Source organism: Haliotis rufescens, unplaced genomic scaffold (genome assembly GCF_023055435.1).
Source record: "Haliotis rufescens isolate VD_foot unplaced genomic scaffold, xgHalRufe1.0.p SCAF_16, whole genome shotgun sequence".
Lineage (NCBI taxonomy): Eukaryota > Metazoa > Mollusca > Gastropoda > Lepetellida > Haliotidae > Haliotis > Haliotis rufescens.
Window position 1 is genome coordinate 24574448 of NW_025963846.1, and position 60237 is coordinate 24634684.

Genomic DNA, 60237 nt, shown 5'->3' on the forward strand with positions numbered 1-60237 from the left:
AACACGTAATAAGAAATGAAATATTCATGTTATGTTACATTGTTAGCGGAATATGTTTTCTAATCATGCAACCTCTTAAGCTCAACACAAAACCACTGTTACGGTCATTTCATAAGTAGGTCATAGTTCGCGAAAGGTTATGACGTGACCTGTAATGGGATGTCCTCGGCGATAGCGACAACTTGTATCCGATTTTAATGAGATTGAGGTAACCTAAGCATGTGATTAATCCTGTTTTCTTTATTTAAAACATTAATTGTTTATTGTTAAGCAAGTTTATCTCTGCTGCCGTTGTAATATGCAGCTACCAGCCGACTCGTCTCGCATCAAAACACGGGCTGTGTACTCGCGGGCAGATGACCACGGAGTACGCTGATCACTGTTTCGGATAAACGAGACTGATTAATGAGTGACTTCGGCAATTCGGTATATGACGGCGGTCTGGACCTGACAATCCAGTGATTGACATCATGACTTCAAACCACAGGTACGTCGATCGTTATTCGATATTTCAATAGCAACAGTTTAATCTTATGGATATACAAGAGAGTTACAGACACTATTAGTTCAACTGACATCGTAGTTCCGTATTTGTCATGCTTTCGGTAATGATCCAAAATGCGAAATAAACTGTATCCGAAACTAGGATTTTCAATATATTGACCTAACCTCTGTTTTCTGTTGTTCACATTACTGGTGTTGTATGGAGAAACCATGTTGTTAAAACGTTCGCCCCTGTGACGAAACGAAAATCTTGATCCCGTACTCCAAATTGGTAAATGCGTGAAACGACACGTGAAAATCCGGGTAGAATAGGTCTTGCTTGCCATAAAGAAGCGTAAGAAGCGACTAACGGGATGGGGTGGTCAGGCTTGCTCACTGATGCATGTCATTGTTTCCCAATTGCGTAGATCGGTGCTCAAGATGTAAATCACTGGATTGTGTGGTCCAGACTCGATTTTTTGCAGACCGACGTCATATAGCTATAATATTACTGTGTGCGGCGTTAAACAACAAACAAACAAACAAATGTGTAAAACTCATCCTTTGTCTTTCCGTCGTAATGCGGCTGAAATATAATTATTATTACATGTATGTGTTGGTAAAGTAATCACCAACGACATAGGTGTAAGAACATAAATGGCCGTTTTAACCATTCACTGCAGCTCTATCTTGTCCACTTCCGCTGAGAATGATTCAATAACAGCAATACATGCTGTTTTCTTTGTGAAACCTACAAACTGTTGGTTCACTTTCAATACAACTTAGTATTAATTGCAAAAGAAAAGAGTTTAGCTACGCCGATTCAGCAGTCTTACTCGTACAAGGGTAGTCGTTTGTTCCGCTGTAAGGAGCCGCAAATTTAGTATCAGTGTCCAAATAGGAAGAGGTGAGGTTAGGTGTCACGTTTTCCTTCCGCATTATATTTTTACCAACAAATGTTCACAAGGTGAGACTTTGATAAACCCTTGCACACATTGGCCGACATCTACACACATACAAAGCTTTAGAAACCGAATATTTAAATTAATATATATATATATATATATATATGTTTAGATTAAATAATATACTTTTTAAATTTGTCTTTTGGCACTCCCCTCCCTCCACCGAGCTACAAAAATGTACGTGTTTGGTAAGCACCATACCCGTCCTCGTGATATTTCACCAAAGTGATAAAAGTCTGATACTGCATCCCTTCGGGCTTTCCTCCTCCATTGAGCAGACACGTCGTGATATGACTGGAATGCTATTCCACGCGGCGTTGAACTCACTCACTCACTCACTCACTCACTCACTCAACCACCCACTCACCCCCTCACTCACCCCCTCACTCACTCACTCACTTACTCACCCACCCACCCACCAACTCACTCACCCAACAATGCCTACTTAAAGTCATACACACACCAGGGCCCCAGATAACTTCTGAGCCATTGAGTATTTTCTCACGCGTTATAATTCATATTGGGTATTGCACGTTTTCTTCCTATAGTTTAACTCCCTTGGACCCAGTCTACTGGTTATATTCAAACGAATGAGTAGGCACAATTCGCAAAATAATTATGCTTCAAATGGTGTTTCAAGTAACGTCTGTGTATTATCTGCTCATGTGAAGCGACACGCGTGTCAAATAAACGCTCAACATTGATACATGTATGGAGACTGAACTACAAATGCAAAAGCAACTATTTTAGAAAAAATGTGAAATTTTGAGCTTAAATTATTTTTTTTAAATTGTTGTGTCAGACAATTTAGTTTTTTTCAACATTATGAAGCCTAATTACATTTTTCAAGTCATTTCTGGGTCACATTTGTTTTCAATAAAGTTAGGTTTAGAGACCAGCGCCAACTGTAGCCATGTTTAGATGTTGTTCCCTCCCCTTTGCAGTAGAATCCGGCCGTTATAGTCGACCACCAACTCTGTTAAATGAGTCCCGTGAAGATCCGGGGTAGAATAGGTCTTCAGGAACCTACGCTTGCCGTAAAAGGCGACTATGCTTGTCGTCCATGTAAGTGGCGACTAACGGGATCGGGTGGTCAGGTTTGCTTACTTGGTTGAAGCATGTCATCGATCCCAATTGTGTGGATCGATGCTCATGATATCAATCACTGGGTTGTCTGGTCCAGACTCGATTATTTACAGACCGCCGTCATATAGCTGGAATATTGCTGAGTACGGCGTAAAACAACAAAACAACCAACCAAATCTTTTAAATGATATAATTTGCACAAATCGTTTTAGTATATGTAATGTTCGCACTGTTGAAGACGAGAAGCACTTTTTACTATTTCATGTCCTTTTTGTTCTGACTTAAGAGATGAACTTTTATCAAATGCAAATGATATGGTACCGAAGTTTAACAATCTTTACGGGTGTGAAAAGTTATACATTATGCAGAATGATAGTTTAGTGTAAATATTATCAAGAACATTGCTATTCATGTATGAGAAAAACCTTTCTTTTATGTCATAAGTCTGTATGAACATTATAAGATCTTAACACGAAGCTATTTATCTTTATATTTTTCTTTATACAGTGATTGTACGGTTCTATCTATATAATACCGTGGCACTATTTTATACATCACAATAAATTTATACCACACTAAATAATAAATATATCTCTATCTTGGTCTCATTCTCTCAAAAGCAAAACATAGTGTGGTTGTGTAGGTGTGGTGACCTAGATAAGTTGGCTGTATAATCGAGTTGAATAGATTCATAGATACGTGAGGTGAAATGGGGTTTAAACGTCGCGTTCAGTTGTATTATAGTTTACATAGTGTGTGTGTGTGTGTGTGTGTGTACCTGCGTGTGTGTACTTGTACTAGTCCGGACAAACGCCGAGTTTATAGTGCTAGCCCACTGAAATACCATGTCGCAGTTTAACATGAATACCCCCATTCAGCCAAAGTATAGTGACTTCGAGCCTTGTTTGAGGCCCTTAATGCCGAGCGCCAGGCCGGATAAATTTTAACGCGGCCGGTGATCGAACCCCCGACTTTCCGCTCTCCTGGCAAACACTCTACCACTAGACCACGGGGGCATGTCGATTCAAAGATAGAAGATATTCTATATTTTCTTCCATATGAGTGAGTTAAGTGAGTTAAAATTTAACGTCGCATCGGCATTATTTCAGCCATATAGCGAGATATATTTCTTCCATATGAACGAATATTACAATATGTAGAGATAATGTCGATCCCGAATGGAGAAATGTTGTTTTGGCAATTGGTTTGTTTGGAGTTTTGTTTTGTCAAAGATCTAAAGACTTTAAATGTTTGCTGTATATATTGATGAAATTTGAAATTGCCGACAATGCTCTTGTGCATTAAATGGTCTGAAGAGTAAAGCTAGATTGTTTTTATATTTTGATGTAGAGCTCGAACAGAAGTTTGTTAGTGATCATGATATAAAGACCAGTTGTCAAGGTCCTCGGTTGTTTTGCAGTTTGTACATTGATCATTATGGTGTTTACTTGCAGAGTTTAGATCTGCAATGGATCTGAGAATTCTTGAACTTATTTTGTCTAAATGAGTCGGTCGAGTTAGAGAAATTGTGCCATTTAGTAATACATTTAGGATAAAGGGATTTGTGTCCATGTAGATTTACAATTTGGAATATAAATTTTGAAATTTGATGCTATTTAATATTAATCTCTTCATGGCTACATGGGGAATGTTCCCGTGATTTTTCAGGTCAACAATAAACTTAATTGCCTTTACATGTGTTTGTGACGGGAGCCACAGTGGTACAGTTTATGGTCACCTTTTCTCGAACACCTGTTATCTTTACTATTCTCGAGTGATTCATAAACACATATTCATATATATTTTATCTATTCGAAGGAGAATGGGAGCAGAACTTTGTTGGATTATGGTTGGGTCGGAGACTTTAGTGGTAGAGGTTTAAAGCTGTTGTCGAGTCGTTGGACGTTGTGCTAATGTGGATGACAGGATGTTGCTGTCGCATGAATAAACGATTGATAACGAGTTCGTCTTTTAATCTTTTAATCTCAGATTCGTGAAATCATGATCAGTTCATCTCAAATGTTTTATCTTCAGTTGTGACTTATGATTCCACTTCCTACAATAACGAGTTAGTTTTTTAAATATATTTGTTCCATTAGACGCGCCCCTCCTGTTAAAATGAGTTGTACTTTTAATGTTTTAGCTCAAGTTGGGATCCATCTAGATCTCTCAGACGATGCAGATACAGACATTATCGTTTTTAATTATTGAAATGGTTATTGAAATGAGTTCGCAGGCTCGGAAATACCACTCGTCGGCTCGTATTGACGAGTGGTAGCATGTGCAGGGCGAGAAAGAAGTGAACAAACGCTCGTCGGGTGAGTTCATAGTTCAGTCATATCAATTCATCTCTAATCAAATTCAATAAAAGATTGTATTTTCATGAGTGTAGTGCGCACGCAAGCATTATGCGCTCCCCTTCTCAGTATTTTGGAAAAGAATATTCGAGTATTAGGTATTAGGCACAGAAAAACATAACAGCATATCCCTTCGATTCATACAGGCTAACGATCGGGTGATAACAAACATGGTCAATACAAATTTTGAAATTTGAGATAAAACATCACTTGACAATTTTATTTTCCGTTTAAATTGTATTTCCTGTTCTGCTAGTCATTGTTTTATCAGCAAAGATTAAGATTACTACATATATTTTCTCGTAAACTAAAACGGATACAGCAATCAGCTGTACACACTTTTTCTACCGGTGATTCGGTTCAAAATTACCCAATAATAAAACTTGATCGGCAATATTGTATCTGAAATTTTTATTTTATCAGGAATAATATAGTATAATATAGTTTAATTTCAGTTACAGCTTTACTATATACATTTAAAATAATAATCATAAGTGAAGCACTTTCATAGGTTGATCCCTGTTGCCGGATAGTTTAATGTATGGAATATTTTGACCAGTCCCGTCGAGGTTTCCGCCCTTCTGATCGAGAAAACTTTGTGTTGACATATAATAGTCAAACTGCAACAAATATGACTTTGAACGAGTCAAAGTATGACATTTATGATATACAGTTATCCATTCTCTGTCGATCAAAGTTCGTTTCAATGTGTCAATAGCGGTAATTTGACCATTGTTGCTGTATATAACGGTCAGTTGTGCGATCTACCGATCACTTTTCAAACGATTTCATCGAAATTAATGTAAGTGAATTAAATTTTGAATACAATTAATGAAAAAGGTTACAAATATAAGTCCAGATGAACAATTTTATAACCAGACTGTAATTACATACTTAATTTGCGTACTCCAGTACAGATTTCTTGACATGTTATTTCCAGTGTAACCTGCTCACGGTAATGTCTGCATTGGGAAAGAAAAACATCACAAATGATGCTGGCGTGTATGTTATATTGCGCACCCCTGTCTAGACAGCTGTGTTTGTTTTAACATAACATAATTTTTAAAAGGTATATAATTATAGTCATTATTTCTGTTGTAAACGAATTGGTGAAGATGACTGGATGGCGGGGACTATGAATTATTTTGAACTGTCTGTCTTAAAAATCCTCAAATATCAGACCCAACCGGTGATTGGGTTGAACAATAAGTTCAGAAATCAAAAATCAAACTTTCAAGGGAAAAGTAGGCATATGTTCAATGCTTTGAATATGAACAAGTTTTTAATTAACTTCAGTCAGCACAATAGTATGCAAAACTGCTGAATATATTTGTGAATTTTTACTTTATAAAGGTTAATTGCAGAAAATAGTAATAATAACTGAAAACCTGAAACGTTATAAAAATTGTAAAGGCAAGGAAAACATTGCAGGACGAGTACATAATAATATTTTCTTGCCTGCATAGCAGGACAAGTTATGTTTAAGAATTTTTTCGAGCCCTAAGTTGGTCTTTTAATATGTCGGTACCCCTTGAGGCGCCCCATTTCTTATTATAATGAGTCTATCTTTTTTAGCTCCAGCTAAGACGCATTACTTTCTATAATAATGAGATGGACTCTAATTTTTCATGATCAGTTGTGACGCGCCACTTAATATGCTGAGTTGGTCTCTGATGTTTCAGGTCCAGTTGTGATGCGCCACTTTTCATAATGAGTTGGTCTCTAGTGTTGTAGCTACAGTTGTGACACGCCACTTCATATATGACTTGGTCTCAAACGTTCCAGCTCCTGTTGTGATGCACTACTTAATATAATCAGTTGGTCTCTAATGTTTAAGCTAAATTTGTGATATAAGTTATTATGTAATGTTTGCACATGTTTTAGCTCTAGTTTAGATATCTCCAGTCGCTATGCGTTGTTCTCTAATACTTTAGCTCCAGTTGAGATGCGCCACCTCCTAGTTTAATGTGATGCTCTCTAATATTTCAGATCCAGTTAAAATGCGCCAAATCCTATGATTATTATTTGTTTGTCGTTTAATGTTTGAGTTCCAGTTGAGACGTGCAACGTCCTACTATAATGAGTTGTTTTATGATTCATATCCAGTTTGAGACGCGTCACTTAGACGCAGCAGATTATTTTTCCTAACAGAATCATTTTTTTTCAATATTATGGTTTAAACTCGGCGCTACTTAAACTCCATATGATTTCTGTTGTCACGGTGACTTTGAATGAATGTAAATATGTCCTTCTACAATTGTAGGTTATACCTAGACGACCAAGGTGCCTGGACATGGGTCACACACTGCAACTGCCCGTGGTCATGTGGGCTCCATTCTGAGAAAGCCATGTTATGCTGGACTTTCCCCGTGAAGAATGTGGTCAGTAGATATAGGGGTGTATTTTGCTGGTCCGAATGTTCCGAGTAGCGGGGAAAGTATAACCTTCCGCATTCATGGTGAAGTGTAAGAATGAGTTGCGGGTGCTGTCCACACCCAATGATACCCCAGTTACCGTAGAAAGGCAGTTGTTGTGTCAGCTGAGGTCGTCTGGAAGTCTGATCCCTTTTGCACTTACAATGAGTTATTAAAAAAGCTCTAAGCTTCTGGTTGAGATGCGCCATTTCTATAAGGAGTTAGTCTGAAATGTTTCAGATCCTGTTGAGACGCGCCACTTCTGTAAGGAGTTGGTCTTTAAATGTTTCAGATCCCATTGAGACGCACCACTTCTATATGGAGTTGGTCTTTATATGTTTCAGATCCAGTTGAGACGTGCAGCTTCTATAAGGAGTTGGTCTTTAAATGTTTCAGATCCTGTCGAGACCCGCCACTTCTATAAGGAGTTGGTCTTTAAATGTTTCAGATCCTGTTGAGACGCGCCACGTATATAAGGAGTTGGTCTTTAAATGTTTCAGATCCCATTGAGACGCACCACTTCTATATGGAGTTGGTCTTTATATGTTTCAGATCCAGTTGAGACGTGCAGCTTTCTATAAGGAGTTAGTCTCTAAATGTTTCAGATCCTGTTGAGACGCGCCACTTCTATAAGGAGTTGGTCTTTAAATGTTTCAGATCCTGTCGAGTCGCGCCACTTCTATAAGGAGTTGGTCTTTAAATGTTTCAGATCATGTTGAGACAAACCGCTTCTATAAGGAGTTGGTCTTTATATGTTTCAGATCCTGTTGAGACACGCCACTTCTATAAGGAGCTTGTCTTTATATGTTTCAGATCCCGTTGAGACAAACCGCTTCTATAAGGAGTTGGTCTTTTAATTTTTGAGATTCCCTTGAGACGCGCCACTTTCTGGTAAAATCAGTAAGTGTGTAACGTTTAAGCTCCAGGTGAGACGCGCCATTTCCATGTGGAGTTAGTCTTTTACTGTTTCAGATCTCGTTGTGACGCACCGGGTCTAATAATTAATTACTCCCTTTTGTTTCAGTTCCAGCTTAGAAGCACCACTTCCTATTATAATGATCTATTTGGTGTAAAATGTTTTAGCTCCAATTGTGTCCAGCCAACTTCCATAATGAGTTTAATGTTTCAGTTCCGGTTGAGACGTGCCATTTCTCATTGTAATGGTCTTAGTATTCATGGTCATGTGAAGGAATGAGTTGCAGGTGTTCCAAATGATAGAGGGTGCCAACCCACCACATCTAGGCATACGGCATACAACTTAATTTGCCTTGGCATCCAATTTAAGAACTCTTTCAGTGTTATCAATGTACACAGCTGGTACTAGTCAATCAGATTTTCATATAGAATGCATGACCATGCGAGCTTATTAGCTAAGGGCTATATATTTTATATATTTATGTCACTCTTTGCATCATTAACAATATTACGAAAATATAATTTCAACATGGACATACCGGCATCCGCGTACCAGGTAAACATTTCGTGCTTACGGCACTGCGACATCAAGTGTACCTAAGGGGGGTTGGTACCCTGATGACACATAAGTTACTGTACAAAGGCAGGGGTGATTTCAGCTGCTGTCATCAGGAAGCATGATTTCGATCGTGTGTTTAGATAGCGATACATCAGGAAACTGCAATTTCGGTTGGCCTTTCAATAATGCACAAGAGTCCGTGGAGAGAGCGAACACTCATTACAGAGCTTGCACAATCCTCTCTCCCAAATGATCTCGGGTGTGAACCTGGACGCCGAATATTATTTCGGGTCCAAGTTATCTTCCTGACTCAAATGACCTTTCTGTGTATCCGTCTCCAGGTTTGAGAGGTTTAAAACAATTTTGGTACCCCTACGAGAAGATTGCAAGCAAAAAATAAAACAAATATGTCTTCAGTAAAGGTAAGATTCAGGATCACCATGATGGAAAAGGTCAACAATGTCTGGCATCTTTGTTGCCAGGTCGCTGGGGTCAGAAGACCGCCTCCGTTGTCTAGTGGTAGAGCGTCCGCCCGGAGAGCAAAAGGTCCGGAGTTCGATCCCCGGCCGCGTCATACCAAAAGACGTCAAAAGATAGTAGTTGTTGTTACCCTGTCTGGCGCTCGGCATTAAGGGGATAAAACAAGGACTGGTCGGCTCGGAGTCAGTATACTGTGTCTGAGTGGGGTATTCATGTTAAACTGCGGCATGGTGTCTCAGAGAGCTAGCACTATAAATCGGCATCAGTCCGGACTAGTACAAGCAGCCACACAAACACACACACGTAGATACACGTCGCTATATAAGTGCAATTATCTTGGACGCGACGTTAAACCCCATTTCACCCCAACCCATCCAGGAGAGTGGAAGGTTCGGGCTTCGATACCCGGCTGCGTCATGACAAAAGACGATACTTGTTGTTACCCTGCCTGGCGCTCTACATTAAGGGCTAAAACAAGTCAGTATACTGTGTCTGAGTGGGGTATTCATGTTAAACTGCGGCATGGTATCTCAGTGAGCTAGCACAATAAAGTCGCATTAGTCCGGACTAGTACAAGCAGTCACACACACGTGCATGCACGTCGCTCTATAAGTGCAATAATCTTGGACGCGACGTTAAACCCCATTTCAACTCATCTCACCTGTAGTTGAGGAAAGTACTATTTATAAATGACACATTTGTGTATATGCAGGGTTTGCGTGTATATACATACATGTTGTGTTTTTATATATATACCTGTCTTGTGGCTTTGATTCACTGAATGCATTAGTTTTAATTGGCTAGCGCGTTCAACTCGTACCACGTATGAGTATCATCAGGCCATAACTGAACAACGGACAATTTAGTTTATATACTCTTCAAAAAAGAAACTATTGCCAACTGTTAGGATTGCAACTGGGTTTATTTTTCGAGTTTAGATTTCATAAATATTATAAATAGGGGAATGTATAGGTAAATTAGCGTAGGCTCGTTGTTCTGACGCAGAAACTGTGCAAACACGTGCGACGTGGGGTCTGGCGTTGTCCTGCTGAAAGATGCCGCCATTGACGTTGATGAAGGGGACAACGTGGCGCTGCAGGATCTCGTCTCGGTAGCATAGACCATTCAGAGCACGATCCACTCTCACAAGTGCTGTCCGGCCTCCGTGATGAATGCCTCCCTACACCATCACACGGCGTAACGTTCGTTACGACGTCGGTACACACGGGCACTCGTCTCTGAACAGAACACGTCTCCATCTTGCTTGAGTCCATGTGACTCTCTGACGACACCACTGTTTACGGAGGTGATGCGGCGTCAGGATGTTACGCCGAACGGGTCTCACCGCACCTCATCCACAAAGTTGGGTTTCAGTGGCCAACCGACCATTCTCTAGCATCAATTACAAACCGCTGACACGCGTACGCTACAAGCCATGGTAATAATAGCCCAGCTGCTGTTATTATTTGTATTGGGCAGCACTGTAGATATTTAGACAGGTATATTTAACTTACTGAACTCAGGGAATATATAAGACATATATAAACTCCCTGTTAAAACCTATACCCTGACAGACTGCCTACGATACTAGCATAAATATCATAAAATAACTAGCAAGGCTGAGCTCATGTTCATATTAAACACTGGAAAGAGGTATGAAGATTGTGGTGAATATTTTTTAACATTGGCATTGTTAACATAATTCTTAATTCTTACGGATATTATATTTTGTTTGTTTGTGTTGTTTAATGCCGCACTCAGCAACCTAAGGGTATTACAACATCCACAAATTTAAGTTCAGTTGTATTATTAAAAGTGTATTATTTTGCAATTGTTACAGAGACTTGACAAAGTGCTGTAAAATCCCTATGCTTACAAGTAAGCATATACCAGATTAATCTACCTGAAATAGTTCACACTGAAGGATAATCATATATCGTGACTCTATTGTACGTCGATGACAGCGATATGTGCGTATGCTATTGGTTGGACATGTATACCTCATGACTAAGCAATGATAAATTGACATATATTTGATGAAATAAAATAGCTTCGCGATAAATCGCAAAGAACATCGCATTCAAAAATGTATACTTGGTATCTGATGCTGGTACAGTTTTTGTCGCCATTGTGCAACTTTTGTGGAGTTCTCATGAATATCAAGTACATGTATTAAAATATGGGCTCCTTAAAGAGCTCATCATTGAACCATATGCAGTCGAACCCATTTAACTGACTGTACTGATATATTATCCATCTACTTATTCTGAACATATACAGAATTTCATTGTTCATTATTCAAAATGTACCCGTGAAGATCCGGGTTAGAATAGGCCTTCAGCAACCCATGCTTGTAAGAGGCGACTAACAGGAACATGTGGTCAGGTTCACTGACTTTGTTTGAGGCATGTCATTGTATCCCAATTGCGTAGGTCGATGCTCTTGATGTCAATTATTGGATTGTCTGGTCCAGACTCGATTATTTACAGACCGCCGTCATATAGCTGGAATATTGCTGAGTGCGGAGTTAAATAACAAACAAACAAACAAAATATTTGTCATTGCAATGCTTCACATTTGTGAATAGCGTATGCATTAAATTTACGTCTAAATTACGTGACACAAATATAACTACATTGCTTAAATACAAACTCGAATGGAAAGACGACTTGAAAGTTTTGATTAACAAAAAGTACATATATATGAACTCAAGCAGAACATTGCTAGGGCTTAGCCTTATAAGTTATATAAGTAACTTTACCCCGAGGAGAATACGTCTTCTATCTCGTCTATTGACTAAAGTGGTCATTGGACACACATCGACATCGTCCCCTTGTCTTCATGGTCCAGGACGCCAGAAACCTATGATTGTGGGTTCGAATCCCGGTTCGCCCCAATTATGTTTTAGGTTTGTCAGCACCATACCCGTGCTCGTGGGTTTCACCGAAGTGGTAAACGTCTGAGACCTGCATCACTTCGGGCTTTCCTCCCACATTAAGCTGACACGCCGTGACATAACTAGAATACTGTAAAAAGCGATGTTAAACCCAACTCACTCACTCACTCACTCACTCATGGTCCAAGTGGTATCTCTTACTGGTGTGTCACAGGTACAGGATGCATGTCGGGGGAAAACACATTTTACAGCCTGCTAGTTTAGCTAAAGATCGTAACAGCCAGTGAATCACAACGAGTTTCAGTTGTTTTTCGTTTTTCTTCTGTAATGTCACGGAAATGAGTGAAAATGCGAAGTTGCCAATGCTGTTTTACATTTATCAATGTCAGCAATGAAAACTATCCAATGATATATTAGACTTGAATCCACCCCAAGGGGTATGAATGCGGAAATAAAATATATGTTCGTATATGATGAGACATACTTGAGTCAATTAGTTAAAGTACACAGTTTTTCAAGACGTTTTTGAAACGGTTCCAGCTTAAACTGAATGACCAAGCCACACATAGTTGAGCGACGTCTTTTTTTTCAATTGTCAATTTTAATGTCTTGGCGTTCATTTACGCCATGTCGTTCATATTACAGAAATCTGATTTATTTATCTAGAACGATGACGCAGCTACTGTCATTTCAAATATATTGCCTTAATTCAAGGAAATAATAATCCGCTTCAATAATTTACAATGCGCGTGTAAAAGACCATTTATTCTTTGTAGGGTATTTGCTGCATGTACCGCGTGTTTCATGCTTAACCCTTCTAGAAAAGTCCATAAGTGGAGTGAAGCAAGTCTCGTGAATAACAGTGAATAATAAAAGCTTAAAGAGTTATTTTATTGCAAACTTGAAACAATTCAGTCAAGCCTTCATTCAGCTATTACAATGTGTACATCATGTTATTTATCTCTATTTACAAACTATAATCTAAATATCTATCTGTAGCAGTAAATACAAGCAATCAATACCCACGTGGTGAAGATACAGGTGGTATGATACTAAATCCATACGTCACACTTTTGTCATACAAGAATGACCTCGTTTTATTCGTTTTGATTGGATAACCGTGACCTCTGTACATGTCACACCAGAACTACTTTTTTCATTCATAAAAAACACGAGACGTCATTCACTTTTAGAAACGCTTTACAACATCGATGCAGAACTGAAGGAATGACATGAAAGCGAAACATTTACAAACACTTAAATAAACCCAACAAGATGGTCACCCGCATCAAATTCGCTTTGCATTCTACATTAGGTATGCGTAGAGCTGCTACAGACATTATTTAATCGAGCCACATCCATTTACAATATACGACTACCGATACATCAAGGGTCCCTATGACCGTGACGCACCCGACCACTTTCGCGACGTTAAAATTGATTTAACCTAAAATGTTATGCATGATGATAGGAAGTCAGTTTAAACTATCTGGACAGATATCTAGACTTACGTTGGATCCTCCGATTGTACTGTACCATCATTGTCCCGTTCGAAGCGTATTATGTGGCACTGTTTCCGAAGGTGTTTGTTCATAAATAAACGTACACAACTCAGTGACGACTGCACGATCAGATCACTAAAAGTGAACAGTTCCGATACAAATCTATCGAAAACATTCTCTCGTGAACATGCTATGGTATCTGAGTTCGCTTTCGCTCGGTCAGATACCGTAGAAAATTCACTCGTTTCGTAAAAATGGCATCTGACGAGAATGAGTGTAGTAGTCTCTATGTTGCCAGTAGATCTGACATATAAATGGCTATAGCTATGTAAGGTCGGTGCGAGTTTAAGCAATGTTCTTCCATATCACGTCGGGGGACACCAACTATGAACACATTGTACCCATGCTGGAAATCGAATGCTGGTATTTGGGGTGAAGAGCTAACACTTTCACAATAGTCTACCACACACCCCCAGGTACATGACACAGTCCTGGCTCTTTGGTATCCCACATCAATTACATCACACGCAAACAGATCCTAAATATGGTGGTCACAAAATGCGCACATCATGGGATTATAACCCGTTCAGTCGACGTGCAAGTCAACACTTTAACCGGTGAACTATCAACCGCATCTGGCGCACTCTGATAGCTGCGATGACAGTGTTATTGGCATCCCAGTCCTACATCACTCTGATGACAGAGTTGACAGTGTTATTGGTGTCCTAGTCCTACATCACTCTGATAGCTGCGATGACAGTGTTATTGGCATCCTAGTCCTACATCACTGATAGCTGCGATGACAGTGTTATTGGCGTCCTAGTCCTACATCACTCTGATAGCTGTGATGACAGTGTTATTGGCATCCCAGTCCTACATCACTCTGATAGCTGCGATGACAGTGTTATTGGCATCCTAGTCCTACATCACTCTGATAGCTGCGATGACAGTGTTATTGGCATCCTAGTCCTACATCACTGATAGCTGCGATGACAGTGTTATTGGCGTCCTAGTCCTACATCACTCTGATAGCTGCGATGACAGTGTTATTGGCGTCCTAGTCCTACATCACTCTGATAGCTGCGATGACAGTGTTATTGGCATCCTAGTCCTACATCACTCTGATAGCTGCGATGACAGTGTTATTGGCATCCTAGTCCTACATCACTGATAGCTGCGATGACAGTGTTATTGGCGTCCTAGTCCTACATCACTCTGATAGCTGCGATGACAGTGTTATTGGCATCCTAGTCCTACATCACTCTGATAGCTGCGATGACAGTGTTATTGGCGTCCTAGTCCTACATCACTCTGATAGCTGCGATGACAGTGTTATTGGCATCCTAGTCCTACATCACTTATATAGCTGCGATGACAGTGTTATTGGCGTCCTAGGCCTATATCACTCTGATAGCTGCGATGACAGTGTAATTGGCATCCTAGTCCTACCCCACTCTGATAGCTGTGATGACAGTGTTATTAGCATCCCAATCCTACATCTGTCTGATGTCGGAGATGCTTTTCATATCTTACATTATCAATATTACATTATATGAGAATGAAATCAAATGCAGTGTGGTTTTTCAACTCTGGTACTGGGAACACACTCAAAGGGTAGTGCGTCGAATACATTCATGTCCTTTCGTTATTCTTATTGGTTGACGATACATCGTCTAGGACAACTAAAACATTATCTTTCATAAGGATGTTCCTGTGAGATGTTTTCAACATCGGTGTAATCGAAAGATTCTATCATTTCATGAGGGTCTTCTTGTGAGATGTCCTCAACATCGTTGTCATCGATGACAGTGTACTCATCCTCTTCCTCGCCCTGTAGATGGCACGGGTCAAGGGTCATATCTCCAGTTACTGGTTGGATGTATGATGTAACATGACGGCGTGTATCGAGTGTTGCTGCGTCATCATGACGTGCGTTTTCATCTGGAGGAACGCTTGCTCCCTCTTGGCTCCACGGGTCAAGAGTCATATCTCCAGTTGCTCCTTGGATGTTTGATGTGTCATCACAGTGTGTGACGAGTGTCCCTCTATGTACGTCATGGAAGCGAAGACTTGTGTAACCATCTGGAGAAACACTTGCATCCTGAAGATTTCTTGTAATTGTACCGCGTCTGTGTGGGTTCGAATTCCTGTTGAATGGAACACCCATTTGAAATAATAAGATTTCATCGTCCTGTATGAATGGTTCCGAATTGTGTCTTGAAATAGAAAAAAACAATAAGAAGAAAATAACACAATAAATTGGGTTTTTAAAAATTATATTTCTTCTTAGTGTGTTGTAATAAATCATTTACATATCAAAGTTTAATTTGTAAGTTTAACGTTACACGTGTCTACAGCACGGCTATATAGAAAACATATATTTATGACCCCATTGCGCTCTACTGCAAGATACAAATTTCTTCAAGTGCCATGTGCCTCGTGATGGGTGTTGGGGGCATGGGATTTTGAAACAGAATATTATTTTCGTCACTGTTTTAAGACATACAATTTTTTCTCGGAAATGAGGAACCGAACAATTTGTTTCAGGACATCCAGTATCTCCAGTTGACAATCATTTCCTTTTTCTAACACCTGAGGTTGATTAATTCCTGGATCAAATCTTTATGTTAAACAAATATCCAGCTCAAATGGCCGGTGCATGATATATGTCTCAAGAGACAGTATTTTGTCCCATGCCATGAATAGTTTTGATTAGAAAGTTACGTTCTTCAGAATGGCTATCGTCCTTGACACCTCTCTTGCTACACTGCTGTGTGTTAATAAACGGAAATGTCATGGACTACTTACGATCTTCTTCTCCAGATGTACATAGCTACAAGCAGTACAGTCATCAGGACAAATCCTAAAGGGGGTAGAATGGCCAACACATAAAAGTCGGTGTTCCAGCTGCCATGCGGTCGCTGAAACAGCAGGTTTGACCTGTAGTGATTTGAACTGCTTATAATGCGTGAGTGAGCTGGGTTCAATGCCGCTTTGAACTGATTATAAACTTGCTTATGCAAATTGGAATTATAAAAGCAAGAATAATATTGGTTATGCTTTCAAAAGTTTAATCAGAACCAGTAATGGTTCTTACATATGACTGTACGGATGACAGGTAAGCAAATAGATTCCAGCATATGTGTCGACATAAGAGGTGACTTAATCGATCGGGTGGTCCAGCTCGCTGACTTGGCTGATGGCATCTCATTGTATTACAGACCATCGTCATATAGTTGGAATATTGCTGCGTCACATAACAAATAAACAAGCAAACCACCCTACATAAGGATAAAAATGTGCATCGTGTAAGTCACCTGAACCATGTATGGCATACGATGTTTCATGAACATTTAACAAGATATCGGCAACAACCTCTGTTGGCATCGTGTAGTTTACCTTCACCGTCGACTTCTCTTCTTGTCGGGGAGGGTACAACGGAAGAGGCAGATATTCATTGAGGACGTCATCACTGTTGGATTCGAAGATCACATTTACTAAAGCGCTGTCCAGGATGGTGTCGTTCTCTACAGCTGAATAGAGTTGTACGTACGTTGTAGTATAACTGAAATATATATTTCAAAAAGCAAACTTAGTTTTGATCGTGACATTCATTGCGAGATGGATTTACTCAAATACTATAGTCAATGTAGACTGTTGGACCGATATAGCGTCGTCCTGTTGATCACTCACTTGCATTCTGTCTGTGTTTTTGCGGTAAACTTGACATCCACTTTTCCTGGAATTTCCCAAAGTTCGGTGATGAGTCTGTTCAAGCCATCGGTCAGGTCACCTCTGTTTGTGTGATCAATCTCTCCCAGGAGCGTGATGTTGACAATGCCTGATTACAAAGAACATGAAGTTCTCAATCAGAATTTTTTTAAAGTAAATAGGTAATTGACAACTAGAAGCAATAAATGAAATAATTCATTTAAACGTCATTGGCCAATGTTTTCATTGAAATCGTGTTAAACTGTTCTATTCTAGCTCTTTATTTATAATGACGAAATTGACATTTTAAAAAACAGTAATAAATGCATTATTTAACTAATCGTCATGAAACTATCCCTGTTCCTAATGCCATTTAGTGTTTCACTTACATGAAATACTTTTACTTTGATCCTAATCAACAACTGTTTTATCAAGAATATACACAGGCATCTAACTCAATACATTGACAACACCAGAATAATTTTTTTTTTTAAAACATGTAACTTATGTGTTTTCTGGTGACATCTACTGTTCATTCATACCAACAGTTCGGCGAGAAAAACCCACACGTATATAAGGAAAGCACAAGAAAATATTCCACCTACCAACACTTTGACTGCATCTTTCCCCCACCCATGCAAAATCACAATCACACTTGAACCCAGTTGCCGTCAAGAGTTCCGGTGTGCAATTCCCTCTGTTACAGGAAGCGCTGTCACAGAAATTAACCGTCTCTGCGCATGTCTCTCCAGTCCACTTTACTGAGCATGCGCAGTGGAAGTCTGTTTGGTTTCCGTCACATGTCCCTCCATTGAGACATGGCTTCAGTGCACACTGGTTGATAATGTTTTCACATCGTCTTCCTGAACAAAGTTTAGGAAGTATATGGAGAATACAAAGCATTATAAAATAGATGTATTACTCGACCAATTAAATCAAATCTATTTGCCATTGAAGCTGCCCACTATTGTTCCTTTTTATAGTTCTTAACCCTTATGCCACTGCCGCTGTGTGTGTGCGTCCGTGCGTGCGTGTCTGTGTGCTTGCGTGAGTGTGCGTGCGTGCGAGCGTGTGTGTGTGTGTGCGCGGGTGGATTCTGTGTCTATGTACATGTGTATGTCTGTCTGTGTATGGCTTGGTTGTCTGGATGTGTGTCTTTTTGGGTGCCTGGGTGTGTGCTTGCGTCTGTGTGTTGGGACCTGCGTATGTGTGTGTCTGTCTATATTTGGGTTTCTGTGTACCTGTCGCTATGTGTGTGTCTGTTTGAGTGTTGCATGTTTGTGTCTGTGTTCGTGAAAGTATGTCTGTCTATGTGTTGGTCTGTTTGGGTGTGTGTCTGTTTGAGTGTTGCATGTTTGTGTCTGTGTTCGTGAAAGTATGTCTGTCTATGTGTTGGTCTGTTTGGGTGTGTGTCTGTTTGAGTGTTGCATGATTGTGTCTGTGTTCGTGAAAGTATGTCTGTCTATGTGTTGGTCTGTTTGGGTGTGTGTCTGTTTGAGTGTTGCAAGTTTGTGTCTGTGTTCGTGAAAGTATGTCTGTCTCTATGTGTTGGTCTGTTTGGGTGTGTGTCTCTGTCTGTGCCTGCATATACCTATCTGTGATAGTGTCTTCGAGCGTGAGTGTGTATATCTGTCTGATAGTGTCTGTGTGTTTGTTTCCGTCCATGTGTTTGTATGTATCTGTCTGTGTGTATTTGTCTCTCTGTGGCTGTGTGGGTGAGTGTGTCTGTGTGCGTCCCTCTATGTGTGTATGTGTCTGTGTACATGAGTATGTCTGTCTGTATGTATGTGTGTGTCTGTGTGTCTGCGTGTGTGAGTCTGTCTCCTGCCCCCAACATCCATCTCCCCGTCTGATCCGAGAATACAGAGTTCAGGCCGTTGTAGAAACGAAGTACTACAGCCATACCAGGGAGTTAACATCAGGACCCCTGAAGATTCCGGGGTAGAATAGGTCTTCAGCAACCCATGCTTGCCGTAAAAGATGACTATGCTTGTCGTAAAAGGCGACCAACGGGATCGGGTGGTCAGGCTCCCTGACTTGATGCATGAATGTCATCGATCCCAATTGCGTGGATCGATGCTCATGATATTAATCACTGGACTGTCTGGTCCAGACTCGATTATTTTCAGACCGCCGTCATATAGCTGGAATATTGTTGAGTGCGGCGTTAAACAACAAACCAAACCAAAACATGAACTTCACATATTGTGGCAACAATCGAACGAAGACCTTCTGTGTGGGAATCAATGTAGATTAATCGCAGATATCGTCTTCTCACCTGTGATACCCTCCACACAACTGCACTCAAAACCTCCGCGTGTATTTGTACAACTGCCCCCATGTTGACACAAGTTGTTAATATATATTGCTGCGCATTCATCGACGTCCTCATCGCAGACATCTCCCTTCCAACCTGCAATTGTTTGATTCAAATTCATTGCGTTTTATACAAGTGAACATTACTCAATACGCATGATTCACTATTCCTGAAATGTATCAATCCAATCTCTTTCACTTTGAACGGAGACCCGTGAAGATCCGGGGTAGAATAGGTCTTCAGCAACCCATACTTGCCGTAAAAGCTGACCATGCTTGTCGTAAAAGGCGACTAACGCGATCGGGTGGTCAGGCTCGCTGACTTGGTTGATGCATGTAATCGATCCCAATTGCGTGGATCGATGCTCATGATATCAATCACTGGAATGTCTGGTCCAGACTCGATTATTTACAGACCGCCGTCATAGAGCTGGAATATTGCTGAGTGCGGCGTTAAACAACAAACCAACCAACCACTTTGACGGAACTGTCCCGGGTACGCGTACCGAATACCAGGTTCCGATAAGCCATGGGTGTTTGAGAGTAATTATATAGAAGCACGCGACTGCGGGACCATTTTTACAACAGGACAATTAAGCTCCAAATATGAAGCGAAATGGACTCCGCTGGCATTAAACCTCGAAACTGCCTCGATATTATTAAGTTCCATAATGACGCGCGCAAACTTCACCAGTGACATCCAAATAGATGATATTTTTCAAAAATGTTAGTGAGATGGCTAAACATAGCAGCCTAAACATCGTTACTAAGGAAGGAGTATCCGGTATTCAGTATTCAAGCCCCGTCAAGATAACAGATAACGGGTTTTAATGTATTTTCGCATCAACTTAATTCGGATGCAGTCGTGTTTTCGGCTGCAATTTAGTGTACAGCGAGGTATCAAACACAGCACTGACATCAACTTTCTGAACATACCTTCAAAGCACACTTTTGCTCCATTGTGTTCGTTGCACGTGTAGTCACTCTGGTCAGGAGGGGCCTTGCAATATGTCTCACACACTGACCCGTACCAGTCCGGGTCACAGTAGGCACGGACCTCAATCTGTAACCTGAAATAATAATTCACACCAAACATTTCAGATTGTCATCTTTCCATCTTTCTTTGCAAATTCTCCATCATTATTTGAAACCACGTTACAGTTTACAATAATCCTTTCTTAGATATAGGTCATATATTCGATAATATGACAACAGTCACAATTGCTCCATTTTTAAAAAATAAAACAGGCAGCAAATTGAATATGAAACTGTGTTGTTGCACAAGCTGGTCAGTTCAAATATGGAGAAAGACATTAATTAAAAAGTTACACATTAATTACGGCAACTCTTGATCGGCGCCATGTCGTTTCTAGAGACAGCATGGTGTGTAACTAAGCAAAGGGCAGGTAACTCCTGAATAAAGTCCCAATGGCCAGTCGGAGGAATACAGAAACATGCAGGTTAGAAAATAAGATCCCTCATATCAGCCAGGATTTCAATGTTTTCTGTTCCAGCAAGTCGATTGAAATATATCGTTTCTCTTTTCTTTGGAACAATCCTCCCTGCGCTATCAATTAATCTTCGTCCTTGATCAGCAGGACTAGAAACCTAATGTTCCAGACATATTGCTCTGCCAATGGTTGGCCTTTTTATGTTGCACCATGAGCCAAACATTGTTATATGTAAACCCTGGGACAGATCAACATTATTGTGGTTCTAGACTAAGATTAATGAAAACCCCAATACTAGTTTGATATTCATGTTGCAACCTTGTCATTTTGAAGTGTACATGAACAAACAAACACGAAAGCTTATTCGTTCTGTTCAAACTAATCTGTATCATCCCAGTTAGGTCTCAGTCTGACTCACTTTGTTCTTCCCCACACTGTGTATGGGGTGTACAGGGCTGTCTGTTCTGAAGTAGCAGCCTGGATGTTGATCAGCTTGGAGAGTGTGTCCATGTGGTCGTCACTGGAGAAGTCATCTTTGTCATACACCTGCACCGTTATTTTTATTGAGGACTGGAGAAAAGAGCATGTATATTCCATGTTAATTTGGTGTTTAATGCCACAGGAAGCAATATTCCAGGCATCCTCCCTTCATAATCTTCCAAATCGTTTTAGGTTTTTAATCAAGATGCTCAAGTAATTTGATTCACTTCGCGAGGTAAAACCCTTTGACAATATAGATCTTGATTATCTATCAGATAGTCGCGACCGGGCGCCGCCATTTCATTTGAAGCAAATGTAGTAATATAACGGGTGGAATCTGATTGTGGTCAATAGGAGATACTTAGAAGGGACATAACTCGTAATAGAATATTCCTGTTATTTCACGGCGCCGTGTAAATAATCGATTCTTGGCCAGAATCACCAGTGGTTGATACAATGTCACATTATCTCATAGGTAGTGAATCTCTTAGTGAATAATAAAGTTTGGTAAAAATACTACCGGTACTGCTTTGGGCACATTGATGATGAATGGATTTGCTGTTCCTTGAATGCTGCTTCCAAAGTGGATTGTGTTGTGGTTATCTATGTAGACCGTAGTGCTTTCATATAGAGAACACTTCTCTCTTCCGTCAGGGCTGCAATAACATACGATTGTTGTTTATCGCAGGTCTAATCTACAGGTGCCATAGCTCGAGATTAAAAACACAGCATGCATCTCCTAAATATAGAGCCAGAATGATTTGTAAACCGAATGTAAAACAGAGTTGTCGTTACAAGCATTAATATTTCAAGTCAAACACAAGGTACAACGTGGCACAATAAGGGCGCAAAAAGGTTCAAGTACAGAATCAAGAGACACATAATCAAGGGGACAACGAAGAAGGAACTCTTGGCAGTGTTACTCTTGGCAGTGCTGCCCTTGGCAGTTCTACCCTTGGCAGTGTTACCCTTGGCAGTGCTACCCTTGGCTGTGCTGCCCTTGACAGTGTTACCCTTGGCTGTGCTGCCCTTGGCAGTGTTACCCTTGGCAGTGCTACCTTTTGCAGTGTTACCCTTGGCAGTGTCACCCTTGGCAGTGTTACCCTTGGCAGTGCTACCTTTGGCAGTGCTACCCTTGGCAGTGCTACCCTTGGCAGTGTTACCCTTGGCAGTGTTACCCTTGGCAGTGCTGCCTTTGGCAGTGCTACCCTTGGCAGTGCTACCCTTGGCAGTGTCACCCTTGGCAGTGTTACCCTTGGCAGTGCTGCCCTTGGCAGTGTTACCCTTGGCAGTGTTACCCTTGGCAGTGCTGCCCTTTGCAGTGCTGCCCTTGGGAGTGTTACCCTTGGCAGTGCTGCCCTTGGGAGTGTTACCCTTGGCAGTGTTACCCTTGGCAGTGTTACCCTTAGCAGTGCTGCCCTTGGCAGTGTTACCCTTGGCAGTGTTATTCTTGGCAGTGCTGCCCTTGGCAGTGTTACCCTTAGCGGTGCTGCCCTTGGCAGTGTTACCCTTGGCAGTGCTACCCTTGGCAGTGCTGCCCTTGGCAGTGTTTCCCTTGGCAGTGCTATCCTTAGCAGTGTTACCCTTTGCAGTGCTGCCCTTGGCAGTGTTACCCTTGGCAGTGCTGCCCTTGGCAGTGTTACCCTTGGCAGTGTTACCCTTAGCAGTGCTGCCCTTGACAGTGCTGCCCTTGGCAGTGTTACCTTGGCAGTGCTACCCTTAGCAGTGCTGCCCTTGGCAGTGTTACCCTTGGCAGTGCTGCCCATGGAAGTGTTACCCTTGGAGTGCTGCCCTTGGCAGTGTTACCCTTGGCAGTGCTACCCTTGGCAGTGCTGCTCTTGGCAGTGTCACCCTTGGCAGTGCTGTCCTTGGCAGTGTTTCCCTTGGCAGTGCTATCCTTAGCAGTGTTACCCTTTGCAGTGCTGCCCTTGGCAGTGTTACCCTTGGCAGTGCTGCCCTTGGCAGTGTTACCCTTGGCAGTGTTACCCTTAGCAGTGCTGCCCTTGACAGTGCTGCCCTTGGCAGTGTTACCTTGGCAGTGCTACCCTTAGCAGTGCTGCCCTTGGCAGTGTTACCCTTGGCAGTGCTGCCCATGGAAGTGTTACCCTTGGAGTGCTGCCCTTGGCAGTGTTACCCTTGGCAGTGCTGCTCTTGGCAGTGTTACCCTTGGCAGTGCTGCTCTTGGCAGTGTCACCCTTGGCAGTGCTGTCCTTGGCAGTGTTACCCTTGGCAGTGTTGCCCTTGGCCCTAGGTTTTGTCGCTAAATTGATGTACTTATCCTGATATAGTAACGTCCGAGTTGAAATCAGAAGACCTGGGTACAATGTGTGAAGCCCATTTCTGGTGTCCCCAGCCGTGATATTGCTGGATTATTGCTAAAAGCGGCGTAAAACAATACTCACTCACTCACTCTGATAAGGCCACAAGTCTTTTATTTACAAATAGAATACTGTCCAAAAATGAATTGTAAGTATAGTTTGTCAGTTCAAGTTTTATCGGTACTTACCCATCAATGCACAGTGTAAATATTGGGTCACATTTATCATTGCACCAAACCCGGAGCCCATTGTCACAACAATGACCGCTGATCTCTTTCCCATCTGACCAGTAACTGATGAATCGAATGTCCAGCTTACCGTCAGTCTTCACTTGCTGTTGAGATAAGAAGATGCGAATCGGAGCTGTGTTTATGTTAACATCTACTAACATGTTGAACATATGTGAAAAGTTTCAAAAACGTTAAAATGAAACGTTAAATTACAATTTAATTCAGCATTAATTGTCTGTGAAACAGTGAACAATTCAAAATGAATTTTCAATCCATTTCGGGAATAATGGATTAATACAAGACGATACTTAGTGATGGGAAATTATATGTAAAATATTTAAAATAATTTGTAAATTCATTACTTTAGGTCCATGTGAAGATTCCTAATAAAATAATATGTAGAATTCGATACTTTAGGTCCTTGTCAAGTTTACTAATAAAATGATTTGAAGAGTTCATCATTTTAGGTCCATGTGAAATTAACTAATAAAATGATATGTAGAATCCATTACTTTAGATCCATATGAAGTTTACTAATAAAATTATGTAAAATAGATTACTTAAGGTCCATGTGCCTAATAAGTTTAACTGAAGCTTAAGGTATATGAACAATCTGATATCAAAGAGCCAGTTTCCTTCCACTGAACTAGAAATACACCAACCTATCTGTTTCATATTTAGATCTATACATAAAAATTCAGAGTAACACAATAAGAAAGCAACAAGACTGTTTGACTAGTGGGATAACTTCAACTTCCCATCTTTGCCATTATGTCGAGGCATAACTCCAGTGTTTGGTGTTCACATTTCACAACCTTTGAGACGCAATGGAGCATGCTAATTTAATACAAAGTATGTCAGTAATTATATCACAACATTATTTTTTTTCAAAGTATGATATATGGATGCGTCCACTATCTAGTCTATGGACTTAAGTGGTCATTGGAATGCTTCAGTAGATGTATTAAATGCCTACCCTGATAATCAACAGCAAGAGAAGTAAAGTCACACATCGACGTCTTCCCCGTGTCTTCATCATCAAAGTGATGCTATATAAGGTTTGCCACATGCATCACAAAAGAGCCGACTGACTTATCAACTATTTAATGACTTCCTTTTAGCTGCAGCTACACGTTTGTTCTGTTTCATCTGTAGTAAGGTTTCGATCATATTGTTTAATGCGGAAATACAGTGAAGTGAGTCAATGTTTTTTTACATATGGACTTTATCACGGCGTCATGTTAATAATTTATTTGTTACTGGATCGGACAAACCAGTGACTGACATTAAGAACCTTTATCAGCGTGTTGCCCTGGCCTGTGGGCTCCCCAGACATGTCCCTCACAGAACACCTCTGGGATGTCATGTATCGTCGTGTTCGACAGCGACCACATCCTCGGGCCAACCAACCAGAACTGATCCAGCTCCTCCAAAAAGAATAGCGACGTATCCCGCGTGACGTCATCAGACGACTGCCTTTGTTTATGCGCTGGAGAGTTTTTGCACGTGTCATTAAATTTGAGCGATTTTAGACGTGTGTGCCCTTTGTTCATTACGTTGAAAGTGTTTTTCCTACCCCACCTCAATTAGGACAACTGTCAAGCCAATATCGCATCGTATGCTGTATGACTGTCATTTTTATTATTGATTTCGTTGAGATTTTGATCTTTTCAAAACATTTTAAATCATACCTTGAAGATCCGGGGTAGAATAGTTTTTCAGAAACCCACGCTTGCCGTAAAAGGCGACTATGCTTGTCGTAAGAGGCGACTAACGGGATCGGGTGGTCAGGCTCGCTGACTTGGTTGATGCATGTCATCGTATCCAAATTGCGTGGATCGATGCTCATTATGTCAATCACTGGATTGTCTGGTCCAGACTCGATTATTTATAGACCGCCGTCATAGAGCTAGAATATTGCTGACTGCGGCGTTAAACAACAAACCAAACCAAATCATAATCTATCCTTTGTGTTTTTAAAACTAGAGTGATTTCAAACTATAGTACAGTTTCTTTTGACCGTCAGTTGCTTCTGTGGTCTACTGAAACTTCCTGCAGGAATTACTACCCTCTAACAAATGCAGTTCGTTCTTAATTGTTTGTTTGTTAAACTAACATTACCGGAAGGACAATTTTCAAGCAGGTAATTAATTAACTTATTCAAAAGTTTTATAACATTTCATTTCACAGATCAGTATTGTGAATTGACCAAGTACACATATCAAAGATATTGTTATGAATAAAATTGTAATTAAAATTTAATATTGCTTATGAACTGATGGTTATCAATATTTTGACGTCCAATTTACCAACTAAATGTCCTTTTAGGCTTACTGAATAATGCTTATTCGAGTTTTTGTTCGAATATGTTTCTGATTATTGTGCAAATGCTTATATTTAATGTGAATAAAAGTCCGCCTATGCTTAACTTTTGTTTAAGAGTATATACAATATTACGTTAGCGTTTGACACCACAACCGTCCCATATATCCCGTCCCATATACATGTATGAGAGACAGAATGCTGTTTACACCAATCCGCCATGCACATGTGTAAATATTCATTATTTATATATTTGTCTTTGTGTGAAACTTGAACAGCTGAGTAAATCACATTATTTATCGACATTTCTTTTACGTGCCTATTTTTTGTCCATATTTTCAATGCATTAGTCTCGGTTTCCTCAACGCCTGTATATATTTATAGCCAGGACATGTCCGAATAAAGTTACTCATGCTAAAGTGCATTTCACAACAGGAGTCAACAAAGTTTCATTTTTTGACTAATTTCCTGTGTAAATTTGGAAGAAAAGAATTTAATAACTACAATAATAATAACTACAGATGTATATAGCGCTGGTATCCAGTTCGAAGAACTGCTCAAAAGCGCTTCATCATTCAAAAAAGAGACATTACACAGCTAGGAAAACACAAAGCCTCAATACTCCAAGAAAGATTTGGTGAAAAGATAGGTTTTGAGTCTTGATCGGAACAAAGTAGGACTGTCAATGTTCCTGATATCCAATGGCAGCCTATTCCATAGCTCAGGGGCAACTTTGGCTAAACTCCGACCTCCAAAAGTCGCCGTTCTAACACTAGGCACAGAGAGTGGGGACTAGCAGCTTGATCTGAGACATCTCCCAGGCACGTACTCTTCAAGAAGCTCGCTGATATAAGTTGGTTTTTGATTGTGTCTCGCATTGAACACAATCAGCATCACTTTATACTGGATTCTCTCTTGATTTTGAGCCAGTGGAGGTCCTCAACACCATGAACGTTAATATTTGCTTTCCATTGTTCTGTCGGCCATGTTACGATTGCAGTGGACCCATAAAGATCCGGGGTTGAATAGGTCTTCAGCAACTCATGCTTGCCGTAAAAAGCGACTATGCTTGTCGTAAGAGGCGACTAACGGGATCGGGTGGTCAGGCTCGCTGACTTGGTTGATGCATGTCATCGGTCCCAATTGCCTAAATCGATGCTCATGATGTCAATCACTGGATTGTCTGGTCCAGACTTGATTATTTACAGACCGCCGTCATATAGCTGGAATATTGCTAAGTCAGGCGTTAAACAACAAACAAACAAATTCGATTGCAGTGTGACTAACAATCGTAAAAACGCAATACCTTGAACTTATCTAAATGGTCTGGTAACCATGCATGTTTGTTACATAAACCGCAGTCACTGACCTTCAGTTAAAATGTGTAAGTCGATGTTCAGAGAAAAAGAAGGCAAAGCCTTTTAAATTGCTGGTATCAATGTAATAATGTTTCAGTATTTCAATATATCAGTTCATTTTTTCAGTGGGGGCACGGGTGGCCCAGTCGCCTAAGGCGCCGCGATTCGCTGTGCAGAGTTGCGTCCCTTGCCACGCCAGAAACCTATGATTGTGGGTTCGAATCCCGGTTCGCCCCGATTATGTTTCTAAGTTTGTCGGCACCATACCCGTGCTCGTTGGTTTCACCGTCTGAGACGTGCATCACTTCGGGCTTTCCTCCCACATTAAGCTGACACGCCGTGATATAACTGGAATACTGTTAAAAGCGGCGTTAAACACAACTCACTCATTTTTTTCAGTTAGACAGGTCTCTTGAATTACTTGACATTTAATACAAAAAGTAAAGATTAAGGTCAATTAACTATCAAAGATCAACTTATTTTGATCGCAAAATAACCGACACAGTATGGCTCATTTGGCTTGTTGGACACTCGTGAATACAAGTAAGTTGATAACCTTTGCAAACTAAGCCCAATCATCCAGTAATAGAAGTGAAGAGCCTGGTTTAAGAATACAATGGCTGCGTTAGCTTGGAGTGAAAGGGGAGGGTTTTAAGCCACTTTTAGCATTATTCCAGCCGCACCAGGGCAGAGGACACCAATAAAGTACTTCACACATATATTTAGTGCGCTACATGATTTTACTGTCCTTAACCGTTAGATCAGAAGCAGACAGGTTCAGCATGAGAATATAATATCAATGACAAGATTGTGTGGCTGGGCTGACTTCATTTCTTCAATAGGTAACTTTCCCTTTGTGTCGAGCAGTATTCAAGCAGATCCAGCCTTTTTGTCTACATTTGAAACCTGGAATGATCACTTTTTAATTATGATTCTCAAACACACGCTAATGATATAGTCGGAATGATGGAGGTTTCCTAGGATTATGGAAAAGATTTTGTCTCTATCATATCCAATTTGTTCCAAGCACCTACGGTATTCGGTAATAACATCAACAGTTTAAATCATAAATCCCAAGCACGAGAATCTGATGGCACACACGTTCAGTATCGTGTATGGCCACCATGTGCGTTGACAACTGCCACACAACGCCTCCACATGGACCTTGTGATGCTTGTGAACACATGATTGGGACGACGACGCCATTGTTGCTGCAAAATGGTGCCAAGATCTTGCAAATTCTGTGGTTGGTTCTGGAGAGTGCGCAGACTTCTGCCAAGAGCATCCCAGACGTGTTCGATGGGATTGAGGTCGGGAGACCTTGACGGCCAGTCCATGACGTTGACTCCCGCATTCTGAAGGAAATTCCTCGTCAAAATTGCTGTGTGGGGTCTGGCATTGTCGTGTTGGAAGATCAAACCGGGTCCATGTGCTGCCATAAAAGGCAGAAGTTCTGGTGCCCGCACCTGGTCGCGGTAAGCAGCAGCGTTGAGGTTGCCACGGATGACAAGAAGCCTGGAACGTGCATTGCTACAGAAAGCACCCCACACCATGACACTTCCGCCTCGAAATCTGTCACCTTCCTGTACACAACACTGGGCGTAACGTTCATGACGGCACCTTCACCCTACCATCAGCAAATCGAAGATTAAATCGGGAGCCATCACTGAAGACGACTTGATTCCAATTCCTCGTAAGTGTTGCTGTGTCCACAATTGACGTTGACGTCTGTGTAATTGAGTCAGAATCGGCCCGCAGTATGGCCGTCGTGCTTGAAGGTGAGCAATTCTCAGACGGTTTCGAACAGTTTGCGCACTCAGTCTACCCCTAAACAGGTTGATGTAGCCGTCAACAATCGGTTACGGAGGTGACGTAAGACGATCTGACGATCCCCTGCATGTGACGTCACACGTGGTCGGCCTGACCAAGGGCGATCAGCGGTGGTACCCGTTTGCTGTAGACGAGTCTGTAAATCATAAACAGTCCGTCGACTACAACCCATCGTCCTTGCGACTTCAGCTACGGACGTTCCCGTCTGCAACATGCCGATGGCACGTTCACGTTGCACATTTGAAAGGCGTGGCATGACAAATGGCCGTAAAGACTTTTGTTTTCTTGTGTTTTTCTTTTTTTGTTAATGACTGCTAATAAGTATTGCTGAAAACAACACGTGCGGTATTATGGCCACGTGACCAGTTGCACGTGAAAAACCACTTTTGCCATATATAGTGCTCTGCACATGATTTTGATCGATTCACCTGCACAAAAACGGGTGTTATCTGAAGACAATATGTGGCCATTACTGTTTAAATACACAATAAGGGCCCACAATGATAACTGGTCAAAATGTTAAAATTTTAGGATTGTGAAGTATTTAATTTGGTTCAGTATATTTCCACGCGGTGACACTGGCATTTGAATGTCAGATCAGATAAATCACAACAGTCATGAGGTGGTGTCACTTTTGATGGAGAACTTTCAAAACGCTGTTGAAGGTCCACCCGGCGACATGAAGTTCCTTTGCAATACTGTCTCATTCAAGGCTTGACTGCATTTCTCCCGGACAAACACCTCTTATATTTCATCAATATGGCATGTGCTTGCATGTTGGGATATTGTGAAAGAGAGAGAGCGAGAGAGAGAGAGAGAGAGAGAGAGAGAGAGAGAGAGAGAGAGAAAGAGAGATAGATACATAGATAGATACATACATATTGGTATGTATACATGTTGAGAGAGAGAGGCAATCTTGTATACTTACAATTTGGAATTTCAATGTGCTTCATTTATGAAAACTGCCTTAAGATGTTTTTCTTTATCCAATTCAGTAATTATGTCCCGATGATGTCCAAGAATAGATTCTGGACTGGTGAATATTATGTCAGCTTCTCCATCCCTTATGTCATCGACAGTCAATTTCTCTATGGTAGATACCAGACTGTCATCATTCGTCAGTGTTGCTTCCTGTGCGACTTCATTCAGGTACACAGCCTTGAGTCCTAATGACACACATTTCTCCGTTTGTTTCTCCATAAGAGCGATCAAGGGCGACACAGCCATGACAGTAGCACGGCTTGTATTTTCTACTGCCTTGTATAAATAGGGAGAAAGTTCAAATGTCAATGATTTTCCACTACCAATTTGAGAGCCAAACAACACATCTTTACCATTTAAATACCTTTCAATGACTGTCTTTTGATTTGGACGTATGCTCTGTATATTTGCTTCCATCAGTGATGAAGCAATAAGCTCATCCATGTTCCTATTCATTCTTACAAGCAGAAAAGAAAAAAAGAATTCTTACACAGCTTTTCAAAACTTTTAGAAATCCTCGCTCCCCACAAGGGTAACAATGAAACAAGTAAAGAAACTAGAGAGTATATATGTCACAGGTCTGCAATATAATCCCAAATGTTGTCTGGCCTGAGTGAGTTGGCAGGGCCGGTGTCCCGGTATAAACTCTCCCCCGTACAAATTCTCCCCCCGGAGAGTTTATACCGGTACAGATTCTCCCCCGGAGAATCTGTTCTGAAATAAAATCTCCCCCGGGCGGATATGTTTCGCGCCCCCCTCAGTATAAAGTCTCCCCTCTGATTATTCGGTTTGTTGCAATGTCTTTAAGTACTATATTCTTTAAATAGTTATCTCTAATGTAAGGAGGGTTTCTTTAAAAAATAGATTATGAAATATGGTCATAATGAATTGATATTTCAGCATATTTTATTTGGTAACTGTACCTTCCATCCTAAAATAATTATAAGACATAATCATACCAAACAAATTTGAATGAAATGACTTAATGTAACAAATACATGTACGGTTACTGTTGTAACAGAATTCAGAAATCTTATTAATCCTCGCAAACATTCGGTTTTACCACTAACTACGTAAAAACTGTCAACATATCCACGCGCGCCTCCAGCTCAGGCTGTCCGTTATACTCTGATTTAAGATCTAAAATATATTCCTTAATACAGGCTACGATTTGAAAATGGTATCAGTGTAATATCAGTGGCTAGAATATCATGGTGCAAGCAGGTTTCTGTTAAACATACAACATCATAACTATCTAATTCAGCACTGATAAAATCTACTTTGTCTTTAAGACTGCGTACGTTTAGATATATAATCTTTAAATCTGGACTATGCAAAGGGCCTGGATTCGGATGGATATCACCGCAGCCGAAGAGAAAAAGTAAAACTAAGAATGATAATCGGAAATTAGATAAGCAAAGTAACCCAAAATATAGAGAAATGTGTATCATCTTCCCGAAATGATAAGCATGTAGAATAGATTTTTTTTTAAAAACCACCCCAGCCTGTATTGAATAACATCAACCGGCATCGTCAAAGCAAAGTGTACATGTAATTGTTACAATCGGGCTGGCCGTGAATCTTAATGAAGAACACCTTGTTAAAAACACAATCGATGGTTGAAATGTAAGTCTAAGAACAAAACATGAACTAATTCTCAAGAACTCCTTCATCTTTGACTGACTGATGTATTTTCAATCTTTATTCAGCACTGAAGAGGCACCATGCCTATAGTACGAAGCATTAAGTTTATGAAAAATCAGCATTGATTTTGACTCCATAAACTGTCATAAAGTATTTATAAAGTATCAGGGGTCATTTCAACTTGCAAAATGATTGACATAGTCCTTTATAGAGCGAGGATAGGCCTGTTTTCCCACTCGATTGACTGATATTACATGGTTTAGAAAGGTACAATGAATGGTTAAGCATGCATATTACACTAATACGCGATATTTCATAAGAAAATATCATATCTCCGTTAAAACATAAAACCAATATTTATGAGTATATAAGACTTTATCACTGTGTCCAATTCCAAAATTTTAGATATAAACTTAGGACAGTTCAGTTTTTAATTCTTCAACCTTTAATTCATCACAGGATGTGTAGCTAGACGACGGGAATCTATAGTCTTGACTGTTTTCTTTGATGAGAATGTTTCTCACCGACCTTAGTGTGTAGGGGTGTGATATCCTGGGCAGGAAATGACAGTGTTTTGACTACTCGTCTTTCATTAATTAACGTGTTGGGCATCCCTAATGAACCTTTACTAATTCATGTTAAACCAACACAGGATGTTTTCTGGAAGTGGACAATCGAATGTCATAGGGCTGACACGACACGTGTTAATAACTTCTAAAGTTACTAAACAATCTTTGTACCTAACGACTAGCATATAAACTAACTGGCTCTAACTGGGGAGCATCCAAAGATACCCTCCTCTCTCTCTACATATCACTAATTAGATCAAAACTAGACTACGGCTGCGCCATATACAACACCCTAAACAACTCTCTATCTAAAAAACTTGACTCAATACAATATCAGGCTCTCAAACTAATTACACGCACCCAACATGGCACCTCCTACACCTCACTTCAGGCCTTAACAGGAGAAATGCCACTAAGTCTACGCAGGGAACAGCTAAGCTTAAATTTCTGGGCCGCGTCCCAATCAAACCCTCTCATCCAAAACTTAATAAACCAAAACATCAGCCCCAAAAACCAAGCTCTAGCTCGTAAACACCCCTTACTTACCCCAATATCCCAAAGAATAACAAACTACCTAAATGAACACCAAATTAAAAATCTTAAACAAAACTGCAAACAATCAAATATCTTCACCCCTAAACTTAAAATACCCAAAATAGACACAACACTAGCTAGCCAAATAAATAAACAAACCGACCCAAACATAGCTAAAACTACCACACTAGCATACATACACGAAAATTGGCCAAATTGGTGTCACATTTACACGGACGGATCCTCAGATCCGACCTCCAAACACACAGGTTTCGGAGTCCATACCACACAACCAACTAAAACCACACAATCCTTCCGACTCCCAAACAACCAATCAATATTCACGGCAGAACTAATGGGCATGGCCTCAGCCCTCCATAATCAAGAATCCAAAAACCACAAAAAAATCCTAATACTTACCGACTCCCTAAGTGGACTGCAAGCCCTCCAAAACAAAAATACCAAAAACCGACCTCAATTAATAAATCAAATACTTAAAAGCTCCAACGACCTAACTAAGGCAGGCAAACAAATAACCTTCTTGTGGATACCCGCCCACGTAGGAATATACGGTAATGAAAACGCCGATAAAGCAGCTAAACTATCCCTCAAAATCCCAGAAATAAGCTTAAACTTACCCATCTCAAAATCAGAAATTAAAAGTGTAAACAAGCAAAAAATCACCAAAAAATGGCATAACCTATATCTAAACTCAAATAGCCAAATCAAAAAAGTGCTCAGCAAACCACTAACCAAACCAAAAATTCTCCATCCATCCAAAAAAATCGACAGAGTAATCACTAAACTCCAAACAGGACACACCAACCTAAATAACCACCTAAAAAAATTTAAAAAACACACTACAGGTAACTGCCCACACTGCAAACAACCAGAAACCCCAGAACACGCACTCATCCACTGCACACACTACCTAACACATCGAACCGCATTACAAACCACCCTCAATCTAAACAAGGCTCTAACTCTAGAAGCAATACTAAACCCACAAAATAAACTAGAAAACTTCAAGGCCTTAGGCGTATTCTTAATCAAAACGGAACTAATAAAACGCATCTAAAAACACAATAACTCACCAAATCAAAATCACATAAACAAACAAACATCCACCATACCCAGCTCCCTTAGTTCTCCTCCCCAATCCCATCGGCATCTATTCCAAATCTCAAAATTCCCAAATTCTATATAAGCAACCCCTAAACCCCCCCTCTTGGGTTGCACAGACCACCTTCGCCCCTTTCGGAAACACATTAAATGGCCTGGCCGGGCCCGTGTGCGAAATACGCATCAGTCGGAAAGCGCACGTTAAATCTCCAAAGTAAGTAAGTAAGTAAGTACTAAACATCGTCTCTATCAGTGTGCGAAATACGCATCAGTCGGAAAGCGCACGTTAAATCTCCAAAGTAAGTAAGTAAGTAAGTCTATCAGAAGTGATTTGCTTGTCTATAGATGTAAACACATTTGATGATACATATGTGTGTTTAAAGTTGATTTTGACAGCCCGGGCCAAGTCGGACAGAACACAAACACTTCTGATAGAGCCTGTTGATAATGTAGAGGGAAAAGCGCTTCACTTTGAGCACGTTATTTTTTTAAATACCGCGATCTGAGACACTATAAAGTGGTATTAAGGTAGATATAATACTAGTCTATAGGTGTGAGTCCATTTCATGTTACATCTGTGAGGTTTAAGTTGATCTTGACAGCCCGGGCCAAGTCGGACCGAACACTTGTGAGACTGTTGAGAGTATGGGGAGAAGAGGTCTACTATAATAAACGTGTCTGCTTTAAATACGATCAACAGTGACATTATAAAGTGGTATTTACTTAGCAATAGTACGTTCCTATAAATATAAACGCCACGCCGACAGATGGAAATTTGTATCAGGATAGCTGGAAGTATTTGATACATTTCAAATCTTATTTCGTTTAACGATTGATCTTTTACATGTTACCTAGATCAGCGACGCTTACATCTCATTTTTGGTTGGTGCTTGTTCATAAATCTCATGTGTCTATGTTGAATCAATGATATGTAGGTATGATCACCGATAATGAAGAAATTAGCCAATAACACTTTGGTCCGTCTTGGCCCGGCTGGCCCGACTTTTAGGCAATACCCTCAACTATTGACTTACTTACTTACTTACTTTTGAGATTCAACGTGCGCATTCCGACTGATGCGTATTTCGCACACGGGCCAGGCCATTTAATGTGTTTTCGTCCTATGGAAATTCAAACAGCTGAACCTAATCTAACCGATGATGAAGATTTCTCCACTACTGAGGAAACAATAGACACTACTCCAACTAAAACAAACCAAAATTCCCTCTCAGCCCCAAAAAGGAAGAAATAACTAAACCGCAAAACTCCCCAACCAGCCAACACCCAAAACCTAAATAACCTCCTAAATACTCCTAGTATACATGCATAGTCAAAACTCACCAAAAGCTGTCATGAAATCCTTCCACAAAGTAGCTTTCAATATAAAATTAACCGATCTTTCCTTCTTCCTCTTTAACCTCCACCTAAAAGAAGTCACCGAATAAAATAAAAACTAAAAATTAAATCACCTATCACCCGAACCCAATAATGGTAGGACTAAATATTTTTCAGTGGAACGCCAACGGACTCACCTCCCGCGGCCATGAACTAAAAACTAAATTTAAACTAAATAAAGGCCCCCACATTGCCTGTATCCAGGAAACCAAATTCTCAAAAAAATCCAAATCCACACTACCTAACTACAACTCAGTTAGAACTGACAGAGCTAAACCAAAAACGAAGAAGAGCCACAGGAGGACTAATCATATTTATCAGGGAAGATATAAATTACGAAGAAATAAAAATAGACACGCCAAACCTAGAAGCCAACTGCATTAAAATCACATTAAATAACCGAAAAATAAACATCATAAATATATACCACTGGGCGGAACAAAAAGTCCAACCTGAGGATCTAAACAAACTACTTCAAATAAGCGATAAATCTACTATATTCCTAGGAAACTTAACGCTCACCATCCTACATGGAGCATAGATGATAAAATAGATAATCATGGCAAATTAATCTCCGAATGGATAGAAACAAACGACCTAGTACTCCTAAATAACAACCAACCCACGAGTTACGATAAGATAAACCAAAAAATGTCGGCTATCGACCTAACCATATGCACCGCCGATCTATCTCAAAGTACTCAATGGGAAGTGCACGACGTCCCGCTAGGTAGTGACCGCTTCCCGATAAACATAACCATAGTAAATACAAACGTACCAATCCAAACAGAAAACCAAGAACCAAAATTCTATTACAATAAGCTAACTGGGACCAATCCCAAGATATCTGCAACGAAGCTAACTTAAACGAAATAGAAAATAATGACCCAGAAACCTATTGTAAAAACCTAACAGACTAATATATAATAAAGGCAGCCAAAACCTCCATCCCCTTCAAAACATCAGGCAAACCCACGGTACCATGGTGGAATGAGGAAATAGAACAGACTAGACGAAAACGTAAATCAGCCTTCAATAAAGCAAAACGCGACTACACACATCTAAACTTAGCCCACGAACTAAACCACCAGGTTCAAAAACTAGTCCAAATAGCCAAAAGTAGAGACTGGAAAAAATTCTGCGAATGTATAAATAACCGTACAGATGCCAGAACGGTCTGGCGCAAAATCCACGCCATTAGAGGCTTAAAACGACATAAAAAACTAACATTAACAACTCAACCAACCCCGCCCAAAAAGCAAATAATCTCGCCAACCACTTTTCGGCCGTTATCAGTAGCACCAACTTCAGCCAAAAATTCCAAGATAAACTTAAAACAAAAAACAAACACACAAAAGAACCAAACAATAACAATCTAGAAATAAACCAACCCTACAAAATGGAGGAGCTCCTCTACGTAATCCAAAACAGGAAAAAGGGCACAGTCCCAGGATTAGACCTAACTTCTGAACAAATAATTAAAAATAACAACCTAAAACTATACCCTACTCCCTGGAAACAGGCCCTAGCCATACCAATCCCTAAACCTAATAAACCAGCTAATCAAGCTAACTCATATCGACCAAAATCTCAACTTCAAACTTATGCAAAGTAATGGAATCAATGGCTAAAAATAGATTACAACATTACCTAACCCAAAATAACATCAACTATTGAACTGCATGGCAAGTATTTATGAAACGACCGGGGGAGGAAATATTCTGGGGGGAGACTTTATTTCGTAGGGTGGGGGAGAGTTTATTTCGAGAGGGGCGGAACTGTACCGGTATAAATTCGCCGGGGGGAGACTTTATTCTGGGGGCGAATATATTTCGTGACACCGGCGCGGGAGGTCCTGTCTCAGTGTGGGGTCTTGGGGAGTGGGGGGTGAGGCTCGCCACATGCTAATACCAAACACTAATGACAGCTAGATTTACTGACAATTACAAGCTCTGTGCTCGCTTGTGAATTCAGCAGATTTGTACAGACCCTGATACTGCAGTAATCTAGACTTGGCAAACATTATAGACTTGCATGGGCTGTATTTGATATATATTTGTATCAGGGTCTGTGAGACAGACTACCACCAACCGAGACTGACCGCGTGTCTGATGCATTTAGTCGCCCCTTACGACAGACAGGTTGTTTGGGGCCCTTTTGTACCCCCAGTCCCCCCGGGGCTATGATCATTACATTGGTTAAGGATGCGTTAGCATGATAATGGCGATACCGGGTGCCATTACATTTCAGTACAAAGAGACGATGGACGACTCCGAGTACGAGTACGAGGAGTATTTCTGTGGTATAATGTGTATACATATAACAGGATGATCGAGTCTTTTAGCTAGCTTTATTAATGAAATAGCACATCAAATGCAATACAAAATCATGAAGTTATGTTGAGTATGTAATATAAGTAGAGTTTCAAACAGGAAACAGTAACATATGTCAAGAATAGCACGGGGAAATAATGTTTCCTTGTTCATCAGGACTGTGTTTTCACTTCCTGTCCCATCAACACAACAACAGTCGAAACACACCATCAGAATATTTACTACCTTCTACACAATTTGAACGATAAAAAACTGTTTGTTTCAAATGTTGAATGTTATCGCTGTCAAATCTACCTCCATTCTACAATGATAAAACGTACTGCGAAATCTTTGGTGTTAATGTGTGATGCGGCATGGATTGAGTCACATTTGTACTGGATTGCAAAGCTCCATAAAATACAGTACAAAGAAACATATATTGCTTCATCATATAATGGGTAGGTTTCTCGGCAGGATAAAGCCAACGGATAAAAACGATATCCGTTGGGGTCATATGCGGATAGAGATGCAAATATCAAAGGTCAAGTAGGGACTACTTTCAGTGTTTACAAACAACATGGCGTCGCCCTTGTCATTCGGCGATCGATTCAGAATTAACCATCGGGAATCTGGATAAACTAAAGGGATAATTGCTATCATTATCAAAAGAACAGTCTAAAATACTGGAAATCAGTGTCTAACTGTGATGTAGCTAAGGCATTTTATAACTTTTGGCAACTTTGGAGATATAAATTTCGAAACAATTTTGCGAGGGCACTAGGCCCAGCCAAGCGGGATCAGTAGCCATATCTGTGCTTGCCGACCTCTGCGGCTTGAAACCTTTTCCACAAATTGAAATAGTTGGATTTGGCCGAAATATGTTTGAATTGTTACCTTGTTTCGTTTTGTCGCTCTGTCGCTGTGTACATCTGACTGTACTTGACGTTATGACAGGACAGACCGACTGTCAACAACGTCTGATCGTGGCCGTGACGTCTCAAAGACTAGGGTTAGAGTAGCTTCCCTTTGACAGGGCAGTTACTCTAGCAGACAGACCGATGGATTGCCCCGAAATGCAAGTAAAAACAATTGTTGTTTTGCGTATATGTTATTCGCCCATGTATAAGAAACAGATTTCAGTTGGAACTATATTGGCTACTGTCACAGTCCGACTGACACATCACTTACCCTGCGACGTAATATATATTAATGCGCGCATTCCAGGACAACTCGCAATGTTTCGGTAATGTTTGTGAGAGAGGGAGAGCTATTTTCAAGCACAGAATTAAAGAATGACATTATATGATAAAGAGGTTATCACGCTTGTGTGTTTGGGGATGGTAAATATCCTGTATTAGGAATAAACACTATGTATTTAGCTCGCCAAGGCTCGCTAAATACAATGTTTATTCCTAATGCAGGATATTTACCATCCCAAAACACACTCGCGTGATAACCTCTATGGATCCAGCAAATGTACCACAGAATCTCTGTCTCAACGATTAACCATAATCCTTAATACAATCAAGGAAGGACTTTCTATAAAAATCACAGAAAGTATTTGAGACCAGTGGAATTGATACCACACAGATTCTCAAAACCTCAAAAAGGATTTGCATGACTTTTACAATCTCTCTGAAAGGAACCAGGTTCAATTCTGTCAAAACATAAGTTTGTTCAACATTGTACACCACTATCACACATGACAAACTTAATGAAAAACTTTATTCCTTGATCCATGGGGCGTTTGTTTCAAAATGTGGTGACCACAGATACAGTTACATATCTACATTCAGAGGTTCAGGACAATTTGTCAAAGATGAAAGCAAATGCCATATGAAGTTTACTGAGAACAATATGTGTTCACGAAATTCTGGACTTCCTCATTAATAACATCTATGTAAAATTTGGGGGTAACACATTGAGACAAGAAGCAAGCATCCCCATAGGCACCAATTATGCCCCGCTTCTTACTGATATGTTTCTTTATGCATACTCCTCCTCCTCCTCCTCCTCCTACTCCTACTACTACTACTACTACTACTACTCATGAATTCTAAAGGATGACGGTCAAAGACTGAGAAAAAAGTACTTTTCTATAACTAATAGCTTCGGTGGTGATGTGGACATCTGATTCACTGTTTCAATCAGAGTTTTGTGATTTAAAAACTACTCCTGATTGGCCAATAAGAGTGAGTGAGTGAGTGAGTTGGGTTTAACGCCGCTTTTAACAGTGTTCCAGTCATATCGCGGCGTGTCAGCCTAATGTGGGAGGAAAGCCCAAAGTGATGCAGGTCTCAGATGTTTACCACTTCGGTGAAACCCACGAACACGGGTATGGTGCTGACAAACCTGGAAACATAATTGGGGCGAACCGGGATTCGAACCCGCAATCATAGGTTTCTGGCGTGCCCAAGGGTCGCAACTCTGCACAGCGAATCGCGGCGCCTTAGACGACTGGGCCACCCATGCCCCCTTGGCCAATTAGAATAGAATATTTGTCATTGTAGAATCAACCAGCTATAGTGATTCTGGACTTGGTCCCGGCGAGGTTATGTGCCAGTCAAGATCGCTGGTACTGTGACTTGTGGTCTTGTTAATTTTTGCCTGAAAATTGAATGTCTTCAGTTAAGCATATAGTACCATTTGAAAGACCCGAATTAGCCAATTTATTTGTGAAGGCAGAATTTCTGTCAACATCGCTAGTCACCACAATAGATAAAGAATACATAAAGTATCTATCTGATACTAATTGATACTGTTGTGAATAAGTGATAAACATTGAGTATAAAATCGATATTCCTTGTTGAAATCATAGATGTTCGTTGTCCGTCATACCCAAGCCCATCAATGCCAAGGAAAATATGCATAAATATATTAAGGTTTTCTAAACCATATTTGTTCTCTACAATTAATAATTCAACCAAACACTAGACACGCTTTTGGTATATAATGTTCAGGATGATCCTAAATGAAGGAAAGATGTTGGAATAACTTCACTGATGTAACATACAGCTTGTACTTAGGTTAGAGAAAAATGGCCCCTGACATAGTTTAAGCTTAACTATTCTTTTAACCTTGGAAAGACATGATTTCCTATTAAAAATATACATCCTCATAAGTGTGGCTCTCTGTCGCGCCATCTCCATCGACGTCATTGATGACAGAGTAGTCATTGTCCCATTCCTGACAACGGCTACCAAGTATGGCAGTCTGGTGGTCTGGTGTAGCTAAACATGCATATTGGTTCTCGTGAGGCAGCGTGTCGTGGATGGGATTGATATAAGAAGTGACATCACGACGCGAGCTGAGTCTGGCCCCGACGCCAAGACGTGTATAACCACCTGTAGATACTCTGTCATCATCCTGACTCAGTCTGGTACTTTTGTGTAGGCTCTCCATTGAACCGTTGAACACACCCATTTCAAACGAGATGTACCCTTCATTTTCTTCAACCAATTCCCACCACGCGTTCCTTAAAAGAAAATAGAACAGGTTGATATCATCAATGTACTAATTGTTTTTAAAACGTTAACATTTTGTTGAATTGTGTGTCATGATACTTGAACTTCCATCCTTGAACTTCCACGACAGGAATTTTGAGCACAGAAAAAGTTAAGTTTTCGAAAAACAAATTTACCTTAGTATGTTCCCATGGAAACAGCGCGGAGGGTTTTGGGACAGTTTGGTTTCCAAAATGCAAATGGAAGGCATTACATTGTATTAAATAATGCCAAATACAGTTTTGCAGGTATCATTTATCTATAACTATGATACGGTTGAAGAAGCCTGGTACTGAGTTTCCAAAAGTACCTGCAGAAAGATTGTCAACCATAATGGGACAAAACATAGGTTAAAACTACTGTACTTATATCTACAAGTAGCACGGGACTTAGTACTTATATCTACGGGTTTGAATCCCGGTTCGCCCCGATTATGTTTCTAGGTTCGTCAGCACCGTGTCCGTGTGTTTCACCAAAGTGACCAACACCACATGGGGCTTTCTTCCCACATTGAGCTCATACGCCATGATATAGCTAGAATACTAAATGGTGTTGAACCAAACTCACTCGCTTATATATAAGTTTTGTGTGCGTTGTTGTAGGGTACAGTGGTGTGGTACTTAAGGTCTGATGAGGTTAAGTGTGTTCAACGCCGCCTTAAAGATCATTGCACTTACTTAGCGACGTGTTTGTACATATGTGTGGCTACTTGTACTAGTCCGAACCTATGCTGGCTATTTCTCGCCCACTGAGATACCATGCTGCTGTTTAATACGAACACACCATTCAGACACATATACTGACTCTTTGTTATATCGCCTTAATGCCGAGGCCATTTTAAATGTAGTTTTGTATGAGTGAGTGAGTTGGGTTTTTACACCGCTTTTAACAGTATTCCAGTTATATCACGGTGTGTCAGCTTAATGTGGGAGGAAAGCCCAAAGTGATGCAGGTCTCAGACGTTTACCACTTCGGTGAAACCCACGAGCACGGGTATGGTGCCGTCAAACCTAGAAACATAATCGGGGCGAACCAGGATTCGAACCCACAATCATAGGTTTCTGGCGTGCCCAAGGGACGCAACTCTGCACAGCGAATCGCGGCGCCTTAGACGACTGGGCCACCCGTGCCCCCTAGTTTGGTATGACGCGCGGGATCGAGCCATCTACATTTCGCTCCCTGCAGGTGACTTACGCCTTTCGTCTATAGATGTAAAATGCCACACACAGTGCCACCAGCACAACCCCAGTAGCGAGAGGCGCAACCACCTTATACCAGCTGCTCCTGAACCAGATTCCCTGTTGTAACAGACGTGAACGTCAGAGTGATATTACATACATGTTATATATCCACACACTAATTAAAGTAACTGATTTGTTTATTTGAATCCAATTTGTTGGACTGACGAAACTGAAGCAAGAGTATGCATGAAGGAATATATTTCATCAATTTGTTTAATATGCATTTATAATAACAAATCGGGAAAAATCGTTACCTGATTAGAATGATTTTAACCTGAACTAACAAAAACGTGATTACATGTATAACGTTTGTGTAAAAGCATGACAACAGTTTTAATGTTGATCACATTGAAAATTTATAATTAAACAAACCCATGTTATGTTTTTTTGGTTGGTAATATCAGTCTCCAGTTCATCTGCATCTCTGGCTGGGTAGAGTGGGAGGGGGAGGCGTTGGTTGATGTCAGCATCACTGTTTGATGAGAAGATCTCTCTTACAAAATCACTGGTTAGGAAGGTTCCATTTCCCATGGTCACATAGAACTGTACGTTCGTGACTATATCACTAGATCTGAAAGTACAATAAGACTTGTATCAATAAACATCAGTTTACTTTGTGTCATACATGAAAGAGAGAACAACTGTTGTTGTAGGTCATACGTAAAGCAATGTCCAATTTCTCTTCAGCCTTGAAAAATGTTTATAAAATGTTGTTTGATGTCTGTCATGCATTGAAGCCTTGCGTATAAAATGTTGTTTGATGTCTGTCATGCATTGAAGCCTTGCGTATAAAATGTTGTTTGATGTCTGTCATGCATTGAAGCCTTGCGTATAAAATGTTGTTTGATGTCTGTCATGCATTGAAGCCTTGCGTATAAAATGTTGTTTGATGTCTGTCATGCATTGAAGCCTTGCGTATAAAATGTTGTTTGATGTCTGTCATGCATTGAAGCCTTGCGTATTTGGGTGTTGTGAACCACTGTTACACATAATACAATATGACGTTATTCAGATGTTAAGACGTCATTATGGAACAATGTGAAGTAGCTTTGGTAGAGCATACATGCTTCTCCCGCAGATGCTGGTTGAGGCCACGACATTCACCCGACCCTGGATTTTTCCCAGATTGTTGATGACTATCGTCAAGCCCCTAGTCAGATTGTCTCTGTTGTTACGATCAATCACTCCACGGAGGGTGATGTTAGTAATATCTTAAATGATATGAAACACATGTTCAAAACATTTGATGTTAATTGCTCAAGAGGAATGACTATTTTTTAGATGAAATCGTTGTGGAGTTTGGGGTGCTGGAAAATAAGGTTTGTCGAAATATACGGCATTTGTATCATAAAAGAATAATCTCCTTAATATCATTATGATATTTGGGGATTTCAGGGAAACAAAAGGAAATCTAACCATGACATTAATCTTCAATTAAAAAAAAGCTTAACATTACATTATCTATCAGAATTTACGAGGACAATAACAAACACTGAAAGGAACCAACCAACAATCTGATCACAAGTTTCCCCAGTCCACGGAAACTCACAGTCACATTTGAACCGTGCTGAAGTCTCGGGTTTGGACGTGCAGTTTCCTCTGTCACAGGGGGTGCTGTCACATAGGTTTATCTCCTCTGCGCATGTCTCTCCAGACCATCGGAGAGGGCATGTGCAACTAAAGTGTGTTTCGTTTCCATTACAGGTGCCGCCGTTCAGACACTTATTCAGGGCACAGTGGTTGGTTACGAGTTCACAATACCTTCCTGAAAACAGATGTAACTGTTTCATAGTTTCATAAGACTAGTGGTGCTCAAAAAACATAACAATCAACTTCAGTGGAGTGGCCGACATTGCATAAAACCAAAGTCCATGTTGCATTGTCCGGTAATGCTCTGATCTAGTGGTAGAGCGTCCGCCCGGAGAGCGGAAGGTCCGGGGTTCGATCCCCGACCGCGTCATACTAAAAGACGTTAAAAGATGGTACTTGTTGTTACCCTGTCTGGCGCTCGGCATTAAGGGGCTAAAACAAGGACTGGTCGGCTCGGAGTCAGTTTACTATGTCTGAGTGGGGTATTCATGTTAAACTGCGGCATGGTATCTCAGTGAGCAAGCACTATAAATCGGCATCAGTCCGGACTAGTACAAGCAGCCAGACACACACACACACACACACACACACACACACACACACACACGCGCGCGCGCGCGCGTACATGGACGTCGCTATATAAGTGCAATAATCTTTGACGCGACGTTAAACCCAATTTCACCTCACCTCACCTTCATCAACCATTCCTTTGTCTACAACATAACATGGGACTAGGAAGCGTTGCAGCCATAAATAACAGAGAGGAAACATTAATGCAAGTACTTGTCTGCTCACCGGTGAATCCCTCCATACATCGGCATTCAAAGCTTCCTGGTGTGTTTGTGCAGTTGCCACCATGTTGACACAGGTCGGCTGTTTGACTGCATTCGTCGATGTCCTCATCACAGTTACCCCCCTTCCACCCTGTAATAAATACGACATTCTGTATCTAGTTTTTAAAGACGGGTGTGTAAATGCAGTAAATAACATCACATTAGGGAACAATTCTTGGTTCTCGTATTTGAGGTGAGGTGAGGTGAGGTGAGGTGAAATTGGGTTTAACGTCGCGTCCAAGATTATTGCACTTATATAGCGACGTGCATGCACGTGTGTGTGTGTGTGTGTGTGTGTGTGTGTGTGTATGTGTGTGTGTGTGTTTGTGTGGCTGCTTGTACTAGAACGGACTGATACCGATTTATAGTGCTAGCCCACTGAGATACCATGCCGCAGTTTAACATTAATACCCCACTCAGACACAGTATACTGACTCCGAGCCGACCAGTCCTTGCTTTAACCCCTTAATGCCGAGCGCCAGACAGGGTAACAACAAGTACCATCTTTTAACGTCTTTTGGTATGACGCGGCCGGGGATTGAACCCCGGACCTTCCGCTCTCCGGGCGGACGCTCTACCACTAGACCACGGAGGCGGTCGTTCTCGTATTTGAAAGGTTTCACTCAACTTGATGTCAACAAAGATACAAAACATGAACACAACAATTCATGAGTATACCTTCCAGGCACATTCTGTCCCCGTTGGTGAAGTTGCACATGTAGTGGTCATTGATGGTATTTCTGCAGTGTGTCTCACAAGCAGAACCGTACCAGTAAGGATCACAGTAGGCACGGACCTCAATTTTTAAACTGAAGAAAAGAATTCATACAATTTTGTCAGGATGCTACGTAATGCCCAAAGGTCGATGTTTCTGCTGGTGGTCTGAAGTCCCCGAATATCATCATAAGCGCATGATAATTATGATGATTCAACTACAAACTATAAGAGGTCAACGCCCCAGGTAATAACCAGTCATGAATATCCGTCGAAACGGATTCCATTGGACGTAAAAGTTAAAATAGAGGTGAAAAGTATATGAATGGATCATTGAAAACTAGTGATGACACCAGATGTTCGCACGTCGCTATATAAGTGCAATAATCTTGGACGCGACGTTAAACCCAATTTCACCTCACCTCGCCAGATGTTCGCAAATTTGACCTTTGTTATTTTCATGTTTACTTAATTGATATACTAGTCTATTCTCCTCTCGGCTTGCTAATTCGCAGAATGTCGGTTCATATGCATTGCATAGTTATGGCTGAAATCTGTTTGTGGTTGATAACAGCAGTCTCTTGATGCTTAGTTCATTACTTCAGAAGATGATGGTGATGATGGCATAACAATGAAATCGACCTGCCTGGTTCTACCGTGCAGTTGATAAGGTGCATATGAAGATTTCAACCTATTGGCACTCGCAGAGATGTTGGCGGACGTTGTCAGAGTATCCATGTAATCATCTTCACTTTGGAGATCATCATCAGCCACCACCACCTTTACCGTTATCACAGACTGTGGATATATATATATTGTTGGAAAGAAATCTATGATCTATCAAAAGGAAGGATTTGGTGTCGTAAAAGACTGACCATGTTGCTTAATAGAAATGTAAATTCGTCCTTCAACAAAAATCTGAAAGAAATTGATCTTACATCATTGTTTTATCTACGGAATGATTATGTTTGAAAATAGAAAGATATGACAATATTTCCCACACCGGCATAGCCTTGTGCACTTGTATAATGAAAGGGTTCGGTGTCCCTTGAATGCTGCTGCCAAAAACAACATCATTGCTTCCAGTGTGCATCCCTGCCGTTATCCCCCTATATAGAGCACGTGGTTTCCCATCCCGAGGACTGAAACAGAACAGGAGTTAAGATGTAATATTTGAATCGAAATAAGTTAAATCTATATATTAGTGGTTTCATTCAAAATAATGATAGTTAAACATATGATCTGATTCTAAGAGTTCAAACACTTTTAAAACTAAACTGAGTGAGTAACCCAACCCAAGCTATACAACGTCAGCGTTAACATGGTGAAGGTCGAAGGTTTTTCATGAGCATTGTTAAACCCTCGAACAGTCGAGGCTTTCATATGCAAAATTAATGTTTACATGTGTCTCTTTGTAAATGATTTTAGAACATAATACTGTCACTCTTCTGACATTACGCCTTATCTATTGTCACTGCATTTATTTATTTATTTTAAATGTCAATTATTTAATGTTTTCCTAAACGGCGCTTGTCGCCGGTGTTACTCCAGAATATTATTGTAACAATATTTACTGTTAAGCGTGATTTGTAGCTATATGTACAAACGACAAGTAGATGGAATGGTTTTCGGTCACTACTTCAAAACACGAAATTGTTTACTCTGAAATTCTTATCAGGACAAGAAACCTATGATTGTGGGTTCGAATCCCGGTTCACCCCGATTATGTTTCTTGGGTTGTCAGCACACAGCTCGTTGGGTTCGGCGAAGTGGTAAACGTCTGAGACCTGCATCACTCCGGGCTTTCCTCCCACATTAAGCTGGCACGCTCTGATATAACTGGAATTCTGTTAAAGCTGCGTTAAACCCAACTTTTCAGGACATGTTTTTCAAAAAATACCCCAGAGATTATTAAGGCTTATTGTTCAATATCATACATTTTTAAACACAGGGAAATAATATAAGGCAGGTTGCACTGATCATATGAGTCCCAGCGATCGATTTAAATATACATTGTTTCGCTTTTAACACAAAAGTTATATCTCGATACGGACTCTCACCATTGTACTGACAAAAGCATAAGCTATAATGTGTATTGCTTTGTTGGTAAATTCATATTTGTATGGTTAGGATTACACAACATGTTCAAACGATTTCCTCGTTTGTTTTTGTGTTTAACGTCACACTCAGCAGTATCCAAGCTCATTCGTGAACAACTCGTGTTATTCCGGGACAAGCCGAATAGCGACTCGTGCCCCTCTCGTGGCCATTTTTGCGACCGGGATCCGTCTTTGCGCAAACGGGCATACCCAAAACAATTGTCAACTCGTTGCGTAATGGTTCACATATAGTTCCCCACATATCATATATATTTCAGATGCAATTTAAAGCACATCAGGAAGTTCGGAATTATACGGTATGATTGAACACATTTCAATGTGTCTTGGGTATAATTTTAGATGCAAGACATATGTAAAATCAAAAATTATTTCTGAGGGATTCTTTGACGAAGAACTTGAAATCATGCGCGCATTCTGATTGGTTTGTCGTATTTTCGCACATAACATTCATCGATAGGGGGACGAGTCTTCTTGCAGGTTACGGAAAGGGGCGAGTGGTGACGAATGTATCCAAGCTCTTTGGGGAGGCCTCTAAATAATCAAATATGGGTCAAACGATACGGTGATTGCTACTGTGAGTATCGATCCACGCCTTCAGGGTACGATGACACGCTAACAACCAAGCGGCCGAGCCTGACCACAGATCCATCTTTTCGCCTCTCACAACCAGCATAGGTTGCTGGGGACCTATTCTAACCCTTGGGTTACACTTTTAAATAATGCATGAACTGATCTGTCTGAAACAACACCCTTCCTTTTCGAAACCATGTTGCATATGATAAATCAACCAATCCCCTGTATAACATATATCATCGCCAAAGATTCTAATAATTGCCTTATCATCAATGTATAGTCTAAGAGGAGACAAGAGAGTCCTGCCACGACTTTGGACTCCATAAATACCTTCCCCGAGTCAATGGTGAGATAGGGGCGGTCGGGTAGCCTAGTGGTTAAAGCGTTCGCTCGTCACGCCGAAGACCCGGGTTCGATTCCCGACATGGGTACAATGTGTGAAGCCCATTTCTGGTGTCCCCCGCCGTGATATTGCTGGAATATTGCTAAAAGCGGCGTAAAACCAAACTCACTCACTCACTCACTCACTCAATGGTGAGATACCTACTCATCAACGCACACGGAAAAGATCGGGTCACATGCATCATAGCACGTGGATGAAAACCATTCTTCGCAACAGTACCCACTGTGAACCCTTCCGTCTGACCAATAACTGATGAACCGAATGTCCAGCTTGCCATCAGTCTTTACCTGCTGAAAGGCAGAAGTAAATTACATGACGCGATATTTGGTGGTCACTACTTCAAACATTCATTAAGAGTGAGTGAGTGAGTTTGGTTTTACGCCGCTTTTAGCAATATTCCAGCAATATCACGGCGGGGGACACCAGAAATGGGCTTCACACATTGTACCCATGTCGGGAATCGAACCCGGGTCTTCGGCGTGACGAGCGAACGCTTTAACCACTAGGCTACCCGACCGCCCCATATTCATTAAGAGATCCGTTCAATGACACTGCAAGTACATATTCTCGTGGGAATGTATCTCAAGGCAAAGTATTCGCGGAAATGCATGCGTGAAGGTAACTTGCAGGATTTGCTCGTGCATGTGTGGCTTTAAGTTGGTTGAAAAGGTAAAACCGAGCGAGGGATAACATAAACGCCATGCAAAGTCAGAATAGGAAATTGTATCAATGATGCGCTAAATTTGGAAATGTCCTCCACGTGTCTTCCATAAAACGTTTTGAAGGCTTTACTGAGGCCTTGAATGTTCTAACCTTCATCAAACAATTTTGGGAAGGAGTCTTATGACGCTCTTTGAAATCTTAGTAGAAAGAACAAGTATGATTGTACCTCAAATGTTATGAAAAGTATGATTTAAATGATGCTTTTACGATGGAGTCTAAACTGACTGCCAATAGAAACTTTCAGTGTTTTCTGACAGTGACGTCGTCAGCGACAGTGGCCAGGCGACTCAGGGCTCAAGGAATTAGGGCTTAAAGACATTTCAGAGGACAGTTATTGACAGCGTCCTTTACGTTGAAAGCTTGTTTTTGCTATCCCACCTCAATTCGGGCAACTGTCAAGCCAATACCGAATGCTGTATGACTGTCATTTTTAATGTTGATTTCGTTGGGATTTTGATCTTTTCAATGCATTTTACTTCTACCCCTTGTGTTTTTAAAACTAGAGTGATTTAAAACTAGAGTGATTTAAAACTATAGTACAGTTTCTTTTGGCCGTCAGTGTATGAAACTGTCAACGGAAACTTCGTTGCCTCTGTAGTCTACTGAAACTTCATGGAGCAATCACAGGAAAACGCCGTTCATTTCACAGATCAGTATTGTGAATTGACCATGTACACATATCATACATATTGTTATGAATAAAATTGTAATTAGAATTTAATATTGCTTATGAACTGATGCTTAACAATATATTGGGGTCCAATTTACCTACTAAATACCCTTAAAGGCTTACTGACGCACTTTGAACATGCTTATTCGAGTTTTTTGTTCGTATATGTTTGGTTGATGCATGTCATCGATCCCAATTGCGTGGATCGATGCTCATGATATTAATCACTGGATTGTCTGGTCCAGACTCGATTATTTCCAGACCGCCGTCATACAGCATTGCTGACTGCGGCGTTAAACAACAAACCAAACCAAATTTATAATCTATCCTTTGTGTTTTTAAAACTGGAGTGATTTAAAACTATAGTAAAGTTGCTTTTGGCCGTCAATGTATGAAACTGTCAACGGAAACTTCGTTGCTTCTGTAGTCTACTGAAACTTAATGCAGGAATTATTTCCCTCTAACAAATGCAGTTCGCTCTAAATTGATTGTTTGTTAAACTAACATTACCGAAAGGACAATTTTCAAGTATATAAGTAATTAGGTTATTAGAAGGCTTTACAACAAGATAATACCGTTCAAATCACGGATTTGTATTGCAAATTGACCAAGTACACATATTAAACGTATCAAACATATTATTATGAATAATACTGTAATGAAAATTTAATATTGCTCATGAACTGATGGTAATCAACATATTGGCGTCCAGTTTACCTATAAATGCCCTTTTAAGGCTTACTGACGCACTTTGGAAATGCATATTCGAGTTTTTGTTCGAATATGTTTCTGATTATGTTCATATGTTCATATTTAATGTTAATAAACATCCGCCTATGTTCAGCTTTTGTTTATGATAATTACAATAATACGTCAGGGTTTGACACCACAAACGTCCCACACACATGTATGAAAGACAAAATGTTGTTTACATTCATCCGTCATGTACATGTGTAAATATTTATAATCTGTATATTTAGCTTTAACGGTAGTGTCACTTTAAACTTGACAGCTTAGGTAAATCACAATAATTATCGACATTTCTTTTACGTGCCTATTTTTTGTCTGTATTTTCAATGCTTTAGTCTCGGTTTCCTCAACGCCTGTATATTTTAATAGCCAGAACATGTCCACATTCATCAATTGATAGTTACTCATGCGAGAGTGAAACCGAAGGTTGGATGCATTTCCAAACAGGCGTTAATAAAGTAATTAATTTTGACTCATTTGCTGAGTTACGGGTCTCGTGAATTGCTTTTAATTACATTTAATACAAAAAGATAGATTAAGGTCAATTAACTATCAAAGATAAACTTATTTTGAACGCAGAATAAACGGCTAAATATGGCTCATTTGCTTGTTAGACACACGCATAAGTTGTATGGCATGTGGGATGGCTTCTATGGATGCATCGTTGTTTAGCATAAAAAAAAAATAGTTTATCCACGGTTTTAAATGACTCTATTGACGGGTCTTTGTTCGTTGATGATTTTAATGTATCATGTCGAGGTAAAAATATGCACACGATTGAGAGACAGCTGCAGCTTTGTCTTAATAAAATCAATGTTTGGGCAGAGCAGAACAGATTCAAGTTTTCTGAGTCTAAAACAAATTGCATTCATTTCATTTTCATTTTTAGGAATAATTTTCGATCATCACCTAACTTTTTTACCACATATCAAATATTTGAAAGCTAAATGTCTGAAGACACTAGACTTATTAAAGGTTGTTTCTAATTCCAAGTGGGGAGGAGATCAAACGGCCCTCCTTCACTTATACAGATCACTTGTCCGTTCTAAGCTCGATTATGGCTCCATCATCTATGGTGGAGCTTGTAAAAGTAACCTGAAATTACTCGATCCCATACAAGACTGGATGGCATGTAGGATGGCTTCCACGGATGCATCAATGACAAGACTGGATGGCATGTGGGATGGCTTCCACGGATGCATCAATGACAAGACTGGATGGCATGTAGGATGGCTTCCACGGATGCATCAATGACAAGACTGGATGGCATGTAGGATGGCTTCCACGGATGCATCAATGACAAGACTGGATGGCATGTTGGATGGCTTCCAAGGATGCATCAATGACAAGACTGGATGGCATGTAGGATGGCTTCCACGGATGCATCAATGACAAGACTGGATGGCATGTTGGATGGCTTCCAAGGATGCATCAATGACAAGACTGGGTGGCATGTAGGATGGCTTCCACGGATGCATCAATGACAAGACTGGATGGCATGTTGGATGGCTTCCAAGGATGCATCAATGACAAGACTGGATGGCATGTTGGATGGCTTCCACGGATGCATCAATGACAAGACTGGATGGCATGTTGGATGGCTTCCACGGATGCATCAATGACAAGACTGGATGGCATGTGGGATGGCTTCCAAGGATGCATCAATGACAAGACTGGATGGCATGTGGAATGGCTTCCACGGATGCATCAATGACAAGACTGGATGGCATGTGGGATGGCTTCCAAGGATGCATCAATGACAAGACTGGATGACATGTGGGATGGCTTCCACGGATGCATCAATGACGAGACTGGATGGCATGTGGGATGGCTTCCACGGATGCATCAATGACAAGACTGGATGGCATGTTGGATGGCTTCCAAGGATGCATCAATGACGAGACTGGATGGCATGTGGGATGGCTTCCACGGATGCATCAATGACAAGACTGGATGGCATGTAGGATGGCTTCCAAGGATGCATCAATGACAAGACTGGATGGCATGTGGGATGGCTTCCACGGATGCATCAATGACAAGACTGGATGGCATGTTGGATGGCTTCCACGGATGCAACAATGACAAGACTGGATGGCATGTGGGATGGCTTCCACGGATGCATCAATGACAAGACTGGATGGCATGTTGGATGGCTTCCAAGGATGCATCAATGACAAGACTGGATGGCATGTTGGATGGCTTCCACGGATGCATCAATGACAACACTGGATAGCATGTGGGATGGCTTCCAATGACGCATCAATGACAAGACTGGATGGCATGTGGGATGGCTTCCAAGGATGCATCAATGACAAGACTGGATGGCATCTGGGATGGCTTCCACGGATGCATTAATGACAAGACTAGATGGCATGTGGGATGGCTTCCAAGGATGCATCAATGACAAGACTGGATGGCATGTGGGATGGCTTCCAAGGATGCATCAATGACAAGACTGGATGGCATGTAGGATGGCTTCCACGGATGCATCAATGACAAGACTGGATGGCATGTTGGATGGCTTCCAAGGATGCATCAATGACAAGACTGGATGGCATGTTGGATGGCTTCCAAGGATGCATCAATGACAAGACTGGATGGCATGTGGGATGGCTTCCAAGGACGCATCAATGACAAGACTGGATGGCATGTAGGATGGCTTCCAAGGATGCATCAATGACAAGACTGGATGGCATGTGGGATGGCTTCCACGGATGCATCAATGACAAGACTGGATGGCATGTGGGATGGCTTCCAAGGACGCATCAATGACAAGACTGGATGGCATGTAGGATGGCTTCCAAGGACGCATCAATGACAAGACTGGATGGCATGTGGGATGGCTTCCACGGATGCATCAATGACAAGACTGGATGGCATGTAGGATGGCTTCCAAGGATACATCAATGACAAGACTGGATGGCATGTGGGATGGCTTCCATGGATGCATCAATGACAAGACTGGATGGCATGTAGGATGGCTTCCACGGATGCATCAATGACAAGACTGGATGGCATGTAGGATGGCTTCCAAGGATGCATCAGTGACAAGACTGGATGGCATGTGGGATGGCTTCCACGGATGCATCAATGACAAGACTGGATGGCATGTAGGATGGCTTCCACGGATGCATCAATGACAAGACTGGATGGCATGTAGGATGGCTTCCAAGGATGCATCAGTGACAAGACTGGATGGCATGTGGGATGGCTTCCACGGATGCATCAATGACAACACTGGATAGCATGTGGGATGGCTTCCAAGGATGCATCAATGACAAGACTGGATGGCATGTGGGATGGCTTCCAATGATGCATCAATGACAAGACTGGATGGCATGTGGGATGGCTTCCACGGATGCATCAATGACAAGACTGGATGGCATGTGGGATGGCTTCCAGGGATGCATCAATGACAAGACTGGATGGCATGTTGGATGGCTTCCAAGGATGCATCAATTACAAGACTGGATGGCATGTGGGATGGCTTCCAAGGATGCATCAATGACAAGACTGGATGGCATGTGGGATGGCTTCCAAGGATGCATCAATGACAAGACTGGATGGCATCTGGGATGGCTTCCACGGATGCATTAATGACAAGACTAGATGGCATGTGGGATGGCTTCCAAGGATGCATCAATGACAAGACTGGATGGCATGTGGGATGGCTTCCAAGGATGCATCAATGACAAGACTGGATGGCATGTAGGATGGCTTCCAAGGATGCATCAATGACAAGACTGGATGGCATGTTGGATGGCTTCCAAGGATGCATCAATGACAAGACTGGATGGCATGTTGGATGGCTTCCAAGGATGCATCAATGACAAGACTGGATGGCATGTGGGATGGCTTCCAAGGACGCATCAATGACAAGACTGGATGGCATGTAGGATGGCTTCCAAGGATGCATCAATGACAAGACTGGATGGCATGTGGGATGGCTTCCACGGATGCATCAATGACAAGACTGGATGGCATGTAGGATGGCTTCCACGGATACATCAATGACAAGACTGGATGGCATGTGGGATGGCTTCCATGGATGCATCAATGACAAGACTGGATGGCATGTGGGATGGCTTCCACGGATGCATCAATGACAAGACTGGATGGCATGTAGGATGGCTTCCAAGGATGCATCAGTGACAAGACTGGATGGCATGTGGGATGGCTTCCACGGATGCATCAATGACAAGACTGGATGGCATGTAGGATGGCTTCCATGGATGCATCAATGACAAGACTGGATGGCATGTAGGATGGCTTCTAGGGTGCCACGGGTGCCATCGGTGCGGCAGGATGGAGATTTCTTGGGATAATGGAAAAGGTTTTGTCTCTATTATATCCAAATGACGGTGTTCATTAATCTGTTCTTGTTCGGGCTTGTTGTCAGTAGCCACATCCTCTCTCTATCTTATACCATCGATGCATTTAATCTCAGGATTTCTAAACATGATATCAAAATGATAATAAACACAGTGTTTCATTCATTTCCTTCATAATATTACTGAAAAGTTTAAAAAATGTGTCTTTGTGGTCTCGAGAAGAAGGATAGATAACATTTAAACGATATGTTAATATTAACGTCACTCAACCAAGGCAGGCAATATCACCCGCTGCTTGATTTATTTAATTAGTTTTCTGGTATTGAAGCTCATTATACATGCTTCCACGTAAACTTAAAAAAGCGCCATTATTGTTTTTGTGCCTATGGGTGTCGACTATTTGTGTCTTCATCAGAACTCTTGAGTATTTATTTTCATTTTGCATAAAACGTTTAACAAATGTTTGAAAACAAATTAAGATAGTTTCAGCATAATGGCAAAACGGTTGGTTGGTTTGTTGCTTAACCCAGCTATATGACGGCGGTCTGTAAATAATCAAGTCTGGACCAGACAATCCAGTGATTGACATCATGAGCATCGATCCACGCAGTTGGGATACGATGACATGCATCAACCAAGTCAGCGAGTCTGACCACCCGATCCCGTTAGTCGCCTTTTACGGCAAGCATGGGTTGCCGGAGACCTATTCTAGCCCGGAACTTCACGGGTCGTCAAGAACTTACATTGTTTACATGTGAGTGAGTGAGTATGGTTTTACGCCACTTTGCCAGCAATATCACAGCAGGGGAAAACAGAAATAGGCTTCACACGTTGTACCCATGTGGGGAATGGAACCAGGGCCTTCGGTAACGAGCGCACGTGTTAACCACTATTGTCCATTACCATCATTTTGGCACCCGGATTTTCACAGTTATGTTCCATTAAACACACAATTACGTTATATTATTAAAGTCAAATTTTGTCTCGTCACGATATGGCTGCAATATTGCCGATGTGACGTTAAATATTAACTCACTCACAATCACGTTACGAAAGTTGGTTTTTATCGATAAATAATCATTGACCTAACAACAAATTTCTTGTCCCAATAAACACAGCAATGACATAGTGTGCTTGCTCCTTGCATGACCCTAGGTCATATTAATATCCAGCCCGCTTATGGGGAATTTCTGAGGGAAGACATTTAAATAAATTAAAATGAGTCATGAAATAAAATATCATGAAAACTAGCTTAGTATATATGAAAACTTAATGTATCAGAATTTTTGATTAAAAACATTCCCAAAAGCTGAAAGTCAGGACATTAAATCAAGTGCGCAATCGTCAATGTCTGTGTCATCGTGTCATAGATGGAATGACGGCTACCGATCCCCGCCTGTCAAAACTTTCCGCCTTTTCCTTCTTAGGTTTTTGGTGGCGCGCTTTGGTTCGTTATCTGCAGGTTTTGAAGGCTTATCAGGAGGTACGGGGGGCCCAGTCGTGTAAGGCGCCGCGATTCGCTGTGCAGAGTCGCGTCCCTTGGGCAAGCCAGAAACCTATGATTGTGGGTGCGAATCCCGGTTCGCCCCGATTATATTTCTAGGTTTGTCAGCACCATACCCGTGCTCGTGGGTTTCACCGAAGATGTAAACGTCTGAGACCTGCATCACTTCGGGCTTTCCTCCGACATTAAGCTGACACGCCGTGATATAACTGGAACCCTGTTAAAAGCGGCGTTAAACCCAACTCACTCACTCACTCAAACCATGTGTTCTTACCCCTACTACACGATCATGTCACCGGTCACAAAATTACATGATAACAATGAAGAAAGAATATTTTGGGGGACATGAAATGTTACACCACTGGTGTTTTTAGTTAGGTCAATTATTATTATTCAATAATAACCAACATTCGTCGCGTGATAGTGTGTTTAATGAAAAATGATTTTGAATAACCGGGTGCCAAAATGATCGTTGACGGACTATAGGCTGCCACACGGACATCTAGCACACATTGCATCACCATGTGGTGCATATTACAGCTTGCTTGTTTGTTTCATACCCTGACACAATACACTTTAAAACGCAGTTTAAAAAGATGTACGCAAGGATGGTGAAACGTTTACGCTTACCGACATCAGCAACAGACAGAACACGAAAATAGCACCCAAACTGTTTCCCGGCCAACATCTGCAAATCGTCTTCATCTCTGCAATTTGGCATCAGAGCTGATCTGGGAGGAGAGCTGTCTCTCATGTAGTAGACTGCTCAGATGACTGTCAAGGATATGACTGTTCCGGAGTATACAGGCGTCTAAGCGTACATGTGTTGTGACGTTTATTACACGTGACACGTTATCACAACAGCGTATGTGGACCCGTGTTTAATACTTCCTACGTTTTCTGATATAACAACTTGAGGAAATGTTTATCACTTTTTTTCCAGTTACCGCTTATTTATATGATCAGTTGCTTTGTTGAGTATATTAAAACACTATCTTCATCCATTGGTCATGATGGAGTCCATTTTGGCAAGTGCAATAATACCATCCTTAGCAAGTTTACTGTTTACCGTCCTGACCCGTGAAGATCCGGGGTAGAACAGGTCTTCGGCAGCCCATGCTTGCCGTAAAAGGCGACTTTGCTTGTCGTAAAAGGCGACTAACGGGATCGGGTGGTCAGGCTCGCTGACTTTGTTGATGCATGTCATCGTATCCCAATTGCGTGGATCGATGCTCATGATATTAATCACTGGATTGTCTGGTCCACACTCGATTATTTACAGGCCGCCGTCATATAGCTGGAATATTGCTGAGTGCGGCGTTAAATAACCAACCAACCAACAAACAAACCAACCCATGTTTACCGTCCTCACCGCAACGTGTTTTTGTATTCATGGTGGCAAGATCTACATCAACAAGTCCCGGCCAACACCTACAAGTCCCATATCTACCAGTCCCGGCCAACATCTACAAGTCCCATATCTACCAGTCCCGGCCAACACCTACAAGTCCCATATCTACCAGTCCCGGCCAACACCTACAAGTCCCATATCTACCAGTCCCGGCCAACATCTACAAGTCCCATATCTACCAGTCCCGGCCAACATCTACAAGTCCCATATCTACCAGTCCCGGCCAACATCTACAAGTCCCATATCTACCAGTCCCGGCCAACACCTACAAGTCCCATATCTACCAGTCCCGGCCAACATCTACAAGTCCCATATCTACCAGTCCCGGCCAACATCTACAAGTCCCATATCTACCAGTCCCGGCCAACACCTACAAGTCCCATATCTACCAGTCCCGGCCAACATCTACAAGTCCCATATCTACCAGTCCCGGCCAACACCTACAAGTCCCATATCTACCAGTCCCGGCCAACACCTACAAGTCCCATATCTACCAGTCCCGGCCAACATCTACAAGTCCCATATCTACCAGTCCCGGCCAACATCTACAAGTCCCATATCTACCAGTCCCGGCCAACACCTACAAGTCCCATATCTACCAGTCCCGGCCAACATCTACAAGTCCCATATCTACCAGTCCCGGCCAACACCTACAAGTCCCATATCTACCAGTCCCGGCCAACATCTACAAGTCCCATATCTACCAGTCCCGGCCAACACCTACAAGTCCCATATCTACCAGTCCCGGCCAACACCTACAAGTGGACATCACATCTACAAGTCGTCATCAGAGCTGGTTTATTTTCACATATTCCAAACGTCCATGTATCTTTTGGATTGTATGAAATGAGTTCATTTGAGTGCTCAAGTGCTGAAGAGGTGAGGTGAAATATGTGTTTAACGGCGCTTTCAAAATTATTGCATCTGTGTGTGTGTGTGTGTGTGTGTGTGTGTGTGTGTGTGCGTGCGTGTGTGCGTGCCTGCCTGTCTGCCTGCCTGCGTGCGTGCGTGCGTGCGTGCGTGCGTGCGTGCGTGCGGTCTGCTTGTATTAGTCCGGACTAATGCTGTTTTTGTATATCATGCCGCAGATACCATGAAAACCACACTCAGACGCAATATACAGGCTCCGGGGCAACCAGTCCTTATTTAAGTACATTTAATAATAGTGTAATAAGCAAATACCATATTTTAACATATATTGGTATGACACGGCCAGGGAATCGAACAACCGACCTCCGGCTTCTCAAGGCAGACGCTCTACCACTAGACCATGAGTCAAGATTGGTTGGTTGGTTGGTTTGTTGCTTAACGCCGCACTCAGCAATATTCCAGCTATATGATGGCGGTCTGTCAATAATCGAGTCTGGACCAGACAATCCAGTGATAAATATCATTAGCATCGATCCACGCAATTGGGATCGATGACATGCATCAACCAGTATGGGACACGATGGATGACATGCATCAACCAAGTCAGCGAGCCTGACCACCCGATCCCGTCAGTCACCTTTTACGACAAGCATAGTCACCTTTTACGGCAAGCATGGGTTGCTGAAGACCTATTCTACCCCGGAATCTTCACGGGCCTCCATGAGTCAAGAAGCAGAAGACGAAAATAGTAGGACAGTCAAATAACTGTTC

The 60237-nt window shown here is 41.3% G+C and overlaps 3 protein-coding genes across 5 annotated transcripts; 1 reads left to right on the top strand and 2 right to left on the bottom strand.

Annotated features, from left to right (window-relative positions):
- Positions 1–13079: 13079 nt before the first annotated feature.
- LOC124133805 (protein jagged-1-like) lies at positions 13080–30900 on the bottom strand. The gene is made up of 11 exons (XM_048396621.1): positions 30775–30900; positions 24122–24267; positions 22136–22271; positions 21554–21705; positions 20621–20754; positions 19647–19781; positions 17974–18231; positions 17351–17498; positions 17057–17222; positions 16466–16578; positions 13080–15873 (listed from the first exon to the last, which is right to left on the bottom strand). The coding sequence occupies exons 1-11, from the start codon at positions 30898–30900 to the stop codon at positions 15348–15350; spliced, it is 2040 nt and encodes a 679-aa protein (XP_048252578.1). The 3' UTR covers positions 13080–15347.
- A 9730-nt stretch (positions 30901–40630) lies between these two features.
- Positions 40631–57989, bottom strand: LOC124133806 (protein jagged-1-like). Of its 3 annotated transcripts, XM_048397033.1 has the most exons (12): positions 57816–57989; positions 49352–49497; positions 47115–47253; positions 46758–46909; positions 46076–46206; positions 45360–45488; positions 44482–44739; positions 44038–44185; positions 43347–43545; positions 42928–43031; positions 41575–41705; positions 40631–40837 (listed from the first exon to the last, which is right to left on the bottom strand). In XM_048397033.1, the coding sequence occupies exons 1-12, from the start codon at positions 57888–57890 to the stop codon at positions 40827–40829; spliced, it is 1623 nt and encodes a 540-aa protein (XP_048252990.1). In that variant the 5' UTR covers positions 57891–57989; the 3' UTR covers positions 40631–40826. The 3 variants fall into 3 exon arrangements, with proteins under 3 accessions (XP_048252990.1, XP_048252989.1, XP_046354304.2); XM_048397032.1 differs by having other exon boundaries at positions 40631–41705; XM_046498348.2 differs by lacking the exon at positions 49352–49497 and having other exon boundaries at positions 40631–41705.
- A 551-nt stretch (positions 57990–58540) lies between these two features.
- On the top strand, positions 58541–59446 carry LOC125380871 (vegetative cell wall protein gp1-like). Its single transcript, XM_048396622.1, has one exon. It carries the CDS (start codon positions 58541–58543, stop codon positions 59444–59446), a length of 906 nt encoding a protein of 301 aa, XP_048252579.1.
- The last annotated feature ends 791 nt before the right edge of the window (positions 59447–60237 follow it).

Coding starts and splice junctions, on each gene's coding strand:
- LOC124133805 (XM_048396621.1), bottom strand. CDS start 30,900: ATGGCTGTGTCGCCCTTGATCGCTCTTATGGAGAAACAAACGGAGAAA. Junction 20,755..21,553: donor ACAGTGTGGGGAAGAACAAA/GTGAGTCAGACT, acceptor TTATTATTTCAG/GTTACAGATTGAGGTCCGTG. Junction 17,223..17,350: donor AAAACACAGACAGAATGCAA/GTGAGTGATCAA, acceptor TATATATTTCAG/TTATACTACAACGTACGTAC.
- LOC124133806 (XM_048397032.1), bottom strand. CDS start 57,890: ATGAAGACGATTTGCAGATGTTGGCCGGGAAACAGTTTGGGTGCTATT. Junction 49,498..57,815: donor TCTGTCTGTTGCTGATGTCG/GTAAGCGTAAAC, acceptor TCTGCCTTTCAG/CAGGTAAAGACTGATGGCAA. Junction 44,186..44,481: donor AACTTGTGATCAGATTGTTG/GTTGGTTCCTTT, acceptor ATATCATTTAAG/ATATTACTAACATCACCCTC.
- LOC125380871 (XM_048396622.1), top strand. CDS start 58,541: ATGTTTACCGTCCTCACCGCAACGTGTTTTTGTATTCATGGTGGCAAG.